Consider the following 72,089-nt stretch of genomic DNA (forward strand, 5'->3'; position numbering starts at 1 on the left):
AGAAAATCTCACTGTTAAATGTTCAATCGCAAACCCAGCTGATCTCATCCACTGAAACATCAACGAGGAAAATACACCGTTTTCATGTTCAAGTTCACGAAAGATGTCCAGATATTATTATAAGGGAATGTGACATTTTTTTACAGACATGTTTTCGGCCAAAATTCTTTAAAACTTTACGTTTTAATTCCTGAAATATGAAAATTCTTTGCTCATTTATTCATCCTCATGGCGGGTCGACCCTGTATGAGCTTCTTTCTTCTGCACAACACAAAAGAAGACATTTTGAGGAACGTTCAAACAACACTGAACCCCATTGACTTCCACTGTATGAACCAACGAGACGTTTCTCCAAATATCTTTTTTTGTACTCCACTGAAGAAAGACTCACATACAGATTTACAACCACATGAGGAGGAATAAATGGTCAAAGCATTTTTATTTATCCATTTAAATGTACCACTTGCAAACATACCTACTGTAGGTATTTCTACGTGGTTTCGTTTGACTGTTTTTGTTGACAAGCAATTAAATGAACTTGCGTTAATGAAATCCCTCAAATAAACGTAATAGTTTGGTGTGGCGAAAAAAGAAACGTTGCATTTGTGTTTCTCTCCAATTCCCACCCTACATCAGCTCTAAACCGCACGGCTCATTGTCGTCCTGAGGATAATTAAAGGTGTGACGTGTGTCTATTATTTTAATTTCATCTGGCAGCTGTTTTAAGATGCTCGGTGTGTAAAGCACCTGAGAACAGGTGTGTGAACCCTGCAGCCAATGTACCTGAATGTCATTCGTAGGAATGCAAGATAAATGCGGCAGATGACTTTGACAGTTTCTTCACTGCGGCTGTCAGTCGTGTTTGGGTGGACAGGTTGGTTTTTGTAAAATAAGGTCATTTGTGTAAATGCACGTCAGGGGAGTACGGAGATAAACATTTTTAGAGATATATTTTATCTGCATTTCTAATTTCTTGCCTTTAATGGGTAGGACAATGGAGAACAGTGAGGAATACATCGGATAGAGGCGGGGAACGGGACAGAGACAGGAATGGTACTCGGGCCGCAAGTGCACTGGCGCTACATGTCGATGCCATCGGCGCCGACGAATAACTGTTTTCTGATCAGATTCACAAAGAATCAACTGCAAGGTGTTTGAATCGAACTGTTTGTACTTCAAACCTATTTTATCATTCTAATCAACAATGGTTTGAGAGTCTGATATCTGCCACCTGCTGCGAAACCAGGTTTGAACGACATTGGAGATAAGACTTTGAGTTAAGATACAAGCATTTCACAGACCAGCAGAAACCTCTGCAAAACTCTCACGTATAACACTCAAAACTCATCCACGCTTGCCTGCGGCTTTACTTGAAGTTCCTACGTTATAGAAAGTTAGAAGGTTGACAAGATGTCAGATATGTACAGAGTGATAAATCTGTGGGCATTGCCCTCATTGTTGATGATTAACTGCGAGTCGCGCGACGAACTAAACTACAGCTCGAGTGTGTTTTGGGTACCTGCTCTGTTGGGGCTCTGGAGGCAGTTCTGGGTATGTACGGAAGTGGTGGCCCGGTTGCTGAGATCCACCACGGAAGGTGTGGGCGGGGCGGAGGGTGGCTGGGGCTGCTGGGATGGCTGATTCTGGCTCTGATGGTTGGCGGGGATCCCGTTCTCGGAGAGGAACTCCTCTAAATCCATGTATTCCAGCTGGAAGTTATCGCCATTGTACGACAGCGTCTTGTCCCACAGGGTCGGGCCCAGAAAGGCAGACTGCGGGGCGTTGAGACCGTTTCCGTCATCCTCCAGCTTCTTCTCCTTCTCTTTTTCTTTCCCAAAACCTGCAGGAATGAGACGAAGGTGTCACGGTGTTCCCAAATTATGTCTTAAAGTAACTGTAAAAATGACACCTGCCATTTAAGCAAAATGAGCGGAGAAAACAAGAATACATTAACATAGGTTACATCATGCGTTAGCTTGATCAACTGCACACAAAGGTTTAAAATAGCCGTTATTGATGACACATTAGTGGTCTGGGCTGATGTAGAATATCATTCTGAGACCAAAACACAGCATTAAATCTCACATCTGTTAAATGCGTATCCTTCTTAGGTGCATCGCTTTGATTTCTTGACTGATGTATTAAAAACAAGCAAACAATCTGCATTAGTAAGAGGCAATCGGTGGCGCCCTCTCAAGGGAACTTTAAGAATAAACCTTCTCTGTTGCGTGCGAACTTAACCTATCCAACTCAAGTCTGCATTTGGCGAATAAACTGGGTCGTTTCTCTTCTTTGTAAATCTAAATTATAATAAGAATATATAAGCACTGGTAACATCGTGCATTCTGTCTTGATCGACCGCGCACGCAATAATAAATGCAAGGAAACATAATAATGAAACCGAACAACTTTTAATTCGCATCCAAGTAAGCAGTGACGCATGCGTGCCCAGGTGCAGGTGTGACGGAGAACGACAGACTATGTTCTGCGCGCAGACTATAACGAAAAGCGCGCAGTGCGCCTGTCGCCCTAGCTACAGCCGAAACCGAGGGACATTTAAACTCTCCGCCCGCAATATCCACTCTCTCCACTTACCCTCATCGTGGTGAAAGGGCAGTTTCGTGGGGTTCTCCAGCAGGGATTTCAGGACGCCGTGGGTCGGAAAAGTTGAGTTGACAGGAAGAGGTCGAGACATCTTTTCCATCTTGCAAAGGAAAAAAATCAGAAATCTTTCCAAAGGGATGAAATGACAAAAGGCGAGTTATAAAAAAATGTCTGCAGTGCACCCGCTGCGTCTTTCGATGTAGTCCTCGGCCAGTGCGCAGGCACCGATGCGCGGCGAGTGATCGTGCGCGTCTGTGAGTTCGGCTGGCTGGAGCGCAAAAGCGCCGCTGATGCGCAATTCCATGTGCGAAGACGGACGCCCGTGACGTCAACGGAGAGGCGGGGCAGCCGAACAGGGGGCCTGCGAATGACAGCAGGCGGGGGCGTGGCTTCGGTGTGACGATACATTGTTGCAAGTCCACGATTTCGTTCTTTTTGTCGAGACTCGTTACATTGTGACACCTGCAAGAGTTTCCCGATGTTTATTTTCGGTTTTTTTACGTGCACTGAGAAATTGTACGTAATTATGAGAGATAATACGTACGTTTGGTAACTTAATACACTACAAGTTGCCTTGATTCAATTGGAGCAAAGTAATGTAAAACCACTACAACTTCGAGACAAAACAACAATCCATTTGATTCTATTCTCGTGTTAGTTCAATTGAAACTAAACATTTTGGATAGGCGCGCTTAATATTTTGTGCTTAACTAAATACAAAGCAATTCAACTATTTGAACATTTAACCCACTCATATTTGATGCAAAACGGGTTGTTTTGACCGCCTTCATTTTCACTGCTCCCTCTCGCGTGTAACCACAAACCTCGAAACACAACATCGATTTCTCCTAAAGACCAAAGCTCCCTGACTGCACAGTAACAGCCGGTGCCGGTGCTGAGCAGAGACGCGGCGCGGGCGCGTGAGATTGGCTGCCCGTCGAGTGCGCGGAGAAGAACGTCCAATCGCGGTTAAACCGATGCGCGGCGCGGTTAATCGAGGAACGGGCGCACATCGCTCAGCCCTCGGCAGGAGTTGACCTACTTTTGTCCAATAGCAGAAGGCAGTAAATCCGGCGAGATCAGTACGGGACACGGCACATTGACTGTCATGTGTTTACGGTCCCTGCGTGGAGTGAGTGTGTAAACAAAACTACAGCGCTGCTGTCATGACTCTATGAAATAAAAACACGAATAATAATAATAATAATAAATATAATAATATGCAGTTACAGCAGCTTTAAATGATGATTGAATACAATGTAATATTGCTTGTAAAAACTATACCACAGACTAAACTTTGTGCACTTATTGTCAACGCTTTCCTACACGAGCGCGCAGGGAGTTTGCGCGTTCACGCGGCTGTAGGTGCGTGCGATGAAGTGCGCGACATCTCGCGTGTGAGTGTCATGCTTAGTAACGCCGGTTGCCACAGCAAACGCGTGTTGTGACACAAAAGTAGGACATAAAAGAAAGTGTGTGACAATAGAGGATACACACCGAGAGAACACTACACATCCACACTCACAACTCATTCACTGTTTATAATATCTCTTTAAACTATCCTGTTCTATTGCCATACGTTTGAGGGATGATGATGATGATGTCGGTTCAGTTCGAGAACTGCAGATGGATCTCTTCTCTACGGCGTTCACTCTTTTCCACCCTGAGAAACAAAATATGATGGGGTAGAAGGCCATGCGGAGAGGACCCTTGTTCGGTGTGATGTCTCCTGCCCGACGAGAGTCACAAAAAGAAAATGACACTTCACCATGAAATGTTCCGGAGTAAAGATGTGAAGTTTGAGAGAGTCGAGGAGAGATGTAGGGAACGGTTGTATTCGTGGAAACGTAGCCTGATGTTCTGACATTTTATCGAGTCGATGGAAGGATGTTGTTGTGTGCGGCCCACATCTTCCACCCACAGGTCCATGACCCTCACGCTGGATGAGAAGCCCACGGCTATCTCACATTTCCTTCTCACCTCACTGTTTCCTGCTGCATTCAACATGAATCACAGCGCAGAAGTCTGTATCGGAAAAGAAAAAATCATGAAAAAAGGGAAATGTTTCACGGGAGTTACATAATTTCATTCAAGAAGGGATCTTTTTGCAGCATGTACTGTAAATAAGTGAAAGTTTATTGGTCAATGCATACTTTGTAAAAAAGCTCGAACTGAATTAAACATTGCATTTATTACTTTGTTACGAATGGCAGGAAGTGATAAAGCAAAACATGACAGAAATACTAAAAGCTTTAAATTTGTAGTAATCATTTTAGAATTAGACAGACGAACCAAATTTCATGTCTTTGATGTGCAGGATAATTGTATCTCGGAAACATTTTTGGTTACACAGCAGGTTCATCTACATGCTTTCTGAATCTCCACACCATAAATCTTCCTCTACATTTTCTTCAGCGAGACCTAGTGCCCCGAAACACTTTATACTTGGAAGATCTTGAAAATGTAGACGTATTTTATGTCATTTGTGCACGTGAGAGTGCATTGTTCACACAGAATTCTTGGAGTCGGCGGGAACAAACAACATTAAATAAAAAGTACCCAAAGAAACAACCAGGACTAGACACATAGTAGGCCTACTTTTGTTTACACATACACACACAAGGATAGTTGAAGGGTCCAGACATTCCCAGATGAATACGAGGGTGGGCTTTATTATGCTGCCTTCAAGAGCAACGAATATGTTTGTACTAGTAGTAGTTCACTAGTAAGACGTCACACATTCACTAAGTCACTAAACAAACACTGGGCGTCCTGATCTGAATCATCAGTGGATTTGACAAACTATACTCAACTATAAAAACAAATGATTTTACAGAATTTTTGTGATTCTATCACAGATTTTAAAGTTTTTAACGTATTTTTTTTAAATATGGACATAACACTTAAAGCGACATTAAAAGACCACATTTCTAAATTTTTTTTTACAAAATTTATTTTTTACCGTTTATTTTTTAAATACGGTCTAAAACTTAAATTACAGAAAAAGACAACAACGGTATTTTACAGATTTTTGACAGTGTAGAGACTAGAGACAACTACTAGAGGACATCTTCATGTAGTTACATAACTTGCTTAGTTTTTTAAAGTAATTATGGGTTCAGTATCATGTCATGTTAATGTGGATTATACATTATATACACTGTGAGTGTTAAATGTGGATTATACAGTATATACACTGTGAGTGTTAAATGTGGATTATACATTATATACACTGTGAGTGTTAAATGTGGATTATACAGTATATACACTGTGAGTGTTAAATGTGGATTATACAGTATATACACTGTGATTGTTAAATGTGGATTATACAGTATATACACTGTGAGTGTTAAATGTGGATTATACAGTATATACACTGTGAGTGTTAATTGTGGATTATACAGTATATACACTGTGAGTGTTAAATGTGGATTATACAGTATATACACTGTGAGTGTTAATTGTGGATTATACAGTATATACACTGTGATTGTTAAATGTGGATTATACAGTATATACACTGTGAGTGTTAAATGTGGATTATACAGTATATACACTGTGATTGTTAAATGTGGATTATACAGTATATACACTGTGATTGTTAAATGTGGATTATACAGTATATACACTGTGAGTGTTAAATGTGGATTATACAGTATATACACTGTGATTGTTAAATGTGGATTATTCAGTATATACACTGTGAGTGTTAAATGTGGATTATACAGTATATACACTGTGATTGTTAAATGTGGATTATTCAGTATATACACTGTAATTGTTAAATGTGGATTATTCAGTATATACACTGTGAGTGTTAAATGTGGATTATACAGTATATACACTGTGATTGTTAAATGTGGATTATACAGTATATACACTGTGAGTGTTAAATGTGGATTATACAGTATATACACTGTAATTGTTAAATGTGGATTATTCAGTATATACACTGTGAGTGTTAATTGTGGATTATTCAGTATATACACTGTGAGTGTTAAATGTGGATTATACAGTATATACACTGTGATTGTTAAATGTGGATTATTCAGTATATACACTGTAATTGTTAAATGTGGATTATTCAGTATATACACTGTGAGTGTTAAATGTGGATTATACAGTATATACACTGTGATTGTTAAATGTGGATTATACAGTATATACACTGTGAGTGTTAAATGTGGATTATACAGTATATACACTGTGATTGTTAAATGTGGATTATACAGTATATACACTGTGATTGTTAAATGTGGATTATACAGTATATACACTGTGAGTGTTAAATGTGGATTATTCAGTATATACACTGTGAGTGTTAAATGTGGATTATACAGTATATACACTGTGATTGTTAAATGTGGATTATTCAGTATATACACTGTAATTGTTAAATGTGGATTATTCAGTATATACACTGTGAGTGTTAAATGTGGATTATACAGTATATACACTGTGATTGTTAAATGTGGATTATACAGTATATACACTGTGAGTGTTAAATGTGGATTATACAGTGTATATACACTGGGAGTGTCAACACACACTGTTGACATCTCTTCTCAAACTCTATTGACAGAGACATTTCTGACTCTATGTCAGGAGAAACATCTGAGACACGGACGAGACTTATGCAAATCTCACTGATATCTAGGAGAAATACTTCATATATTGAAGAGATCTCCTATGTGTTTTTTCTGACGCATGGGAGTAGTTGATGGAATTTCTCATTTGGTTTCTCTTATGTCTCTCTGGGGATGACTGAGGCAGGGGCGGTCACTTCCTATGAGACAAGTGGGAGAACAAACAACAAAAGACAACCAAACCTCAAAACGAAACCCTCTCGCTCTCTCTTCCTCACAAACACCCGTCTAAACAATCAACAATTATAAATCTGACGTTTCACACTATGACCAGAGTTTTCTCCAAAACATGATGGCTTTATTAACAGAAGCGTTTAAAATGACTCGTGCTGTGATGATGGATGCAGAAACGTTCGTTTTGTTCTCGACGACAACACAGAGGAACGGAAATATCACAGATGAGGTTTCTTTAATGTCTCTTACGCCCACTGACATTCAAGAGAATGAAGACATTCAATGAGACTTCTGGAAAAGTCACTTGCTTATATTTTCTTCTTGTGAAAAAGCGAGCGTGAAGTTGCCTTGCATGACTGCTTGATGATTTTCCATCACAGCAATTTTTAGAATAATATTGAATAAAACTTTTGTTTTAATTTCAATAAACAGAAACGCTTTAATAGATTTATTTTGGTTACGACAACCCTGGCTGGGATATAGAAGACCATATTTATAAATCTCATATCCTTAAACTGAAAGAAAGAGAGAATCATTATTTAATTATTTTAGCTTTTCTGGATTTTGGAAGCTTCATCACACATTGGTAAAATGGGTTATTATGGGATTTATTTGGAGTGTTCAGCAGTGTGATCTCGAATCAAAGAGCAGAGACGAAGAAGAAGAAGCAGATAATCCAGATTACTGCGAACACCTGAGAACCGTAACGCACACACACACACCTTGCCTACAGTATCTTGCACACTTCCTCGAGTAGGCCTACAGTATCTTACAGTATATTGTGTTGTACATGATTTGCTCTACAGGGTGATGTTCATGTGTATTTTTACAGCTCATGATCTCTCACCACAGTAAAAAAAGTATCTAATTGGATTAAAGTGACAACTTTAGAAAGCCTGAACATCACCTGAATGACTGAACTCGCCAAACTATAATCTGAAAGATTTGCATTCTGCAAATAATAATAATAACAATGTCATAGGTCATCACACACACCCACTGCATACACACGAGAAGAGAAGATACGAGATAACAGAAACCTGACTAACCAGCAGACCTCAAATCTCTCTCAAATCTGAGTCCTATCATGTGCAACAGGTGATATAATCCTCCCTGTTTCACCCTTCAACAGCTCACAATCTAAAACATTGTAATGATGTTAAATTAAAAATTAAAGTGGGTCTTGCCATGTGTACAACAAATGCTGTGATGTTGGTGTTTTTAGGTGGGTGTGGTTGCTAAGATGTTCTGGGTGGTCAATTGTGACCCTCCAAAGTCAGACTATAAAGACATTTCTGAAAGAGAGACAATTTAAATGATGTGTTTGTGATAAATTGTCATAGATACAATTTGACAATTAAATAAACAATACATTCATTAAAAACGACATGATTCTTATCCATTACAAATGATCAGATTAAGGGTGAAACATCCTCGTCCACTACACAGGTGACACAAAAGAGGAAGTGACAGGTGTTAGTTGCCAAGGTTATGATATGTGCAAACATCAATTTTCCTTTTTTTTCATTGTGCACATGCTGGATGGTCAGTCTCACAGCGGAGTCTCTTTCACGCAAGACAATGTCTCATTGCAAAGTTGCCATGACGATACGTGCGCTCTGAAAGTTTCGGCAGAGACAAAAGAAAAATGGGCTCAGCAGCACGCAGAGAAAATAAGCCCCATCATCAGGTCTGATTCATTTTCCCATTATCGTGCTTTTCAATAATAACCGTGTATAGGGTTCCTATAATGAGAAAATAAGAGACACTCAGAGATATACGGTGTATTGGCTTAATGTCCGAGCTGTTTCTCACTCCTGCTGGGTTTCATTAAAACTCACATGCCGTCGAGAGGCCTTGAACAATTCTATTGGCTAATGAAAGTCATTATGTAGACTGTATGACCTCTCGTCTCCCGGGGTCACATCCGAAGGTCAAGAGGTACATATAATGGATGAGGATCTTTATTAAAGCAATGACGATGGTAAGAAATGGGGCCTGAATTTTCTTGAATGCAATGCTCATTAAAAAAATGGCATACAGGGTTGTAAGTCTAGTTGCAAAACTAACCTAAAGGCATCATTTATCCAAAAATGATAATTCTGTCAGCATTAATTCATCCCGTGTCATTGCAAACCTGTAAGATATTGGTCGGTAAACAAAAATCATTGACAATAATTGACTTCTAATGTATGAACACAAAACCATTAAGACATCACACGAGGATGGGATGTTAAGAGCAAATGTTACTGCGTGCCGACTCATTTGAATGGTCAAGCTTACGAAAAACGAAACAGCAGAAACTTCAGGACACTTCTTTGTTTAGTTCTGTCTCTGGTCTTTAGCCCTCTGGATGTCTTCATATTGAATGTGTTTAATGGATGTTAATGTATGAGCGTGTCCTGTGGACTCTGCTTATCTCTTGTGTTTGTTAGAAGTTAAACGTTCAGAGTTCATTCACAGAAAAATGTTCATTGATTTTCGAATAATAAGTGACATACTGCGCACACCGCTACCCAAAGACTATATGTGATGTGAAAATCCGGCGAAAGTCTTTTTTATTTATTTGATGAAGTCTCTTTTTATTATTTCTACATAAAATCAATTTACACAGTGTCATGAAAATTCTTTCAACCTTATAACTTGGATATCTGTAATTTTGACTGCGTACAGATTGAAATAATAGTGAAACTCAATAATTGAAAACAAACTTTGATGCTTTTGATCTCAGAATTAGATATGAGTTTTGGCAGATAGATTATCATTTGTTTAACCTCATGTTTATTACAAATCCAATGGTTACGGTTCATTTTCTTAAAGAAAGTGCTTTAACTACACTAATGATGGTCCATCATGAATGTCATAATCCTTTTTTTGTTACAGTAGCTACATTACATAAAGTTAACATTCGTTTTTGCTACAATATATATTATAATCACTCTTGTGAAATAAATCAAAGATTAATTATTCTCTCAAACCCAATTTAAATGTATTCAGTCCTTGCAAATGTCTTCGTTGTTACAGTTTTGGAACTGCCCTACATAAATGAACAAAAGCTGAATGATGCTGGTGAAGACATATTAGAGGTGCATTCAGATCAGTGTGAAGAGATACACACACACACACACACACACACACACACACACACACACACACAGGTTTTCTGCTTAACACCCGGTCAGTGTAATATTACATGATTGAACAAATAACTTCCCTCAAATCTGCCAACATGACACTTGGAAACATGAGGCTGAGAATGGGCAGTTCCGTGAAAATGTCAACCGTACCATGAAAAAATTACGTTTTAAAAGGTTTTCCTATACAAACAGCACAGATATTAACATTTGGTGAGGTCTCTCTTCAAGTTTTTAAAGCACTTGTTTTATTTTAAGTGCATTATTTGTATAAAGTCGTGTAAGTGGCGTTTTCAGGATTGTCACAGCCATAATGGTCCATATTCCTCATAAATTGGCACAAGTAACAATTAAAATCACTGATAAAGAGCCATCCCTACTCCATTTATCGGGTGCAATTGCTTTAGGTTTGTGCATTTTAATTAATAGAAGTTTGTCATCTCCCAAAACGGGGCAGTTTTATCACATCCATTTATCTATTTCCTTTTTTTTAAATAGACGGATATGTTTTTATGATTAAACTATACCGTGGCAATAACCCCAAATTCCGAGTGAGATATGTTAGTCCTACTTGCATATCATACTAAGCTAAAGTTGGCTGAGATGTGTTGGATTGATGTTCTGCAATACAGCAGTAATAGTGCTGTCAATAGTGCACACACTAACACACATCTGGTTACTATACATTGTGGGGACTTTACATAGATGTGATGACACACACACACACACACACACACACACACACACACACACACACACACACACACACACACACACACACACACACATCTGGTTTATTATCTCCGTACACACACCCTAGGTCTCTTTACATTGTGGGGACTTTACATAGATGTAATGACACACGTACGTACACACACACACACACACATCTGGTTTATTATCTCCGTACACACACCCTAGGTTTCTTTACATTCTGGGGACTTTACATAGATGTAATGACACACGTACGTACACACACACACACACACACACACACACACACACATCTGGTTTATTATCTCCCTACACACACCCTAGGTTTCTTTACATTCTGGGGAGTTTACATAGATGTAATGACACACGTACGTACACACACACACACACACACACACACACACACACACGTCTGGTTTATTATCTCCGTACACACACCCTAGGTTTCTTTACATTCTGGGGAGTTTACATAGATGTAATGACACACGTACGTACACACACACACACACACACACACACACGTCTGGTTTATTATCTCCGTACACACACCCTAGGTCTCTTTACATTGTGGGGACTTTACATAGATGTAATGACACACGTACGTACACACACACACACACACACACACGTCTGGTTTATTATCTCCGTACACACACCCTAGGTTTCTTTACATTCTGGGGACTTTACATAGATGTAATGACACACGTACACACACACACGCACACACACACACACACACATCTGGTTTATTATCTCCGTACACACACCCTAGGTTTCTTTACATTCTGGGGACTTTACATAGATGTAATGACACACATACACACACACACACACACACACATCTGGTTTATTATCTCCGTACACACACCCTAGGTTTCTTTACATTCTGGGGACTTTACATAGATGTAATGACACACGTACACACACACACACACACACACATCTGGTTTATTATCTCCGTACACACACCCTAGGTTTCTTTACATTGTGGGGACTTTACATAGATGTAATGACACACGTACGTACACACACACACACACACACACACACACACATCTGGTTTATTATCTCCGTACACACACCCTAGGTTTCTTTACATTGTGGGGACTTTACATAGATGTAATGACACACGTACGTACGTACACACACACACACACACACACACACATCTGGTTTATTATCTCCGTACACACACCCTAGGTTTCTTTACATTGTGGGGACTTTACATAGATGTAATGACACACGCACACACACACATCTGGTTTATTATCTCCGCACACACACCCTAGGTTTCTTTACATCTATGTAAAGTCCCCACAATGTAATGACACACGTACACACACACACAAACACACACATCTGGTTTATTATCTCCACACACACACACCCTAGGTTACTATACATTGTGGGGACTTAACGTAGATGTAACGACTAACCCCCCCTAACCCAAACCATCACAGAAAGCATTTGTACATGTGTGATACTTTTACTATCACTGTGGGGACATTTGTATAAACACATGGTCAACCATAAACCAGTTATTAGTACAAATCCCATAAGCCTTCTCAAAGAGAGAGGGGTGTTTTTTGCCCTGTAGTGACTTAAACATGAATTGATCTGTTATGTTTATTACAGCAGCTGTGGATGGACGTCATAAACAGAATCACATGCTTTGGCTGGCTGGACATTGCTCTTGAAATTCTTTAGAAGTCAAAGAAGACATTTGTTGAATATAATTGAGGTGTAAAAATAACTCGTTTGGTCTTGATAGAATCGCTGGCGTTCATATTCAAATCTTTAAATTCTCATCTCAGACTGGTGTAATGGCAAACCGGAGATATTTTGAGGAACTTTTAGGAGGAACGTCTGAGAACCGCGAGATCCCATTAACGTGTAGAAGGAACAATCAAGATATTATTGAGAGTTCGCGTTTCATATTTTTTCCCTGACGCAAAAGATTCTCCTCGGTCGGGTCTTCAGTGGACGGATACGCTGGCAGATGGCACGTCCAGGGTGAGAGAGCGGACACACTGCGCTCTGACGTACAAACTTACACACGCAAGCTTTGCATTCTCGGTACAGAATACCAGCAAGATGCTACGGCAACAGATGCTGTATCCCTGAAGTGTGTGTGACCTTTCATCCTATCTGTCAACGGTGTGTGTGTGTGGAGGTAAAGAGGTGATTGCCGAGAGCCTCTTCACCCACCTCAATCCCAGAATGCATTGCTGCTAATGCCTATCTTGCACACTCTTACAGTCAGAATGAAGAGGCCAATCTCTAAAAATACAAGCGTTCTGCGTTTCATCTATGCAAATATCCTCCACAGCTCCAACACAATTTCCCTGCCAGTAACAGACTGTGTGTGTATGTGCTTCCTTTAGATATTTTTGTCTATAGCAGCTATGTTCCTTAGATCCTTTGAATCCCGGCGCCTACACCACCCACTCATAGAGAGACAGCGAGAGTGTGTGTAAGACAGACAGAGAAAGAGTGTGTGTGTGTGTGAGGGAGAGAGAGACAGGATGGTGTCGAACAGAAGAAGAGAGCGAGTGTGAGTGTGTGTGTGTCACTGGATCTCACACAATCCAACATACTTCATGCAATTTTGAGGTAATGCCTGTTTTCTATACAGTAAAATTTTAATAAAAATATTAGCTTAATGACACAGGCTGTATTGTAAATCTGCAAACATCATTTATTTTTCCTTGCATTTCAGGTACGGTGGCGTGTCACCCAACCTGCCCAAGCTGGTGTCTGCCTACTGTACTCTGGGGTCACTTTGTGCCAAAACACCGATCAAACACACTGTAAATCTATGAAGTCAATGACAAAAAGCGTGGGAGGTGATTTCTTCTTGAATGATTACATGGTTAGATGCATTCAGCCTTGTTTTGTTCCTCAACCCGCAAACCTCACAACAGACCCAACTGAATATTGGCACTTTAAAGAGACAGTACACCCAAATAAAAACATTTACTCACCCTGACGTTGTTTCAAAGCTGACTTTTGTTTCTCGGCACAACACAAAGCTGGTCTTTTCTGTAAAATGAAAACAGACGAGTGTGGCCGACTGGTCAAAAAATGACGACATACTGTATGCAATCTTTACATTATGTTGTATTATATGTTTTTTGATGGAATAAAACGTTTTTTTATGTTGAAATCTCACAGTTTACACAAGACAATCAATGATGCTTGATTTCCTCTTCTTCTAATGTGGTGTTGCGTCCAATGAACATCTTACTGTAACCAAATCACGAAAATGACATTATTAAAAACACATTTGGTCTGATCTCCATTAAATGTCAGTGCAATCTACAAGAAACCATTTTATAAGAATATCATTTTACACTTGATCCGGTCAATCTACGTTCCTACTCTCACCTATGGTCATGAGCTTTGGGTCGTGACCGAAAGGACAAGATCCCGGATACAGGCGTCAGAAAAGCGCTTCCTCCGCATGGTGGCTGGGCGATCCCTTAGAGATAGGGTGAGAAGCAGTAGAGCCGCTGCTCCTCCACATCGAGAGGGGTCAGCTGAGGTGGCTTGGGCATCTGTTCCGGATGCCTACTGGACGCCGGGCCCGTCCGACCCGGAGGAGACCCCGGGGAAGACCTAGGACACGCTGGTGGGACTATGTCTCCAGGCTGGCCTGGGAACGCCTCGGTGTCCCCCCGGAAGAGCTGGAGGAAGTGTCTAGGGTGAGGGATGTCTGGGCATCTCTGCTTAGACTGCTGCCCTCGCGACCCGGCCCCGGATAAGCGGAAGAAAATGGATGGATGGATGGATGGATCAATGGATGGATGGATGCAACACATTTATTTCACAAACATCAGAAATCGATTTATAGCACAAAGATGCGGTGGAACACGACAGGCATTCACATCAACGAGAGAAAACCTCAGAAGCAACGCCTTCACGCCCTTACGTGAGCCCTCGAGCTGGTTTATTCACAAACACACACCGCGGTTAAAGCGTCAGCCAGTTTTCACACTTTCGTAGAAGAGTAACCCGGATGAGTGAAGACAAAACACGTCAAAGCTGAAGAACAGACACCAACTCTGTCCTGCCGTGTGTAGATATTATTTTTAACAAAACCGAAATATTAAACGTTACTCGCTCGTCTACTACAAGCTGCTCGGTTGTTGCTCTTTTGCAGCTCAGGTTAAACAAATGAGAAACAAACGAGAGTGTAATAGTTGAAACGTATGAAGGTGTAAATGAATGTAGATTGTAGAGGTCAAATAATCTGGCAATTTGATGAGTTCATATTGAGATCTTCAATAATATTGACTATTGATCGCTCCGTTTGGCATCTCTTCTGAAACGACAGACGCATTAGTGAGATCTCTTTTTCTCAGGAGAACTATCCGAGATGAAAATCAAACTTTACATTTTGTTTACAATATACAGTTCACATTATTCAGCAAGCGTCTGTGATGTCGTAGTTGCTCTGGTTGTTTATTTACTCGCCCCAATCTTTTTCCCACAATCACTTGTTCTGTGTTTGGTCTCCCGGACCCCTTTCCTGCACCGGCTTCCTCTGATTGAGGAATGCAGCAAACAGGCAGAAGGAAAGAACATTGGGTCATTATCACAGGGAATCAAGCCATCGGCCGAGAGACAGACACACACAGAGAGAGAGAGACAGTAGTGTGCTGCAAAGCCTGCTGGGAATGTCGTACCCTGTCTCCGGAATGCAGGTCTGATTTTAGCTGACGGCCTTCGGTCTGTACACCACTGACCACTGCTAATGAGACACGGGCTGGCATGAGCTTGCAGAAAACACACACACACATTTCAATCGCATTAAACTCTCTCTCTCTCTCTCTCTTCAATCAGCCCAGTTGCTGAATAATACAAAGAAAACATTGACCTAGTTTTACACTCTGGGAACATGAGAGATCCAAAACCCGAAGTGGAGCGTGAACAGAGCTGGATCAGAGACAGACGGCAGGAGAGACAGGATCAGGAGTCTGTAGAAAGAACAAGTAGAAGTTGCCGTGATGTAGAAACAGTTTTCTTTTACATTACAGTAGTAATTGTTTTATTAATTTATTTTATTAACTTTGTTCACTATAACAAAAGGTTGTTCACAGCGATTCGGCTCTTTAAAGAACCATCTTTTTCTTACTTCTTTATAATCTGAAGCACCTAATTTTAAGCCTTATTTTCCAGCTGTCCATCAAGGGTGTTTTCATGACACTCTTATTAATTATTTTGACAATATATTACAACGCAAATCTTGAGAGTTCATAAACGACTTCTCTTTAAGCAAATCATTGTTTTCTTATTTTAGGCCTGGGATTGAATATGCAGTCGTTTTTTTTTATACATTGTTCATTGACATCAACAGGTGTTTTTCCACGTCTTGATTTCCAGTACAAACATCTCAACATTCTTAAATCAAGATACATTTAATGGACGAGAACAATGAAGGACTTTATGATGGAGACAATCAAATATATCTGCCAGCCAGGCAATAAAAACCTATTTCAAGGAGTAGTCCCCGTTCCGTAGTAGGAATAAAACTTGTAAATGGGGAACTTGTTTTGAAGTGAACAACAGCCTTTCGTTTAAAAGATCGTTGTCTTCTTGGTGGAAGACGTTTCACGTTATAAGCAAAAATAAGATGTATTTGTCATTTTATAGTGAAAAGTCGTTTTGCTTCGTGATTTAGGATTTAAACATTTCTTTTGGTAAACAAGACAGAATACCTGAATAAGTAAATACTTTTTCTGCCGTGAGATGTGACTCGTAGTCGCTCCAGGTTTTCTGTGTGTCCGTAATGTGATTAAACACAGCGGCTCCCAGAATACCACGGGCCTCTCCTCTCCTACAGGCCAGTGTCATACCCTCCTCTCCCTCTCATAGTTGCATGAATGCACACTCAACATCTCTCCATACTTTATCTCCTCTATGATTTCCATGCAGGTTGGATTTTTCCATTCCATGCCTTTGGCACAAGATCTGACAGGCTGTTCTGTTGAACCCCTGAAGCCAAAACGCATCCCGTCTCCGCATTCAGCGCTCCAGCTGATGTTGAGCGGGCCCTGAAAGTCTTCTCAACTTTATTCATTATATGTGGAGTGAAACAGAACAATATCAAGCTGAGATTCAATCTGGTCCTTGGTGTCTTCACACATTTATCAGAACTGGCTGACAGAAAAATGAGCGAGTGAAACATTAATGATTATATTTCTTAAAGACGGCGTACTCACTGCTGCCCTGGACACCAGACACGACTAAGAATAAGCTCTCGTGATCTATGAAAGAGCAACATGTGAGCAATAATAGAGTTTTTACTGGGAAGAGACGTCAACATTTGCTGTAGTCTTTTGCTTTTTCTGAGATTTCGCAAGATCAGATCTTCATGTGAACTCAAGCGCTTACAGTTTTCTTGTAAAGCAAAAGATGCAACTTAGTGTTTGCACGTTTGTTACTTTATATCAACAAGCGCTACCTTGTGTCTCATTTACGGGAGAAAACATCGGCGACATCACTGGGAATGTCATTCGTCTCCTGAGCCGATCTCTGAGCACTTTACCCTGGTGGTACATGTGAGAGGGCGTGGACGGGTAAAACAGGGTGTAAGGAGGGTATATAATACCCCCTGGCAGGACAATGGGTCTCTAGGTTTTTGAGCATAGAGGTGTTGTGTGGTTGTACCGGGAAGTTTTGATCTTGGTTAAGAACACTAACACACACACACACACACACACACACACACACACACACCAGATGTCATGTGCTGGTGTCAAACAAACAAACGCTGCTACTACACACACCCCTTATCCTCCATGCAACACTAGAACATTTATATCTGGTGTTTCACCTGAAAATACAGGATACATGGAAATATTTAAATATCATACTTGTCTGATAAATATATTATAAAGAAAAGAAAAATGGCAGTATTTCAGTTTAATATTTCTCAGAAGGTCAGCCATCTTTATTTCACTACATATATAAAACAATAAAGGAAAAAATGGCAATATTTCAGTTTAATATATTTCTGCGTGTTTGCCATTTTTATTTCACAAATATGTCAAAAATGTTTTGAAATAAATAATGTACAATTTGCATGTAAGTAAATACGCTTGAGATCTAAAATGCTGTATGTTTCAGGTAAAATGCAGTGATGGCTGATTTTGAAGTGCGCAAAGTGATTCTGGATGTGGTATATTTAGTTGAAAGAGAAAGCAAGCAAGAAAGCAAAAACAAATGATAAAAAAGACGCAATATGAATCAATGATTGAACAGTTTTTGCATCACTTGTTGCAGATTTACTACACTGGCTCTGTAAGGGTTAAAGTACATCGATGATTTTTAATTGAGCCGAAATTAAGATTTCCGCCTGTAAAGACTGTAACACAGGTGAATCTAACAGGAAGCTTTCCTGTGCTCGGTTTGACCTTCAAACATGTGCAGTAATCTCCACAGCAGATGAGAGGGAGGATAAAGGTGTTTAGTGTCTCAGGAGAGCAGACCCTGAGCCGGACTCAGAGCGTCTGAGGGGTCTCTGGGGGTCTGGAGGATAAACTCGTTCATGCAGGCGAGAGACCACACGCTGAGCCTTTCATAGCCGTTCACCGTACCTAATCCAAGTGGACATGGAGAGAGAAAGAGAGAGACTGGGTTAAAAAAAATCTCAGAAATTAGTATAAAATATTTCTCATTATTTTAAGGTGTCCAATAAGAGCTGGTAAACTTTGGATTCAATGTCTTGAACCAATTTTATTCAGGAGAAAAATGACGAAAACAGTGATGAGACAATATATACGACACACAAGTGATGTCTTCTGAAGCTATTCTTATGAATTAAACTAATTATTCACATAAATACATAAAACTAATTTAATGAAACAATATTATGGATATATGAAGTAGTACTTCTTCCATAGAAGACAAATGCGCTCTTCCATAGAAGTACCACCCAGGAAACACTGTCTTTCACGCTCAGGTATTTTCATGATAATAAAGTATATTTATAATGATGATGTTTGACAGGTGTTGCATGTTTTAAGCGACTCAAACGCGCAGTATTTCCACATATCACAGAGCCGTACTTTACGAACAATGCTTTTTAACAGGTGACCATCACCACACGTGTGCTGTGCGCACACACTTATCTTTATCACTTGACTTTATAGTTATTTACTCAATATTTTACTTGTTGTGATACATCAACCATGAAACATGAGTTCAGATGGTCAAATTTCATTTAACTTATTCGAGTGCTGATGGATGTCCTCTATATGCAAACGCCGGCCTGTTCTTACATACCAGAGGACGATGGCCTTTCTGACGCAGTGATGCTCCGCGCTTTGGTGGAAATTAACCAACGTTTATTATTTCGACAATAAAAATAGCGTGAAATGTAATGTCCCTGCACATATGGAAATTGCTGTGCATAACCTAATGCGGTTGCTAATGTGACATAATCGCCTCAGGTGATCGTGGGGGAGGAATTGTTATTATATTTCATGGTTTTATTTATTTAACTTAATACATTTTTGTATATTTTGTTACACTTTAAATATAATAGAGAGAGCGAGAGAGAGAGAGAGACAGCGAGAGAGCGAGAGAGAGCGCGAGAGAGAGAGAGAGCGAGAGAGAGAGCGAGAGAGACAGCGAGAGAGAGAGCGAGAGAGAGAGAGAGAGAGAGAGCGAGAGAGAGCGCGAGAGAGAGAGAGAGCGAGAGAGAGAGCGAGAGAGACAGCGAGAGAGAGAGCGAGAGAGAGAGCGAGAGAGACAGAGAGAGCGAGAGAGACAGCGAGAGAGAGAGAGTGAGAGAGAGCGAGAGAGAGAGAGAGAGAGACAGCGAGAGAGAGAGAGAGAGAGAGAGAGAGAGAGAGGCGCGAGAGAGAGAGAGAGCGAGAGAGAGAGAGACAGCGAGAGAGAGAGAGCGAGAGAGAGAGAGAGAGAGAGGGAGAGAGAGAGAGACAGCGAGAGAGAGAGAGCGAGAGAGAGAGAGAGCGAGAGAGAGACAGCGAGAGAGAGAGAGAGAGAGAGAGAGAGAGAGAGACAGAGAGACAGAGAGAGCGAGAGAGACAGCGAGAGAGAGAGAGCGAGAGAGAGAGCGAGAGAGACAGCGAGAGAGAGAGAGAGAGAGAGAGAGAGAGAGAGAGCGCGAGCGAGAGGTCAGACTGGCTGTCAGGAGATGTGGTGGCATGCATGTTTCCGTGGAAACCGCAGAAGGCTTGTTGCCGAGTAGACAGGATGCTGATGTGTATGGATGCGAGCCAACTTATGAGTAGGGATGTAGAGTCTGGCCATGCAGAATATGTGCTTTATAAGTACTAATAAACAGCCGATATGCCAATAATACGCATGCTAAATACAACTATAGTAAGAATCGCCACCTATACTGAAGTGTTAACGATGTTTGTATTGTAGATAACAGCGAATTCTGGGATTGACTATTGTGTGAAGTAAACAGACAATGTTTGAAATGTTTATGAAAGTATGTGACGTTGGATCACACTGATGGTTAAACACACCTCACCAGCCTAACAGGTTCCCTCAGAAATGAGTTGTCCGAGAGGTTTAGGGTTTAACGTTTCAGTGGTTAACATCACCCCAAAATAAATTCACGATCTATCGGATTAAAGGTGCTTTTACTACAAATAAAAACACGGATACTACATTTAAACCAAAGTAACCACAAAGGAAATTAATCTTTTTTTAAATACTGAAGATGTATAAACTGTGTGAACTCGACAATGGTTAATAATAATATTCTACACAGACCTTATTTTACTCATAGATACAAACAAACAACAAACAGAAAATCCCAGAGGGAACCCGGTGAATTAACCTCATGACCTCGACAGCGTCATCGCTTTAAAGTTCAATGGGTTCAGTTTCTTTCCGTATCGACCTGAAGAACATCTGAAGGTTTGTTCCATTCTCTATTTTTGGAGATGGATTCATCGAAGATGTCTTGTCTTTAAATTTTTCAATATTTCTCTCTCCCTCTCCTCGTTTCTGCATTCTTGTGCCTTTTAAAAAGGAATACAAACACGGATGTTAGAGGAAGAGACCAGTATGCTTCACCTATTTGATCAAACACAGAATGCCATACAGATCTAGCGTGATGTCAGCGATTATCCACACGCTTACGCATTTAAACTACACGAGTATCCATGTCACATGTGTGTCAAAGTCCCATCTCAATTCAATGATGAGGTCACTTCCTGTCCAACATTTCAGGTTTCTTATCTTTAATGCATTTTGTTTGTAGTGAGCATATGACAACTCATGTTAAATCAAAACCGTAACCGCAGAAGCCAAAATGAGATGCAGGTGGAAAAACATCAAAGCAACGCACGTACTGCTGGTCATGTGACATGAATAATAACGTTGTACGAAATAACGAAATAATTATTACATAACTGACAATTCAAGCATTCATCTATATACAGCATTTTCTTGTTCCAAACACATTTAAGCGGTGTTAGAAAATAATGATGTGATATTATAAAGGCAACATACTGAATAATTGGCTAAAATAAAAGTTATGTTGAACGTGGGAACAGACACGTGTTCGATTACATCTTCAAAATAAAGGAAATTGTAACGAAAAAAACTCACTATAAAGATAAAAATATACAAAGTATGCATATAGAAAGTAAAAAGAGAAGACTTAATAACAACACTTCTAAATGAAGCATTAATAGTGCCCAGTTGACTTTAAAATATATATATATTTCTCTGAGATTTTCTGGGGACCTCCGGACCCTCGTTTGAAAACCTGTACGGTAGAACAAAGTACATATGTTAAGTTTTAGTGAAATAAAAAAAGAAATTATTTTCTCGATTCGGCCTGACACTGTCCACCTTTAAAAGCAGACAAACATGATAAATGGTCAACAGACATGACTTTCATTGACACGTCACAGACATCATCATCTCTCTCTCTCTCTCTCTCTCTCTTTCTGCACGGCGGGCGAGTTATGATTAATCAGCATTATGATGTCATCTCGGATATGAAATTTTCGGCATCCCGAAAGTCTCACGATAAATATCGTTTCTTCATTCTCTTGTCTTTCTTATTCTCTTCCGTGAAGCACAAAGGGAAAATCGTCGCTGTCCTTCCGAAACCTCGGACGTCCAAATGCGCTGTTTTTCAGGAAATAGAAAAAGCACTGTTCTTTTGAAATGATTACATACGGTGTTGTGAAAGTTGACGTTGGTTAGGTCTTTGCAAACTTCAGCGACCGACATAAATGGCGACTACTTAAAATGATTCATATATGGAGATACGAGGTTTCAAAATGAAAGCAGCAGATACATTTGATATTATTACCATTGCTTTCTATATGTGTAGACAGAACATACTTTATATCTATATGTTCAACGTAGAAGTGAAATTCTCATGATTCTCATGTGTGTTGCCAGTGGCACATACTGAAGTTTAGCTATGTAAATGAGTATTAGAGGGTTCATGTGACTCGTGCTTCATATTCCAACCCATCGGCGGACATCAAACAGCTTTTGTAACAGAAATATAAGGCTCTATTCAATATTTCACCCCTGAGCTCTCAAATCTAATTTGCTTTTGTGCGTAGTTCATAAACGGCAACACTGATTTATGACCAACGTTATCGGTTTTAATGTCACATGACAAAGAAATCATATGACTGGAGCATGGCACGTATCATACGGAGACATTAATGGACATTTTCTGTCCCATTACATTTTGCACACGGGTTCAGATTTGGAACGGAGATCCTCATTTTGACACACACACAAAAGAGTCTCTTCATCTGTAATTCGACATCAAAGCAAGTTTCATCCCAGTGTTTCTTTTTCTCTCTGAAACGTCTACAGCGCCTCAAGCAGGGGTCCACGGACCCTCTTACTCACACAGAGTCTCCGTCTTAAAGGGACAGTTCACACAAAATAAACGTCAGTGGAACACAAAAGGAGATATTTGGAGAAATGTCGCTGTGGTTTTGTGTCCAGACATTGGAAGTCAACGGGTTCAGTGTTGTTTGATTATCTACATTCTTCAAAATATCTGTAACACTTTACATTAAGGTATCCTTTAGGAAGCATTTATAAATGTGTTTATTAATGATTAACAAGTCATTTACAAAAGCATTATGAAGCCGTTATAACTGCATGAATAAGAGGGATTCTAACTAACATGTTATAAATGCTTAATAAAGGAATTTATCCATTATTAATTTGACTCTAAAGCAGATTAATTATTAACTCTATGTTGTCTACAATACAGGCTGTCAGACTGGACAATGTACGTCTTTAAGTTGTTTTTCTTATACCTGCTCACTATTTGGCAGGCATTTCGTTAGAATCATCCTATTTATTCATGCAGTTATAAATGCTTCATAAAGGATACCTTAATGTAAAGTGTAACCAAAATATATTTTGTGTACTGAAGAAGAAACAAACTCATACTGGTTTGAATAAATCTTTGCGCACACTGTCCCTTTAAGACTCAACACACCAGTATGACATCACAAACCCCCTTCATCCAGCACAGTAACCAGCGAGTTAAAAACAGTACAAGCTTACGCTAACCAAACGTACCTTTCTTTCATAATGTGATTTCTGCCGGGGGTTTTAGTCCGCTTGGACCCTGACCGACCCTCAGACGCCCCGGATTCCACAGAATTACACACTGAAAACAAAAGAGATTGTTGTTCAGCTCGGCCGTTTCAGATCACGAGGGGCACAAACTGAACACCGAAACCCACAAAGAACATCAGAGCGGTTCTCAGACATTCTGTTTGGTATGATATTATCATAGACGGGTGGAAAAAAGGGGTCTTGCGTTTATTTACTATACAAACTTTAACAAAAGAAATAGGTATTACCACAGTAGTTTGGGGGCTTGAACGAGGTCTATATAAAGTAAATGGAGTGACCCAGAACACTAGAAAGGTTTGAGCAAAAGCTTGTTAGCAGGGAGATAATAGGATTGTAGTGGATCCCGCTGACCTCCAGTGAGGGGTCAGAATCAGTGTTACGGGCTGGCAAAGGATCTAGATTAGTCTCTGCATAAAATAGCTCGTAAAGCCCCAGAGAGCGGGAGAAAGAAGATGTAAAGATGTGAAAAAACTACATTACAACCTACATCATACATGGTGAACTATAGAAGAGAAGACAAACTGTGCCCTCAGGATGAAGATTGTTTCATAGAAATGTTTCACCTTAAATGTAGTTTGCTCTTTATTTGTTTTTTAATGGCCCATTAGAAGAAAGCAATAGTTAATGTAAAGACATGTACATTCATTGGAGACATAACGTCAAAGCAGACTTCAACACACATGAAGGTAAACTCCACTTATGTTATTGCATTATCGCAGACAGTTCAATATGACGTGTACTGATTTATATGATATAAACATTCAGAGTATTATTACTACTGCCACCGCTTTTATATCTTCATGTCTCAGAACAAAATCCTGTCATTACCCGAAAGATATATCACCTGAGAGTAAAGATTGATCCAAGATTAACATCTTTAAGACATTTAACTATACTTTTTACTTTAAAAACGTGTGTTTTATAAATTGTATAACATTTGCTGAAAGTAGTTTACTTCAAAATTTTCAAGTGAACAGCTACTTTAATGCAGTTTCTATTATGACAACACGCCCATATAGGCCCTATTGAGAAAGCTCGAAATAAGGAAATATTCACACGCTCAGAAGTGTGACAACTAGCCCCGCTCGAGCAACCGCATCTCATCATGTCGTCCGTGTCCAGTTAAAAAACTCGCCAGTGTGGACAAACGCACGGGACGGCTGTTAGAAGCGGTGGACCTCAAGGTCTTGCTATATTTAGAGGAATCACTTTTGAAAAGGTGCGAGTGACACGGATGCTAATGTCTGACACGCACCATCTCAGGTTCTGCTCCGCCAGCATCCTCTCATCAGCATCGCTCAGCACTCGGTCACCATGGCAACGCCTCCCACGTCTGTGTGCCATTGAAACGTGTTCATTAGAACCTTAATTTACCTCCAACTGTGTCTCTCTCCCTTGTTGCTTCGACATCTAATCTTCTGTGTCTTCCCGCTGTCTGACTGATGATGTGTTGTTGTGTGTCTGTTACCGTAAAGAATAAAAAGCAATTAGGAGTTTCTCGCAGCATCCAGCATATAAAACTCCAAATATAAGACCAGCGTCTGACTGAACTGTCAGAGCAAAATGACCTGCTCTCAAGACATGCATCCGGATAAATGCGTCGCATTTTATACTGTTAGGAGCATTTCAGAAAGAAAAGCCTGCTGTCATTCACACGTTTTAAACCTTCAGTTATAAAGAAAGCAGAAACTTGGCACGATGTACCTGTACAACACATAATACTTTTCCCATTACTAAAAGAAAATGTGCTCTATACCTCCCTCATTTTCATTGCATGCAGAAATATAAAAGGAAACAAATAAAATAAATAAATGTGAGTTTTATGTATACACATAAATGGAGAAATAAATCTAAAAATAAACAAACATATTCAAAACTTTACTCATGTTTCCAAATACAACCTTGTTGTAAAGTGTTATCCTGAAGTGTTTTAGGACATCATCTCAGAACATGACCTCTTAACCCTCTCATCCACCGGCACGAGACCTCACAGCGGCTGGACGGCGTCTACATGACACGTTTAATGTTCAGTCTTATAGAGGTCAGAACTCACAGGAGAGCTGAGGACCCTTCAGATCATCTTCTATAATCACACGGCTCAATTCAGTGTATAATGAAAGGTTAAAGGTGAACCTATTATCGGCACGCAAAATGTGGAACACAACAGCATCACATTCTGTAACTGACATTACATCAGGTGTGTGACGGCCTTTTGGACAACAGCGTCAAATGTACATCTTTATTACACGAAACCATCAGAAGAGCCTCCCGATGCTTACACAACGTCGCCATCTAATGGATCTGTGAGGAACTACAGCACTTGAAAAACAAAACATTCAGCGCCCTTAAAATGATGCTTTGAGCGTGTATCTGTATGGGACTTTAACCAGATTAATTCAATTTTTAAGTCAATTCAATGATAAATCTGGGTTTTAAATAATAGCACACATGAGTCGAAATGAACGCTTCAAGGAAAAGACGAGACAGCCGAGGATGTAAGGTTTAAATTAATTTATAAAAAAACAAAAAAGCATTTACCCACTGAAGCAGAACAAACATCAATCTTGTTTTATGCTTTTGGTTGAAACACATATAATCTGTAAACAGACGCGCAGGTCTGAACAGAGTCGGCCTCCACCACAACAACAGCCTCCAAACAGAAGTAAACGAAACCGAGACGAAACAAATAACAGTTGAATCAAGTGCAGCTCTGGTCTGATTCAAAGCAGGTTCTCTCTTCGCTTTTTCTTTTTTTTTTGGTTGACATGTTTAATCGACGGCTCAGGTACGGTTCATCATGCTCAGCTACACACGACAACGACACGTCATCTCTTTTATCCGTGAGAGTATGAAAATATGTCCGCGTAAAAAAGACTGACTTGAAAACGAAAAAGGAAAACAAAGGAAATACTCCATTGATTCGTGGTTTTCATCTTACAAAAGAAGAAGAGAGACACCGTCCGCATACAACTTTTCCCAATAAGCTCTTCTGCCTGTATGTCGCTTATATATTCATATATAATTATTGGTATTATTACTTTTTAAAACGTCTCTATACTGAAAACACGTCCAGATCCTAATGCTTCACTTATGAACGAGGAAATACTGCATATAGATCCACTACGACGGCTGCAGGAGTTGGCGGCGTGGGGTCGATGGTCTAGCTGCCGAAAGTTTACGAAAAGTTTAGATTTTGTTCCCTTTGGCCGAGACAGGTCTCCACGCACGGCCCTAACACGCACTACTACAAAAAACACGACACACGCTCACGCCGGGCTGCCAAAGACCTGTTCCTGGTGCGTCATTCGCATAACGCCGAGATATCTTCCTGGCCACACTTTGGAATGTTGGATTTGAGCCTGTGTTCCTCCGTCGGCGCGAGGAAATCCAGATCTTGAATTCTCCGTCTGGTGTAAACAACACACGGGCCACGAAGCTCCTGGAAACGTCCGAGCTACAATATTCTGGGTGTGGAATTTGGTCTCAACTTGGAGGGTCTCCTCCAGGACCACGTGTGTTTTGCTAATAAAACAAGCATCATGAACCAGAATCTGAGCCAATCGGATGCTTCCGTGAGCTGACGTCTGCAGGGTGTGCCATAAAATCGGCGCTGTTAAGACCAGATGGCAGTTGCTCTGTTGTTTTGTTCGATCCGGCTCCCGAGTAACGAAATGGAAAAGCGGGCAGCTGCATCTGTGGGTAAAAGATGATATTCCGGACAGAGTTTTGAAGTCGCTTTGTGATGGAGTGATGACGGTCGTCCCATGTAAAAGCTTCGGGTTTGGCACTGCGAGCCGCGTGGAATAAAAAGTGTAAGGGCAGATACACAATAAAAAGTGAGAAACACGTGGCAGGTGGAGACGGCGGCGATGTTGAACGATGAACTAGTCCTGGCCGGAGCGCTGGTGGGCGGAGTCGGTCTACGCTGCGTTTCCGTTTGGGTCAGAGATTGCTTTCTGTTCTTCTTCCGTTTTCAATCGTTTGCACTCGGGGGGTTCGCTTGCCTTTTCGCCGTTCTGACGCTTCGTTGGGAGGGAGGCGGACGCGGAGGCGTGAGCAGCCAACAGGTGTAATGGACTTGACACTACGGAGAAACAAAGATGGCAGAGTTATGACAACTTGCGTGACATTGACTTTCCAAATAAGCGGCCGTGGGCAGGAATACCTGAGCTGTTATGACTCTGTATCGCCGTGGCGATGGGCATCATATGAGTGCCGTTTTGGGAAATGGTTTTGATTGGCAGTTGGTGCTGGCCCAGTGGGGCTTGCTGCAATATGGTAACCGTCTGGAGGGGCGTGGCTACAGAGCTGGTCTGAATGATTCTATTGGCCGAACCGATGGAGGCGTGAGTGATGGTGGGAAGTGGCTCTACCTTCACTAAAAGTGAAAGAAAACACGTGTTAAAAATCCAAATGCTTTGTACAGAGTGACATTTATAGAAAAATAACCCATGACAATAGATTTCAATTTTGTAAAATAATATCTACCAGATTTTCAGACAAACTAAAAATAACAGCTTATAATAATATTATATTTACTTTTATAGGTTTCTAACAAAAGTTTCAACTTTTACTGGTTTTAAATAAATATTTTCAGGTTTCCTGCGAGTTCTTAAGGGAAGTGGTTTTCACAGAAGAGCTGTTTGATGTCAGATTTAGTTTGCACATCTGCGTCCGACTGGACAAATCTCTGGGTTCATGTGATGTGCATGGGATCCAAACAAACAACCTGTCAGTTAGCAGCTCATATGTTTACCCAGTTGCTGGCGTGACCCCTCACCTTTAACCTCCTCTGGTTCTCCGTTCTCTTGCGGCTCTGTTTTGATGGCCGGCTGCAGGTTGCAGGTGCTGACCGCCATAGCTGGGATCTGATGTACCACGTGCACAGTTTGCATCAGTGTCTGCGCAGACGTGGAGGATGTGACCGGCGTGGCCAGGGCGTACGTGACAGGTTTCATGGTCTGAGATAACGGACGCTGGACGGCGATCAGAACCGGTTGACTGCTGATGGGAGACGCTGAGAAAGAAACAACAAGAGTCAAATACAAAAAAGCCACAAATATAAAAAGTTCAACGATTGATTTTTGAGTGTTTGTTGCGTTGTTTGTGTGTACCAGCAGTGTTGGGAGTGAAATGGGCCTCTTGAATCACAGCTAGTTTGGGGTGGATGGCAGCAGCAGAGGCCAGGGTGGGCTCCGGCTCTATAGGAACAGGTGAGCCCTCCCGTGATAGGCTCTCGGGGGTCTGAACACCACTGGAGTGTGCGGAGAGGACCCCAGAGTGATTGGGTGATGCTGGAGCACTCCTGTCGTTACAAAAACAGATGTTATGATGTAATTGTTGTCTCTGATCTAAGCCAAACACAAAATATGACCACAAATGGACTTTGGAAAGGTCAGTGTTAGGATCTCACCTGGATGAGAGGGGTCCCAGCGGGGTCCTGAAGCAGGGCACTCCCCGCGGCCTGCGTTTCCGGAACGCCTGCTCCACCAGTTTGCTCTCGGACGAGGGGTCTATCCTCCAGAATGAACCCTTGCCTGGCTCTTCTTGAGAGCGGGGGACTTTGATGAAGTACCGATTCAGAGACAGGTTGTGACGAATCGAATTCTGAAACAAAACAAATGGATCCGAACACAGGGACAGTCAGTACAGTCACATCAGGACACGGTGCATCAGCCTTTCGATTAAAACCCGAAACATCCGAGATCATTTCATCTTAAATCTTAAGATTCAATTGTAAAATCCAATTTAATTACACATCTTTTGGGCACATTTTTATAGTTTTTGAACAAAACAAATGTTAAAAGGGTGGAAAGGAATGTAGTTTATTTACAAGCACCAATATAAGTATACGTAGCAACACAAAGTCATACCCATACTCGCCACAAACATCGTTTTAAAGCATGTCAAATCACACACAGGCAATTGTGCCAAATCAATTTGTAGAAATGGACCACGAAAATGAATTTTTGCTTCGGAGAAGAAATTTCACGTGGCTTGTGTTTAAAGGAACAGCTCACCCAAAAATACTAATTCTGTCATCGATTACTCGCCTTCGGGTGGTTTCAAATCTGTACAAACTTCCTGATCCGTGGAAGAATGCTTGTAACCAAACAGTTCTTGGACCCCATACATTACCAGAGTAGGAAAAAATACTTTCTAATGATTTGTTCTGTAAAACACAAAAGATGTTATTTTGAAGAATGTAAACATGCTGTTTGGTTACAAGCATTCGTCCAAATATGTGTCTCTGTGTTCAGCCAAACAAAGCAAAGGAAACATGTATGGAAAAACTACATATGAGTGAATAATTCATGACAGAATTTTCATTTTTGGGTGAACTTTAAGGATAGAAAATGTGCAAGAGCAATGCTAAACATAGACGTATATTTGTAGAGCAAGTGTTTGTCGGAAAACGATAATCCATCAGTGTGGTGTTGGTAACACGACAGGAACTTATCGTCTCTTCCTCTGTGTGAGAAATGGTTTCCTGCAGCTTTAAAGCGTGAGCTAAATAAAGCTTCATTTAAACACCTCACCGGCACAGAGAGCCTCTCGATCTAACTGGAAGGCATCACTGTAGATCTGTTCACTCAAACAGTCAGAGATCAGCTGTGAGGACTGATCTGAGATCAGTGATACTGACCTGCCAGCCCTTATCTGCTGTCCTGTAGTACGGGTAATTCTTGGTGATGTGTGTGTAGATGCCATTTAGTGTTAACTGTTTGTCCTGAGCCAGCGTGATGGCCTGAACGATCAACTGAGCATATGAGTACGGAGGTTTGGAGTCGTCCTGCAAAGCGAGAGAGAAAAATCAACATGGCAACATAAAATCAAAAGTGACACATCGTTTGGCCCTCATCGCTCTCTAGCGGCGGCTCAAATGCTTCTCGTGAGATAAACACAAAGATGGCTTCGGTACCTTCGGGCTGTCTCCTTCAGAAGCCTCTTTATCATTCTCAGAATGAGAGTTTTCATTCATGAGCTGTAGATCGGGCACGATCCGACCCATCCGGTACCCAGAGGAGCCCGCACCACGCGGACTGGACGGACACGAGTTAGCAGCGCTGGTGGAGAAACACGAGAGAGAAAACATGAGCATCTACGCAGAGAGAGAGAGACGGAAGTGTAATTTCACATGAATGGCCGGAAACTCAATTAAATCCATCAGATCTCGATAGAGACACAGCTGCGGTGATCATTCAGAACTGAACGTGCACACCAGAAAACCTTCCTGTTTATTTTAAGGCAACTTAAAAACAGCTGCTAGGAGAGTGGCTAAATGTTGATCAATGACATCATTCACTAAATAGCATGTTTGTGACATCACATCATAAGTGTGCTCACTTATACGGACATTAGAAATATTTCACAAACTTCTTGAGGTGTCACTCGGTCACATCCTTGTCAATTACTGTTTTCTTACATATGACTCATTTCATATGCGTTCAGTAGGGCTGGGTAGACAATACAGATTCTTCGATTTGAATCGATCTCCAATTTAAAGGAACAATATTCTTGAAATCCCGATGCCCATATCTGCATTTCTCCAATCGTCCAGAGGATGGGGCCATTATTCAAGTTCTTAAACATGTTTCAAGTCGTTCATGATTTCACTGTCGCACATGTACACAGTTTAAATTTTTTACAGTGATGTTTGGTTACTCAAAGTAAAAGTAATTCAAAACAAGAGTGTGGGCTATACCATTAACGTGAATGCGTGCTTCATTCATTTAGACGAGTAGGGGGTTTCAGTTACCAGCCTATACATTTAAATATATATATATATTTTTCATTTAATTATTTTATTTGTCAGGGACATCGTACAAAATACATTCATCTTACGAAAAGATGTCTGTACCAGAGTTAGCAGAAGCTATTTTCAATCTGCTGTCTCCGGGCAGGTGCACACAATATTAAAACATTGTAAACAACTGTCAATAAAACTAACAAATACATATAAAATTAGTCAAGCAATGATCATTTAGAAAGGAATCAAATATATAAATGAAAAACTAATCACAAAACTACTTCTAATACTTCTCAGTTGTCAAACTACTTGTAATGTGTCTAAAGATGGAGATAATAGATTTAATAGTTACACATTTTTTATATGTTTTTTTAAATTTGGTCCAAATGGACACCTAGATATTTTATCTCTATCACGATGTCAATTTTTTGACCATTAACATAGATGTTGAGTATATCTTTAACTTTTTTGGACTTAGCGAAATACATTCCAGCAGTTTTTTAGTGTTAGGCAAGAAGATTTAAGCCAATGACTTATTTTGTCCATGGCTGAGGACAATTTAGTGGCTACTTGCTCCATATCACTCCCATGTACGTAGATGACAGCATCATCTGAGTACATGATGATGTCTACGTCTTTGCACACAGCCGGAAGATCATTGATGTAGATACTGAACAGCAAGGGACCAAAAATTGATCCTTGCGGGACCCCAGTTGTGCTGGGCTTCAGAGAGGACAATGCATTTTTTACCCTCACACATTGCATCCGATTTGAGAGATATGATTGTATCCAGTGCAATGACTCCATGGACAGATTATACTTAGAGAGCTTAGACAAGAACTACTCCTTTAAGGAACTGTGCACCTCCTATTCCGAAACGCTTCATAAACGGGTCAGGTGTGTGTTTGTGTACCTGATGGTGCCGGTGGGCGAGGGCAGGGGGCTCATGAGATGGGCGATGTTGTCTGGAATGTTGATGGTGAGAGGAGAGATTTGCGGCTGAACGGCTTTCACTGGAGATTCAGGTTCGGTCATCTCACGCTTGACGCTGGCCAGCGCGGTGAACGTGATCTTTATATTGGTGCTGGGAAAGCGAAACGTGCACCTGTGAGAAAGACAAAAATGACATGTTAACACTTGCAGATACAATCGAACGTGCACAGACACGAACACCGACATGAACGCAAGAACGAGATCCAAGAGCGAACAAAGCAAAGCACCAACCAAACATGGGGGGCGGAGTCTCAGTAAGGGGCGTGGTATTACCGTTAGCAGGGGATTTACGATCTGCTAATAACCTGTCATTCAAGGTTGTGCGTGTATAGACTGAACAACTGAGATTGAAAAAAGCGTCTGATGTTGAGACATCTCGTGTTTCAGGCATCTATCATTTCACTTAAATGAAGTTTACAGCAGCAAATGCAGCTGTGTCAATAACGTTAATCTTTAATGCCCGTTCATGTCAAGAATAATTATAACAATAACTTATTAGCGTCAACATGACTGCACGACTGACAATGCACATTCACATTCTAAATTCACACGGATAAAAAACGTTGACCTGAATGACATTGTGCATTTACACAGACGTAATGCGTTATGTTAAGACAGAGATGAGAGTGGTGGTGAGACTCATGGGACAGCATGTCTCGTGCAAAGCTTCTGTTCTCCAGGCAATGCTAAAATTACTCATCCCTTGATGAGAGAATATCCCGTCTAACCAGAACCGCCCCAGGAGTACACGAGACGTCTCTTACAAAACAACACAACTGAGAAAACTCTGTAACCGTGAGTCATGACACAAACAATACATTATGGAAACATATATATGTTATTGAATCTGCAGTCTTTAACTTTTGTCATTTTATCGCCATCTGTTTGAAATATAAAATGACTTTGTCTATTAACTTTCAGAATGATCATTATTAGTAGGGTTGGGGAGCCTTTGGATTTCTTTCGATAACGGTGCCAAATCGATACTTGTAAAATGAGCCACAAAACACCGGTGGATGACATTAAAGAACAGTAATTAGAAAAATAAACAATAAAGAAATAAATATTTAGTAAATAATAACAAATACAGAACAAATCACAAAGTTTAATGAATGTGAAATGAGCACTGACAATAACATTGAAAGATGTACGGTGCCGGTACTCGACCCTTATTATTAGTTTACTGTTGTGAATGGAGGTAAGAGACGTTTTATTTTTATTTTGCAGCTTTAATATTACTGACGGTTTACCGATTTCATCTCGATAATTCATTTCAATATCAGTGAACTGGACCGGTGATCTATAAAGCATTCAATACTGCATAAAACAAATACTGCAAATTATATTGAATTAAAACGCCAGAAGTACTTTAACGTCAACATTTGCTGCTATACTATAATACAATACAATCGTTTTATATGAAACTTTATATCTTCAGGACAAAAGGAAAACATGTTTTTTGATGTAAGGAGCCCGTTCTACACACCACACTAGCTCAGTTTGCTGGATTTGACTGATGATGATTTGGCATGATTTTGGATTGATTAGATCACGGCTATGATGCAGTCATGCGCAAGGTACGGGATTAATAGAAAGAGCTTTGAGAATTTAACATGTAATTAATGTGATATTTATTTTAATATAATATAAAATATTTAGAACCATTTTAGCTTTTTTATTACTGTGATAAAACATACATTCTGGTCCTCACCGAAGACCAGAATAAATAAAAAAATCGAATATTGTTCTTTTCTCGTGACGATATTTGCCATATAAATTTGTCGGACCTTCATATTAAATATATATATAAGCACAGACTGTGTGTGTGTGTGAATTTATAAAAAGTGTAGTTTGTCCTGCCATTTGCAAATTTGTGGTAATCCGGTCTCTTAAAACCCCAGTTTAACAAATATTATATTAGGGAACTGAAGATTCTGCAGTTATGATCATGTCAATGAGCATTGTACGAGTCTTTTAGTCTTGATTGATCTCATAAACTGCATCAAACGCCTTAAGTTATTTCTGAAAATAAATGATGATAACATTTGGAGGTAACATTGGAGGTAACATTATCGTTATGTGTTGTTTATTTTATTATATGACGAATTGACACAGTTAACGGTTACATCCTACTGGTTATAGCTTAAATGTGGCAAGAATAAAAGGCGAAAACCTTTTTCTTTAAGCATTTGCTCTACTTTTTCTTCCCCCTCAAATATTGGAATTGGACCAGAGAATCGATCAGAACAGGATTCGATAAGCAGAACCGTAAACGCAAAAATTGAATCGATACCCAGAACAGAGAGGAGCCGCCTGATGATGATGATCTCTAAACCACTTCACTTCTGAATCTCTTTAATATTCTTGAATAAAAGAGATGCTTAGGCCCGCATGCATTTTATTTTTAATCTCCATGGATAATAGGCAGGTATCAGTGTCATCGTTTATCTGCAATAAGATATGTTCGGTCAGTTAACAATATAGAAATAGTCTCCAATCTTTTCAAAACAAAATCTCCAGTTTTAGGTAGAGCTGGGCGATAAAACTATTATTATTAATTATTGCAATTATTCCTCGATAAAACTATTACAAAAGTTCATTAAATGTTCATATAATCGTAAAATACGCTGAAGAAATGCTGCGCATGCGTAACAAATTACGTATTTATTAATTAAATTTAAATAAACTAATATTAGATTTTTATGATGAACAATAATCAAATATGAAATTATAGTCAATTCTACCTCACATTTTTAACACAGTTAACCATCTAGTTTTCACAAATTTCATACAGGAGCTAAAATCTGCCTTGTTCATTGTGATATTTATCGTTATTAAATGTTATTGTGATAATCGTTTCAGCCATATAGCCCAGGCCTAGTTTTAGGTCGTCTTCTAAAAAAGATAATCTACAAAAAAATAACTTAATGAATTTTAAAATGTCCAAAATATTTCTGAAAATCGTGCATCGTTTGAAGTGTCGCTGACATTTTAATACGTTTTTTAAATTAGTCATAATCTCAAATTTCTGAAGTACAGCAAAGATCTTTGGAATAACGTGAACTGATGTGTCAATACCCAATAGACCTACACTATAATAAAAATTAAATGTCCACGTGTATGAGATAAGCTAACATAAGGTCTGAACTGAATCTTCATTCAGCATCGGCTATGAATATGGGATGTAACGATTCACTCAGCTCACGATTCTGATCTCACGATGCGACTTAATTAACAAAAAATTTACTTCGATCTTTTATCTAATGATGCACAATTCTTTGTAAATAAAAATATATTTGATGTCAGAAATGACAGATGTCAGTTTCCAGACTTTTCCTTGAGCTCATATCATTGAAAGCATCATCTTTCACGCTCTGTGAAAATATACGCTTTCACATATTGTAACGTTTCTCCGAGGTTCACTGTAAAGTAAACTTGCTGAAATCAACTGGATCGGCAATGCTCATCACTGTAAACTCTATGAGCTGTTTGTTCATCCCACGACACATTTACATAAACGCATTTAGTGTAAACAACACTGGTATGTGGAGGTCAGCCAATCACAACAAACCTCATTAACATATTAAAGGGGCTGATTTATGGCAAGACCTCGAGTCTGTTCAATAAACAGACTGTTTGTCCGACAAAACAACTTCAGTCATTTACTTTCATGATTTATACAAACAAGCATAAGACAGCTTTTTACGGCAGATATCTAAAACTAAACCTTAGTTCCTGAACATTTTCGTGTCTTTGTGTTCGATTCTTTTCTCTAACACATGAGCACAAGTCCATCATGGCAACCATGAGAAGCTCTTTAAACAGGAATGTTTGGATCTCAAGCCCTCACATTCCTCTCTGTGGGTGATGTGTGTGATCCGAGCAGACGTGTTTCTTCACATCTACTTTCTCACACAACACAAGACAACACTTGGGTCGACCAAACCAACGGTACACCCAGATACAACATGGCACTTTCATCATAAGTGTCCGAAAAAACATGGGAATACGACATGAACCAAAAAGAAACATACAGAGATTCCCCACTAACTTGAGTGTTGTGTGTTGCCTCCCGTCTGCAGGAACCAATTTAACGTGTCAGACAGAATCGCGCCAAAGCTCTTTCAAAAGAATAAAATGAGTTTTCCAACACAGACATACAGCAGCTGTTGGACGTGATGAAGACGGAAACGAAATTCAGTGTTTTACATGAATCCGACTAACTTTGAACGTACGATGCTGTCTAATATCTATCAGTGAAGAATCGATTATTGATCAATTTAAAGAATCATTTCTTTGGGAGATAAAGATGTCGTGTGGCTCTCGACTTAAAGCGGTTTTTAAAGAGAAATATATCAAAATGCATTTCCGGCTTTCTTAAGATTTGTCGAACACTTTCACACATGAATGCATGTGAGCCTCTGGACTAGTAAACGTTGTTTAACAAATAAATCTGACAAAACTACATGCAGGTAAAGGCAGTGGGATTTCTGAAAACGTATTGTTATCTGAAATCGACAACCTGCACAACTACGCAACAGGAACACGCCCCCTCCTGCATTGCTCCGCCCTCTAACGTGCTGTGCAACAGTATCTGCAGGGGTCTTTATATCTCTTATCCTCAATAAAAGCCTTTGCCATACTAGTCCTAACTCGTCTCCGCTGGAAAGTCTCTATAATATTAACACAGGTCCTAGCTCCCGCCTAACTTCCTTCTTTCTTTATACGTAATCCACAGCCCCTTTATTGTGTGTATACAATATGTATACAATAAAGGCATCGCTCTTTCTACAGTCCCTCTCATGCCAGTTTGCTCAATTCCCTCAGTCAACATGAGCGGACACGCCCCTTACTGCTGATTGGTCAAAAGTTTGTTTTGGTACTCGGCCTTAAAATGGTAGTTCACCCAAAAAAACGAAAATTGTGTGATCGTTTATTCAGCCTCATGTCATTTCATACCTGTTTAAAATACTTAGTTCTGATGAACACAGAGAAAGATATTTGGAAGATTGTGTGATTTTCAATTCTGTGACATCATTGAATGCCATAGTAGGAAACATTAAACGGTAGTCAAAGGTGCCCCAGGATTGTTTGCGTTGCTAAATTCTTCAAAATAGCTCACGTTGTGTTCAACAGTTGTGTTCAATGTTTTTATGGTAGTGGATAATATCACAGAACTGAAAATTGCTAACGTTCTTACAAATATCTTTCTTTGTGTTTAACCGAACAAAGACATTTTAACAGGTTTGAAACAACCAGAGTCGATTTTTATAGAATTGTCATTTTTGGGTGAACTATCCTTTTTTGTTTTATAAAGCGTTTCGGAAAAAATGCTAACACCACCGTTAATAAAACATGCACGGTGCTGTTTAAACAGGTGAAACCAAGACTGCGAGACAAGTCAACACCAGGATGATTTTTACACGCTGATCCACAATGTCTTAAGACAAAAACCACAGAAAAAAACGACGATAGCATTTATCGACAGGTTTAGTTTACTGAGCTTTTCAGATACAGACATCTCAAATGTACAATGATGAGAAACACAGACTAAACAAACATTCAGAGAACATGTAAATTGGAACGGTCATCATTCACAACGTCCTACACATAAGCTACTCCTGCATGATGGTCGTCTAAATATTTTGGCTACATTTTTAATCTTTCAGCTACAAGAGAGAAACACATATTTAGGGTCGTCACAATTATGAAATACTCATCTTATTGTGATTGTTTGACCAATGTTGGAGCCATGGCAGTGCTTACATTAGAATGTAATTAATCGCCATTATCGAAATGATTCATCAGAAAATGAATGGCCAAAGCCACAAAACAGACAATTAATCGCCGTAATCGAAATGATTCATCAGAAAATTAATGTCCAAAGCCACAAAACAGACAATTAATCGCGTACAATCGAAAATGATTCATCAGAAAATTAATGGCCAAAGCCACAAAACAGACAATTAATCGCCATAATCGAAATGATTCATCAGAAAATTAATGGCCAAAGCCACAAAACAGACAATTAATCGCCACAATCGAAATGATTCATCAGAAAATCAATGGCTAAAGCCACAAAACAGACAATTAATCGCCACAATCGAAATGATTCACCAGAAAATGAATGGCCAAAGCCACAAAACAGACAATTAATCGCCACGATCGAAATGATCCATCAGAAAATGAATGACCAAAGCCACAAAACAGACAATTAATCGCCATAATCGGAATGATTCATCAGAAAGTCAATGGCTAAAGCCACAAAACAGACAATTAACCGCCATAATCGAAAATGATTCGCCAGAAAATTAATGGCCAAAGCCACAAAACAGACAATTAATCGCCATAACCGAAAATGATTCGCCAGAAAATTAATGGCCAAAGCCACAAAACAGACAATTAATCGCCATAATCGAAAATGATTCGCCAGAAAATTAATGGCCAAAGCCACAAAACAGACAATTAATCGCCACAATCGAAAAATGATTCACCAGAAAATTAATGGCCAAAGCCACAAAACAGACAATTAATCGTCATAACCGAAAATGATTCGCCAGAAAATTAATGGCCAAAGCCACAAAACAGACAATTAATCGTCATAACCGAAAATGATTCGCCAGAAAATTAATGGCCAAAGCCACAAAACAGACAATTAATCGCCATAATCGGAAAATGATTCACCAGAAAATTTATGGCCAAAGCCACAAAACAGACAATTAATCGTCACAATCGAAAATGATTCGCCAGAAAATTAATGGCCAAAGCCACAAAACAGACAATTAATCGCCATAATCGAAAATGATTCACCAGAAAATTAATGGCCAAAGCCACAAAACAGACAATTAATCGCCATAATCGAAAATTATTCATCAGAAAATTAATGGCCAAAGCCACAAAACAGACAATTAATCGCCATAAACGAAATGGCTCATCAGAAAATGGTCAAAGCCACAAAACAGACAATTAATCGCAATAATCGAAACGGTTCATCAGAAAAATAAATGGGCAAAGCCACAAACAGACAATTAATCGCCGTTTTCGCAATGATTTATTAGACAATTAATTGCCAAAGCCACAAAACAGACATTTAATCGCCAAAATCACAACGATTTCTTAGACAATCATTTGTCAAAGCTACAATACAGACAATTAATTGCCATAACCGCAACGATTTATTAGACATTTAATCGTTAGCCAAATTTCATAATCGTGACAGCGTACATATATTACCATGTTCTATTCTGGTAATGGATCGTGTATAAAAAAACAAAAAAGAGTCCAGAGATGAAACATGTTTGTGTGACATCTGCATTAGTAACTGTCTATCTGCTGCTGAGAGAACACTGACTAAAGAGAGTTTTCCCTAATGAAACGCTCTTTAGTCGTTCAATCAATATTGTAACTCAGACTCAGTCTCGCTGTCTATTACGCTCTCTACAAACCATTTGGACTTCACATCTCACAGGTGGAACGGATTGATTTTACAATCATTCTTCTTATTTATAGAACTACGGCTATTGTAAAACATTCTGATTTAAGCTTATCCATGCTGAAATACTTTCTCATAAATCAGTTCATATAATCAGCATTATAAACGGAGTAAACCATAGGTAGGTTAACTAAAGATTTGTTTAGATCGGACTGCCGGATTATAAACAAATGCTTAGTTATTTGTGTTTCCCAAACATGACTTTTACTATCAAACATGGCTCTCGAAGACAAATGTGATGTGATCATATCACCGCTGTCCTTCCTAAATCTCGTATATCCATAATTTTGTGATTCTTTGCCATAAATTATTTTTAGTTAAATTATTATAGTTTTTCCCAAGTTCCTTCTTTGTTAAACTTTTTCTTAATTCTGTGTTTTCTATTCTTTTATACAACAATATACAATAAAAACATATTTTTGTCTACATACTGTAGTATACCATTATATTATGTACTATGGTAAACTGCTAAAATAATCCTCCTTTTGCAGATACGATTGTGTTTTTGAACCTTAATATGGTAAATATTAGTTTAGTAAATTAGAGATAGTATACTCAGTTTCCTACTAGAATACTACAATTTACTGTAGTAATCGTTACAATACATTACAGAAGGGCTCGACAATATTTCAATAACACGATCTATAGTGGTATAATCAATTCGATAACAGCGATACGATTTTAAACACATTTGCGATATTTCAATTTACATTACACGGATATTGTTTCACTGCCGCTTTAAAGTCTCCATTCGTAATGAGAGGTTTGTGAATAAAGTCTTGACTTCAAGGATTAAATGCCGTTGTGTTCATGGTGTGTGGACAGCCATGATGCACAAGTTATAGCGGATCGTTTCATTTAGTCTTAAATACACGTTTTATTGGAAAATAAACTTCATTTTGAGAACAGAATGGCAAATTTCATACAGCTTTTTTTATACCCAAGAAACTGAAGTATACTGTATGAAAGACACAGAAACTAACTGAAATGGTTCCGTCAACTTGCAGGAGAGCGTGGCAAATCTTGTATAAAGTTTTGAAAAAATTGGATATACGCTCATTCATAACATTCAGTGGCCGTTATTAATTGAAGATTATTAATTTAGATGAAAATGTCAAAAGCGGGCTTTCAAGAAAAAAAGTAATGGGAGGCTGTAGAGCTTGACAAATACGCCATGCTTTAAAGCACATTTTGAAGTTATGGAATTAAAGCTTGAAGCACATTTAGAGAAGTTATTCTCTCTTTTATTGGTAACATGATTGTAATATTTGATACTTGCACAAGGTAAAAGCACAGGCCTATACAAATAGATGTTATTCTTATCATCATATAAAGCTTTGCACACTGCTGGCATCTAGAATGACTTTGATCAGCATTTTATTGTTCATATCAGAGGGCTCTCTCAACTTATTGTATATCTTACATTTTGTAATATTGTTTATATCGTATCGACCGAAATGAAGAACTATATTTCATATACACATTTTGGCTATATCGTCCAGCCCCACATTACAGTTTATTTAATCTGGATGTTCAAGTTTACCAGACTTTTCTTTTGACGGTCGCGGTTTGTGTGGTTGACGATATATTATACAGTGAAATGCTTAAGAAATAAACTCTGGAGATGGAGTTCATGTATTCATACAGTGAGACGCAGACAAATGCACGCGCGTCATCACATTAATCCCTTTGTGTTTTGTACATTATGCAGGTACACGCCGATTGCCAACAAAACACAGACGTATGACTTTGTTTGACTTATCGCGTGCAGTTCATGTCCGGCATCTTTAAGCAATGGGACCGCGGCATCTATCAGTTTCAAACGATCTCCAAACCCAGCGTTATATCCACCGCTTATAAAACATCCATCACTGAAATGCTGTGAACAACAGACACACCTCAACGTCACTATCGCAAGAGTAACGAATGCGCAGTGGGTCTCGCTTGTCGGTTGGCGCGCTGTTTCTTTCATCTTGTCTTGCTTTTCCGGTAGAATGGCCGATAAAAGGGATAGGATTCCTTCGATGACGCAGGGACTCAATATTATAAAAAAACTCTGGGGGAGTGTATCAAGTACAGAAATACTACGTCATACGTCCAACTCGTTTTTTAACAAGTTGACCATATTAAGCACGAGATGCCAGCACATTCAACAGTGTAAAGAATATATATACAAGATATATATACACGAGTACCACAGAGTGAACTTGCAGTATTGTATTGATTGTTTTAGATGAAAAAGACAAATTCTATCATTATTGAAAAGTTGAAAAGACAAATTCTATCATTATGTTTCGGACAATATGTAAGGCTATAATTTAAAGAATGATGAATTGTAAATAGTAATATTTTAATAACCTTAATATACCTGGAGCATAAACCTAGCATTAGAAAATAAAAGTATGTTTTATCGGATCGGCGGATACTCCAAATAAAATGACTCGGATCGGCGGATACTCCAAATAAAATGACTCGGATCGGCGGATACTCCAAATAAAATGACACGGATCGGCGGATACTCCAAATAAAATGACACGGATCGGCGGATACTCCAAATAAAATGACACGGATCGGCGGATACTCCAAATAAAATGACTCGGATCGGCGGATACTCCAAATAAAATGACTCGGATCGGCGGATACTCCAAATAAAATGACTCGGATCGGCGGATACTCCAAATAAAATGACTCGGATCGGCGGATACTCCAAATAAAATGACTCGGATCGGCGGATACTCCAAATAAAATGACTCGGATCGGCGGATACTCCAAATAAAATGACTCGGATCGGCGGATACTCCAAATAAAATGATTCGGATCGACGGATACTCCAAATAAAATGATTCGGATCGACGGATACTCCAAATAAAATGACTCGGATCGGCGGATACTCCAAATAAAATGACTCGGATCGACGGATACTCCAAATAAAATGACACGGATCGGCGGATACTCCAAATAAAATGACTCGGATCGGCGGATACTCCAAATAAAATGACTCGGATCGGCGGATACTCCAAATAAAATGACTCGGATCGGCGGATACTCCAAATAAAATGACTCGGATCGGCGGATACTCCAAATAAAATGATTCGGATCGACGGACACTCCAAATAAAATGATTCGGATCGACGGACACTCCAAATAAAATGACTCTGATTGGGGCCACAAAAAGTGTGATCGGGACATCCCTAGATACTACTATTGCACTATAATGCTGCTGCTGCCACCTTATGATAAAAGGATGGAAAATGCCATTCATTTTGTTTGCCTGTCAGCTGCACACCAATAAAACTTTGTTCAATGTTTTTTCTACATCGTCATAAATATAATTACCGCAAAAAGTCTTGAAATACCGTAATTCATTTTGAAGCTATACAATACGGATACAAAACTGTCAACTGATATCTCTAAACTTATATCTTACATTTTGCCTTTTGTACGATTCTTCATATCGACTGAAATGAAGGAATATAATTTAATATAAATGTTGGCCATATCGTTCAGCCCTAACTAGTGGTAAATATCAGAAAAAGATTTCGCTGATATTAAAAAAGTATTTTAAAAGTATCCAAAATGGCTGTCAATTAAATCACAGAGATACACAGGTGACGGATTTTAACATTATATGGAGGAATGTGGGTCACCTGTTAAAAAAAGAACAGGAGGTAAGTGTGCACTACAGTCGAGAACGGCACAGTTATGTTATGCTGTGCAAAAGGTACGGTTTAAGCTTATTCAGAAACACGACATGAATAACAGCCTATAATAAACAACTGCATTAAACACCCACTAGTGTAACTTTCCTAAGGGTTTTAAAGGTGAAACAGGTAAACCTAAGGGTCAACATGATCACACACATTCAATAAAAGTGAATTGGACTGAGTGCACCTGCGCAAACATGATGCTCACGTGTGAGATGCCCAAAAACAGCTGCATGCACCTGTGATGCCCAGAAATGCTGCAGCGCACACCTGTGATTCCAAGAATCTGCTGGTGCATGCACCTCAAATAACAAAAGATGTGCGGCCGCACAACATGCCTTCATGATGCCCACTGCATGCATTTACAACACCCAAAATCACGCTGCACACGCCTATGACGCCCACAAGTGCTGCTGCATGCAATTGTGACCTTAAAATGCCACATGCTGTCCGTAACTGTTGCAATCCTCGCCTCTGGTTCCCTTCAAATTCGACATGCACCAGATGCAACACGCACATGTGATGCTCGAAATGATGCTGCGTGCAATTCCGACGACTTAAAAATGCAACATGCGCCTGTGATGCCCAAAACGGCAGTATGCTCTTGAGAGGCCCGATGTGCTGCCGCACACGCCTATCGTCTCCACAACTGCTGCAGCATGCACATTTGACCCCCTTAAAATGCTGCACACCCCAGTACACCAGAGTCTGCAGCCACGGCGCGTGCATTACGTGCGCGGCCCCTCAAAAGAGTGCCTAGATAGGGAGCGTACTACGGTTTGAAACACAACCTTCTGAAAGCGAAACAATAAACTAGTAGAGAGGGAATATACACGAGCACGTGCTCGTGTACTGCGCCACCACAACAACAACAACAGTGATGATGAAGATGAAGATGATGACAAAGATTATGAAGATAAATGCGAAGAAGATAATTACTCACAATCGGGGCAACTGCAGGGGTGGCGCCCCCCGCCTCAGGAACACGCCGTCCACGAACACCCCGTTTTTCCCGAGACACCGCAGGTAAAATTCCCCGCCGCCCGTGTCGTCCGCCGCAGCGGTGAAGATCTCCAGGTGCCGCCGGGAGATGAAGCTCGAGTGGCCCATGCTCACGTCCACGGAGCCCTGCGACGAGTTCCGACCCACCGTCACCGAGCGCTTCTTCATCACGTACTCGAACTCACGACCCTCCAACCGGGCGACCGCCGCCATCTTAACGCGGAACCGGCTCGATGTGTGAACGGAAAACGCGGAGGGAATGAAGCGATAAACGTGCCCGACCGGAGACACCAGCAGCAGCGGCGGCGACTGGACCCACCGCCGCGATACACCTCAGAGAGAAAGGGAAGGGGAAGCAGCCAATCGCGGCGCGCCGTGAACGCTGCCGCTGCGATTGACGGGCGGAATAACCAATTAGAGATGCATGCAGGAATGCGGTCATTCAATACTGACCAATGAGGAGAGCGGTATAGAGGGGTGACGGATTGAAGGTCGGTTGCGCTGTGCCTCAACACGCATGTGTGTGAATTTGTAAACCCAGGACTGGATTGAGATGGATTGAGCGTATGGTGATGTGAGGTTTTAAAGATGTCCCCACCAATATAGCGAAACGCCACAAGCCACGCGGTTCTTTATAAGCTTGAAAATATCTTATGTATTTTATAACATTATAATAGTGTGCTGGGCAGATTTTGTACACCCTGAACAAGACCAAAAGCATGTCTGGTATCTATTCACATGTGTTCGCGCTGCCGTTCCTCGTCCTTGCTTGACCTTTGCGTGAATCAAGATCGTAAAAGAAACGTTGCTAAACGACGTGATTCGCAATGATGTATATTTGTTTATATCCGTTGTCTGCCCAGCCCTTACAGCAGAAATCCAGGACGAATCCACGTCGTGTTTTGCGTCGCGCCGCGTCTGCAGTCACTGAGTTTCACCCACAATCCTCCGCGGCATCAGCGTGTGTGTTGACCATGGAGGTCATGAAAACAAACGCGTTTAATGTCGTGCGTCGAGCACACGCGTGCGTGCTTTTGAAACTGCACGTAGATGAGCGTCTATGTGTTCAGCAGTGACGATCCCGTTTGAAAAGGAGACGCGCGAGCGTCAAACGCAAACATGTGCTCCGCTGGGGTGACGTCACCTCTTCCTGGTGTTTGTAAACAGTGCTGCTGGGTGTGACCCGGGACCCGTTTCAGAAAGCAGGGTAAGAGCAAACTCAGTGTAAGTTAACCCCAGAAAACGGGATACTCTGGGTTTTCAGTTTCAGAACGCGAGGTATATCAAACCCGTGACCGCGGGGTAAGTCAACCCCGTTTCAGAAATCAAGGTATCTTATACTTAGAGTGAGTAACCATAGTAACCTACTCTGTGAACCTAACCTGGTCGGGAGCAGGTTTTATTCCACTAACCCGAGGTTTGTTACAATCTCCGCCCCTTTTCGAAGCGCGAGCGGTGTTGAAATTGCCTTCGCCGTTCGTTTTTTCATTCGTTTTCCTTAATCGCGCACAAGTTCGTAACACAGACATTAAATGTCCGTTTATTCAGTACCCGTAGATGAGGAAGCTGCATTCATTCAGAGAGAGTTACATTTACGTCGGGAGAGAATATATGGTGAAGCCACGTTTGGATGTTTTATCATATCCGGAGGATTCTTTATTTGAGAGGCACAGTTTTTCTTTACAGTCCATTAAATATATTCACACTCTGCTTCATCCTTACATCACAAACCTCACTCGTCGTGGCTGCACTCTTACATCTGAGCAGATTCTCTGTTACGTTTCTTTGCTAACGGAAGCTTTCTATATAACACCGGGGATGCAGAACACGTTAGCAAGGCAACTGTATGCAGAGCAGTAAGAAAAGTGTGTATCGCTCTCAAGCACTTTATATACATTTGTGTTAAGTTTCCTGTGAGAGCCATCAAAGAGGAGTTTCATAGGATTGCAGGTGAATGGTGAACGTCTTTCTGAATAAGCTGATCAAATAAATGTGCTCTTGCTGCCACCTCTAATAATTCAAATACCCTTTAGGATTTCCCAATGTGATTGGGTGCACATTTAAAAGGTCCCACTCGCCCCGCTCTGCGCGGGCTTCGAACTGCCGTCGGTCAGAACGAGGGACCGGCGCTCTAACCACGAGCCTAACGACCGCAGTCCCTATTACGTCTGTCGCTAGAGCATCTCTAGCTGGCCTCCGTTACACATAGCTGGAGCAGGGGCAAGCATGGCCAGTTTTTTGTCTTCTATAGCCACAGTGCTCGGTTCTCATATCCTCATAACTTTCAAGGCCAGTTTATTAAATATATCAAACATTTCCCAGTCAGGCATCCTACCAGCAAGAGCATTTAAACTCACCGGACTGAATGATGTTTTTATATTTCATTTCCAGCTGCTGCCACGTTCTTTTTATTGCAGAAGGATTGCACCTACATGACAAAAAATCGTAGGTATATATGTTTATACATATACGATATACATAATATATATATATATATATATAGTTCCTCCAATTCGACTGGCGAGAAATAAACGGAGCGTTTTTTGTCACGTGGCGTTGCCATGGTGAATCGTGTTATCTTCGCTCAATTGATGATGGCTTTTTAAAGCCGCGGTGAACACGAGTAACCTCGGGTGAACTTACTCAGAGTGGATTTAACTGATTGAAACCAGCTGTTCTGAAACAGAAAACTCAGAGTAGCGATTATCTGAGTAAATCAACTCAGAGTTCATATTTTAACTCAGTGTTGCTTGAACCTCCTTATTGAAACGGGTCCCCGCCCGGGGACATTTACACCCGATAATAGATGAGCGGGGTCAGACGGGTTAGAGACGCGACCTGTCGTGCTATGCGGAAGGATATTTGCACGTGGAAAATAAAGGCGGATTTGCATTTAGATGAGGTCATTTGAACACATTTAAAGCAACTATCCCGCCATGCCATGTGAAATAGACTATACGATTTGAAAAGTAAATGTGTCACGATAAAACAATTATAACTGTAATGCAAAATGTAACTTATTTTGTCTCCAAAAGGTGACACGTGTTCTTAGCATTCCTGATAATAATGACATGATACGTGTTCGGAGGGACCACTGGAGGGAGGCATTGAGCTGGAGATCTGTTGTTGGAAAGAGAGAGATTCAATCAAAGCAAATGTTTGCTTGACCCGGCGGTCAAGTGAACCTCTTTCATCTAACCAAACAAGGCTGCAAACAGTGTGCTAAATGTGTTGTTTTGTATTGACATATGATTCTTATACAGTTTAAAATAGCATACTTAATACATTACAACATCATGTGAATTATAAGAGTACCGCAAGCAATAATGCATCGTTTAATTGACTTACAGAATGCAATTTATAACCAACAGGCTTTCGTGCTTTAAAGGGTCTTTTATTCCGAGTAAACAGAGTAATGATCATATGCTGTTATTTGCTCATTCATTATGGTCATGACTTGAAATACAAACCACATCTTATATTATCACTGTCATTATGGCCATGGCTCTGCCGCTCTCTCTTCCATGCTCACAAACAGATGGTTATTTGTGCTTCGTTGTGGGGTTGTCAGTATCCTCCGATGTCCACCACAATGCATCTTATGGGTTATTAAAATGGGGAGCAGAAAGATCGATATTCAGCACTCCAGAAAGCCTCGCAGATAATTACATTGGAAAGCTCTTACTGAAAGCATTTTGCAAAACTGAAACGACCCCACTGGGAGATCGTGGAAGTATGTCAGTTCTGTGGATTTTAGCAGCTTTCACGAAAATGTATGTCAAATAATGCACTGGATTTGTGGTAAAAGCTAAAAACAGTCAAAACATGAATGTGTGACGTTCTTCAGTGGACACAAAAGGAGATATTTTGAGGAATGTCTCTGTGGTCTTCTGTTCATACAAAGTCAATGGGGTCCAGTACTGTTTGGTTATAAGCATTCTTCAAAATATCTTCTTTTGTGTTCTCTTTGATTTAAAAGGTAATGTGAAACGGTCTGTATCTACATCAAATGAAAGCACAAATGCCTCTTTCCACATGCAGTGAAATACAAATTTGTTGGCTTAACATGAATAAATTATGGAAATCTGCCGCACCTAATGAAGTTATGTTGACTCAACATAATTTCATCATGTTCGAGATGACTTTTATTTTTGTTTAGTTTTCATATAACATTAATAATACAAGTGCATTCCATTATTCTGACAAAACATATGATTCACTTAAGGGAAACTCGTGTTTAAAAGTGTAATCGCCACCTTCCTAAGCAAAGGCAACGTTTTTTTCTAAACAATGGTAACCACAAAGCTTAAAAATATAACAAACTCCTCTAAATCTCAAAGAAAAATGAACATTAAAGCCTAACAAGTGTTTCTCTTTACTGAAAAACACGTAAAACAAAACTTGATTAAGAAAATAACTCTCAAAATGCAGTCTTACGCAAAGCATGCTGGGAAATATAAATACTCTGCCTAGTTGTAACAATTACATGTTTACACAACATAAATCATTTATTTAGTGCCAGCCTGAAGGGATAAAGTTACATAAGTGAACATGAAAATATCATGTTGTGACAAAATTGTACAACAATGATGTTATTTAAATGAATCAAATTGGACAAGCAGCAAATATATATATTTTTTCCATCCTCCATGTCCTTCCGTGTCATTTCCTGTCCTTCAGCTCAACAGGAAGTTTTTCAGTATTTAGTTCAGTTTCATTCAGAACAACATGTTCAAACACATTAAACACTGCTGACATCACGTGAAGAAAAACATCCAGAATCACACACACAGGGTAGAATCTCTCACGTCATTCAAGCATCTCAGGCGGAAATTCCAGTTCGTCTGGTTTGTAGAAAGAACAGATGGAAACTCTTCCGGCTGTCAGAATCTCAACAGTAACTTTATATAAAAGCTTTCACGTGCTTTTCACACAACACAAATGTTTGGTAAAGGCAAGATATGTAAAGCAAAATAATCAGCTCTCGGTAAAATGCGACAGATTTCTTTTAGGTTTTCATTTGCACAGGTTTCGCAGTGTCGCTCAAGGTGCATGAGTATACCGTCCAAAGTGTCACGTGCTACACATTTTCTAAACACGATCTAGAAACATTAAACATTTCATAACTGTATAATATTTTCTCAATATTGTATTGTGTATTTATTCTAACTGTATATCCTGCACTTGCTAACCTACATTTCGTTACACTGTACTTGTATATGTGTAATGACAATAAAGTTAAATCTAATTTAATCTAAAAATGGCTAGACAGGCAAAAATAGAGCAAGAAATGAACATGTCCACATCAAGGCATGATGTTTTGCAGTCAGATTTTTGTTAGTCTCTCCAATTCCATGTTGTGTTTATTGAGAGAAACCGAACAGTCCAAATCCACACTCGGAGCTTCATCCTGGATAAAGAAACTTCAGGTGTAAACATGCCATTTGTCAAGACAGGCTCAGTATAGCCCGTATAGTCCTCACTTTCCATTAGCTCCATGACTGAGTCCCAACACATCCCTCAGATCTCACTTGGGCAGAAGCTCTTGGTAGGGCACTGTAATGTTCCCCAAGTACCAAAAGATCCAAAACACCAAGCTAAGAAAGATGATGAGGGGTCCAGAGAGGACCAACAGATCCCAGTATTCGATCGGTGCGCAAACCCCCACGAGAAAGATGACCAATCCGGCCACGCCGCACAGAATAGCCAGAATGAGAAAGAGGAAACAGCGTCCGACTTTCTCTGTGCATTTGTCCGCGCAGGCCATCTCCGCGACCTCGGGTGATGAGAGGCTACGGACGTGGCGCCGGGTGACTAAACTGAAGCACGAATGACAGGAAAGTTCTTCCTCCAGTCTTATGAGAAGCAGCTCACCTGCATTCTTACGCAGAAGATATAAAAGACAGCGGCAGGGCAGGTATGCAACCACCAAAACAAGTTTGCTTGCAAACGCCTACTGCAGGTCAATATACCTTCAGCCTCTTTGTCCACCGACCCCTTTCATTACCATGACAGGCGAGTATCCACAAAGAAAAGATTGTGTGGGTGAAACAGAATTTACATGAGGTGTGTCCTCGGGATGCATATATTTAAGCATGATGACTTCATGCTTAAATATAATCTGAATTAAACGTGAGGTGTAAAGTGTTGTTATGTGAATGCTAAAATGACTCTCTCCAAAAAGCATTTAATTACTTATTACTTTCTATATCCTACATCAACCTTGTTTAGTAAAGTGATTTGAGGAAAGACACGAAAAGGCTCTTTTAATTCCTTCAAATAAATAATATTAAACGACATAAACTAGTATTATTAACTGACCAAAGTATTACAAATGTGAGAATCAACATTAAAGCATGCATTTTAAAGTTAGACTTTGAATTTCGATGTCAATTCCACTATTGCACGCACATATATTACACAAGGTATTTAGTATTACATCAGAAGTAACTGTACTCTCATTTCTTCTGTAATCTAACAACAGTTACTTATGACTATAAGTTATAGTTACAGAAGGAATCCCTTTCTTTACTTTTTCAAGGGAAAAGTAATACATTTACAGTAACTAACTACTTAGTAATTTACACCCGACACCGATCAGGACCATATTTTACATTTATTTACACATTTATTTCAGTGTAACTTTCTCAGATTTGTGCGAAAAGTGCAAGATGTGTACCCCATCAAGTCAAAATACCCAATGCTTCAACACCAAGCACGTTGAACGTAAACGCTACATTAATAGTACGACTGGCATCATAACTTTATTTAACTGAAAACAAAAACAGACAGTTGGGTGTAATGTGGTTTAATTCAGTGTGAATCACCTCTACACAACACAACAGTAAATGTACGGCTGTACTTCTACATGCGCTTCATTGACATCGTCCACAACAACGCAACTTACAATATTGCAAGTACACACAGCGAATGATAAACGTTCACTGTCACGACGTGTTTGACATGTCAATATTACATTCAGTTCTTCACTCGCATGCACCTCACTCACCACCCAAAATATAATCTATAGAAAAATAGATTTACAATAAATACCTTCCCTCATTTGACACCATATAGTGATAAAAATATAAATATCTCACCCATTTGATTCCATTTTTCCCAGATAAGTGTGCACATGCATTCGATTTTCTGCACAGTACGATGAAACAAACCACACGCCTTTTCCAAAACAAAAAACTTAAAACTTATTTTATTGCGCTGTAAACAATTCTTCGTACTGTAAAAATCATGACTCTCTACTTATTGCACTTAAGTTACTCATCACATGGCAAAAATGTGAAACGGGAAGTTAAAATAAATTGTATTGTAATATTTTCTAGTGTGGTCACAACTGTCAAACTACAGTGAAAATAAGTTAAGAATGGCTCTGTTGGATAATAAAACCCCAAAATTAAACCTTTAAGCCATGTCTTTCAGTGGGGCGAGCTGGAATTAAACAGTCACAAAACTTGACAAAATAAAAGATTTGGGCACCAATATAACTGGTGGTACTTAATGGGTTGATAAGTAAAAAAACAAAAGATACTCATATTTGAGCAGACTGTCTTCGGCTAAGGTATTGTTTGGTAAAGTACAGTATTATATTTCCATCTTTGTTTCAAGTTGGCCGACAAAGGTCACACCCATATCCAGCTCCTCTGTTTGCTGTTGGACAGGTTGGGCAACTCCTCACCGGCTGTCCATGATGGCAGGTTGGAAATGAAATGGCTTTGCATGTGTCACTTTGACTGGGAAATGGATTCCTACACTGACGCACGGATTTACAAATGAGACAACCATCTTATTCAATCTCAGCATTTCTGTCCTGTTTGCCAGCAAAAACCCTTAAAACATGACACATTTACTTATGAGGTACATTTTTGAAATATCTGTAATCTGTTTAGGGTTATGGTTACGTTTAGGGGTGTAACAATACATGAATATGAATCGATGCTTTGTATTGTTTGAAATTTAACTTAAACATTTAATTTAAATGTTAATATGTAAAATATCGATATGAGGTACTTTTATTTTGACACTCTCCACATCCTCATTCCTCACGTAATGTCCATCTGTGAGTTTTTGTTAGTTTGTTGTTTTAAATGTCCCATTAGGGACAAAGAGTGTGCAATTTGAGTAAAATTAAACGTTTTTAAATACATTTCTTTATTATTTAAAATTGAATTTGATATATTTTGGTTGCATTTGTGAGTTGGTAAAAATGTAACTGCTTGTGTAAACTAGGCAAGTAATATTAAAATATCGCTAAATGAATCGAATCAAATTGTAATCGCGGCGCTGAAATTTCCGATGTATCGGCAAATACCGTACCGCTGGCAGAGAAAACGGATATCGCATAGTATCGTATCGTATCGTATCGTGACGAATGGCCCGATTTACACCTCTAGTTATTTCAGCTAAAAACAGGACACAAATATAAAGCTTTAAAATGATTTTAACAGTGAAAAGCAAGGGCTATACCTGAGTATTAGTTTAAGACACTTTAAATACTAACAAATGTAAACAAAATCTTGTGTGGACTAAACCACACACGCATAAAGTGAAAGAGCGATATATTGACCAAATCTGACTGATTATTAATAACCTCATCGACATGAGCCTTTAAAAACATAATGATGCATGACAGTCTATATTACAGACGCAAGATGGGATTGTATGTAGAACTTTATGATTGTTTGACCTGGAAGAATTTTCAGCTTCTGAAAGTGTTCGACCTAGAACGACCTGGAAAAAAGAAAAAGCTTTTTTAAACCTTCGTTTCTAAAGCACACTGCCGTGATGATTTACATAAGGTTTTACTTTCCGAATGATTGACATGTTTGTTCTGCCTGTCGGGCACAGCCTATTTTTTGTCTCGTATTCATAATGTTTTTTAAATATAGTCTGAATCAATCATTTAAAAACCTGAAACTGATACGAAAACAATAAACGGATTCAAATAAAATGCTGCACACTGAAATACACTTTTAAACACAGAAAGTCATACAATATGAAATTTGACAGTAATCTTGACATTCTTGTGTTAATACAAGCAAACGGAACTGCAAAACTCAGCAGAGCTCAGCTCACACACTTGGGTTTGTTATTTTGATTAAACTCAATGTTAACGTGGATTGAATTCAGCTCACCTGATCTCAAAGTAAAGTGTCGCAGCTCTCTGTCTGATCAGGGCCTTTGGTCGCGTCTGATTCTGTGTCTTCATAGCCTTCATTTTGATAACATGTGAACTCAGAATCAGGCTTTGTCTCTTCAGATGTTTCATCGGTGTGGCTCACGTCTGATTTCGACTCCTCCGGGGTCTGGTCCTGTTTCTCCTCTTGGGATGAATCCTCACCTTTGGTCATGCTGGCCTCCTCATCCTCATAACCTTTATTCTGATAACATGTGAACTGATCGTCGCCGCCGTTCTCTTGAGACGGTTCATCGCAACTGATCGTATCCGTTTCTGGATCCTTCAGTCCCGGGACATAGGTGGATTTACCAAACGTCACATTTCGGATAGTGGAGGATTTACCTGGCGCTTTCTCACCTGTGCAAGAAAAATCCGTCAGTACGGATTCATTATAAGTTCTTTAAATCAGTATGTTGGTTTCTGGGTTACTGTATATAGATGTTTTATAGAGAACAAAACAGACTGAATAAAACCTTCATATTTGAGACCCAAAACATTTAATTTAATTGGCACGTACACTTTAAATATTATATTAAATATTAAGTATTAAATACATTCTGCAAAAATGTGGACATTAAGCCAGATGTTTGACCTATTACCTCAAGTTGAGAGGATACGCACTTGCTAAATATAATATAAACATAAAAGGCTTCTTTTAAACCTGCAGCATCCTGTGTACAATGTACACATTTTAAATCTTTACATTTACTTTTGTTTTTAGATTGTATTAAGATTCTACCACACACATTGGATTTTAAACCTTGATGTGGCTACAAAAATTGCAATTTTGTAGACAAAAGGGTAAACAAAAACAGGGAATTTCCTATAATAGCAATGAATGGAATAGCAATGAATGTTTTTAAAACATTCACACATAGTTAAATACATCGAACATATATAGGTTGTTTATGGTATGACCGCAAAAATGTAGAAAACAAACTTTCAATAATGTATTTATGTTTATTGATATTTATATTTAAAAGAGATTCGTTTTTTTCTAGTTTTGTTAAGACACATGTACGCTTTGTTTGTCAACTCTATATAAAGTGAGCCAAAGTATGGCTTACAATTTACTTCACAAACATATGTACGGATGAGTTGGAGAAGATGACACAATTACAGAATAATAAACATCACCGACAGACCTGTTTGGAGGAGCGTGTTGATGCAGATGTGTGTGTCACCTGTGTTGTTCTTCAGGTGCGTGCTGTGCAAGTGCGCGTCTCACCTGTGTCCCTATTGTGCGCTTTGGAGAGTCTCTCCGTCAGCTTTCTCGCCAGATCTTTGACGCTGTGCGCGGTGCCGGATCTCCGTTCCAAATCTTCCTCTTTCACCTTGATGTTGCCCACATACCACATCAACCAGAAGCACAGACTGGCGAACAGCAGCAGCGCGCCGGTGTGGATGAGAAAATCCCCGTAAAACACACCGCGCCGCTGCACGTCACCGCAGATCCCGACCAGCAGCAGGACCAGGCCGGTGATGTCGAACACTATCGCCATGATGAATAACGGCACACAGCCGCCGATGAACCGGAGCTGAATCATCGCCGGAGGACAGGGATGCTGCGGCTGCCTCGCGGATAGCGGAGGATCTACCGCGCGCTCAGCTGAGACGCACCTGACGCGCGGGGGACACGCCTGCCGTGACGTCACGGGTGAAACACCTGTTACTGCACTAGTGTTAAAAAGCTGTAGTTTGCTGCAACTTCGTTTCCTGACGTCTACGGCATGTTTTATTTAAATCACTTTTTTACTTCCTTGGTAAAATGAGCAATGGTTCAACATACAGGGAAAACATCCCATCTCGTTGATAAGATAGATTTACATGTATGGAAGAAAAGAAATGAACAGAATCTTTAAATCTGTAAATTTATGTTTGTTTTGCATGAATTTGATCAGGATGACGACTGGGCACCGGAATGAATTCGTAAACACACATGATATAGCTTGACACTGATATAAAATGTGTCTATAAAGTATATGTCCTGGATATTGCTCTGCCTAGATTTATCCTCGAGATATCTGTCCTCCTGTCACATGCTGTCCACGCAATAACTCTGCATTGTAGATCCAGTGTCATATTTTACATCCCATTCATTTGCCTGCCAAATATAAGCCGGCGTCATTCAAAACAGAGACTGACGTGACATGGGTCTGTGTACAGGTGTTCTACTAAAGAAACTGAAAGCATAAAGAGAAAAAATCTATTTCACTTTGTCAAGAACAGTTTAGGATTCTGATTACTAGCTTAATATAAACCTAAAATAATATTTATTTTAAGATTCCGCATCTAGAATATATAACATTATTAAAGCGATAGTTCACACAAAAACTCAAATTTGCGTTCAAATTTCTCAAACCAGACCATCTGAAATTTAAGTGACATTCTGTCTAGAGTTGAACATTAGAGAAGATTGTTTGGTAAATTTCTTCATATAATGGGAGTCTATGGGGTCCACCTGTCTAAGAGTTCCTAAAATGCTAAATTCCCAAAAAGCGGCTCTTGGCGACATGTTGACGTCTTGTGAAGCGAATCGTTCGATATTTCCATGAAACTGAACATCATTTTTATTAATATTAGCCATACTGTCCAGCCTCTTCACACAATCTTTTTGTAGTATTTGGTGGTGGATGGCATAGCAGTGTCTGGTGCGTTTAGCGCCCCCTGCAGAAAGGGAGTTTTGAGCGTAATTTCTGCGACAGACGCTCAACACTCCCTTTCTGCAGGTGGCGCTTATCGCACCAGACCCGCGCGGGTATGCCGTCCGCCACCAAATAAAGCAAGAAGAAGATCACCAGGAAATTTGCGTTTTTGGGTGAACTATCCCTTTAAAGTAACGGTGACGGTAATTATTACTGTAAAATTTTACAGTTTTACCGTAAACCTTTTTTTGCTGCCATAAGTTTTTGAGTACAATCTTACAATCAACTTAATAGTACTTTGTTTCAACAAAACCCATCACAACAAAACTGATCAATAGATTTAGATTTGTATGGGTTTAATAAAAAGAAACAGCAAATCTCATCATACGCAGAAAATAATACATTTCAGTCCATATCTTTTAAAAAACACAATTCTAATGCATATTTACATATTTGGCAGTTTGACATAAGTGCACAATTACTGGTTAAGTTCAATTGAAAACATGCAAACTTGTCGCCATGGTGGAGGAATAAGGACTTCTTTAATTTGATCTGAAGCGCATTGTATTTTTTAAGTGGTTTTTTATTCAGATTTGCGATCGTATTCGGTCATTGTTCATTTTCACTCCATGTAGTCCTTTCTCCCGCATGCCATCTTTAGGAGATCAAGGACAACGTTTGGCTGCTTTGCTTTAGGAGTTGATGTCATGACCTCGAACGTTACGAAGCCCAGAAGCCTGAATCTCTGTGTACTTTCACAAAATATAAGCACAAGCTTAAGCATTCGTTAAAAAAACACTTTGTGTCCAAAACGGAAGCAACACTTCAAAATAAGTATATAAAATCAAGCAACAGCTATTCCAGTCATTATAGACCTCAGTGGTTTTAATAACATGATGTATATGTCAAAAGACAAATAAAATCGGACTAAAAAACATTTCATTTTGTGCTTCCATAACCTTTGAATCAGTCTATAAACCGTATTCTGGTTCATCCAACGGTCGTGCATCTTGCACTCAGTCAAGAAGGAGAGGCAATGCCAATTGGCTCTTGAAGTCAAAAAGGCGACGGGTCCACTCCGACAGCCACCATGTTAAGCACCATGTTTGTGTATGAGAGACAGTTTTGATCTCTGATGAGTCTCACAGGTTCACCTGAGGCTTCTGATAATTACAATGTCGTTTTGAGGCGCTCTGATGCTTCATTTCCTGCGTTATTGGCACCAAAACCACGCCCACAACCAGCACCATCAAACCGATGGAGAGCAGGGCGGGGCCAAGAATATTTGTGGCCATCACGGAGATCCCGGCGAAGTAAAGTCCGCTCAACACCATGCCGCAGATCAGCACGCTTCCCCCTGAGGTCATGAGGAGAATGGCATGCCAGTAGTACTCACAGTTGCCCGGCGGTGCCCGAGCGGTCCAGAGGGTCGGGCTGTGGGACAGGCTGAAGACCGTGTTGTCTGAGTGAGGCGTGAGCTGTTCTTGAGAGAACGACAGAGGTGTGAGGTCCAGGGCGGATGACATGATGCTCTGATCTCTGGAGAGCGTTGATGGGAACTCTGGTTGGGGTGCAGCGACGGATTCTGGGAAAGAAACATTTGAGAGTGATTTGTTTGTCCAAACTGAATTTTTACATATATTTAAATAGGTCACTTTTCGTTTGCGAAAACGCCTCTGCCAGGGGATTGCCCCATTGCTAAGGGGTTCTTAATGGTTGCCAGGATATTGACAAGTCGTTGCTAGGGTGTTTGTCAAAGTGTTCACTGCGGAAAAGGAATGTCTTACTAAGCATTTACGTCTTGTTTTATAGGACAAATATCTAAACATTCTTAAACCAAGATATTTTTGTCTTGTTTTACAAAAGAAAATATAAGAATAAGGGAAGTTTATGTTTGAAACAAGCACACATTATCTTAAAAAAAGATCAAAAATAGAAGAACAAAATACAGAAATGGATCGAAATTCAAGCTTATTTTTCTTACCCTGTTGGTTCAGTTTCGATAGCAGTTTAAAAAATTTATGCATTGTTGTTTAGGTTACTTTCAATCTAAGGCCTTGGAAATATTTATTTATCAATTTTGCTTAAAAAGAAGAAAACTAGGAGGAGTTGTGGAATTGACATGCAATGCTTGAGTTTTCTCTTGTGAAGTCTTGTGTATTAGTCGGTTGGATGATTCTCAGTGTAACATTATAATTTAATACGATAAATTTGTAATAAATAAGATCAAGAGTATTTTTATTCTCTTTACTTTTTGCGCAGTGTGTGTGATATAACATTACGTTTGCTAATGGACCATGAGTCTGATAATAAAGTCGAACTGAAGTGATCTAAGTAGCACACCTCTGCTTAATAAACCGCAGGATTTCTTCGCCACAGACGGTCGAGTTACATGCGGAAGTTTAATACTTTATCATTCGTTTTCATCACAAACCCTGCAAGCAACAGTTACCCTTGATGTAATAATGCTCCACATAGACGATTATGCATCAACTTTTATGAACATGATCTAATGCGGCATTTTAACGTGACGAAATTGAGAGCGAGACCAGAGAAAATGTAAAACACTCAATTTAAATGCACTGTTGTTTGTTCTAGAGGATGAAACTAGACAAATAGTGACGGTCAATGAAATGTTAATGTCAGAACCACACCCTAACACGAGCTGCTATACAAATCAACAAACAACCCACTACATCACGGTACAACACTAGTGTAAACACACGTCTTAAAGGTGCCTTATGAGTTCACAAAATATTTGCCATTATAGACATTTAGAAAAAAGATGTAAGTATCACTTCTGCCTGAATAAAGTTTTTCTTGTCATATACATCAGTCTTTACTCTTTAATGATATAAATACGCTTATAGATTCAAACAGCAGATGGAAAATTGAAGGTCTTACCTATGATCCTGATATCTGTCTGTCTGATCTGATAAGCATCAGTCCTGTCAACTGCTCTGCTGCTGGATGATTCGAGTCTTAAGTGTGTGTGTGCGTGTGTGTATGTGTGTTTGTCTGTCAAACGCATTAGACACTAAGTGGAAATCTGACAGCCCACCTTCCCCACCCAACCCGAACACACACTCTCTTTCCTCTCTTCCGTGTCTCCTTCAAATCCATTCCTTCCGTCCTGATTTTAGATTCTCATCATTGGGTTCAGAAGACTTCGAGGTATCACAACTCACCCCATCTCCCAGAAAGCCACCAATCATATTTGGGGGGACAGATATATCCCATCATTCACACAGAGTCAGTTCGTACGAGAGCTCATTCTCGCTCTGATGTTCACAGGAAGGAAATGATGCTGTTTCCAGCTCCAGGAATGATTCACTCTCAAACCAGATTAGAAAAGGTCATTCAGATGCTCAGCAGATCATTTCACCGACTGACTGACCACACACACACACACACACACACACAGACACACACATACACACATACTGAAAAGAAATAATATCATAACTAAAAAAGTTGTTTAGTGTTTACTCTCCTTAGTGTTTAGTCTGAAAGCGTTTCAGTTTCAGGTCAAATGTTCAGCTCTTGCCCCCCAAAACAACACATTGTGAAAGTTGGTTGTTGTTTTTATGTCGATAATACAGTAGATATCACCAAGACATTCACACATAATTTTATTATAAGCGATTGATAAAAAAATAATTATTTATTTTTAACAGAGTTTAGGAGAAATAAGTAAGATATTAAAGGGATACTTCACCCAAAAAGAAAAGTCTGTCATCATTTACTGACCTCCGGGTTGTGAACACAGAGGAAGATATTTGGAAGAACGCTTGTAACTACACACATTTTGGACCCATTGACTCCCATAGTAGGAAAAAAACAATGGCGGTCAAAAGTGGCCCAGAACTGTTTGCTGTACATTCTTCAAAATGTCGTCTTTTGTGTTCATCAGAGCAAACAAATAAAAAATGATATATGGGATCTAATGGGGTCAATGGGGACAACATCTTTCTGGTTATAAGCATTCTTCCAAATATCTCCCTCTGTATTCATCATAACAAACACATTGATACAGATTTGGCTCGAAGGTGAGTAAATAATGACAGAATTTTCATTTTTGGGTGAACTATCACTTTAAAGGGACAGTTGGCACAAAGATAAACATCCTGTCATCATTTATTCAACTCCATGTGGTTGTCAACGTGACTCTTTCTTCTGTGGAACACCAAGGAAGATATTTCGAGAAATGTCTCAGTGGTTCTGTGTTCATACGAGTCAACGCGGTTCAGTGTTGTTTTGATCATCAACAGCGTTCTTTAAAATATCTTCTTTTGTGTTCTGCAAAAAAGATGATGTTCAATAAATGTGGAAAAAGTATGAACTCATTTTGTATAGTTTTTAATCTCAAGCTTCTTTTCAGCTCAGTTTTTGGAAGAGAAAGGAGGGTCTCCGAGCAGAAAACATCCATGAGCATTCATAACATCCAGCACTAGAGGGCAGCACAGCATTAATATTGACATCAAACGTAGGCTACACAACAGTAAGTTCAAGTGAACTACAGTTAATAAATAGGCCTAAACAAAAGAGACTTCTCGTAGACATAATAACCGTAGACATAATAATGTTATATCCTCTAACCATACCTTTAAATCGTATCCTCACACAAACCGTTCTGCATTTGAACATTCTCAAGAAGACATCGTTTAGTTTGTTTAACAGTTTGTTTAGTGTTCACACACACTTGATGGCGTGATGTGTTTATAGACATACAAATATCAGCTGACCTCCCACGACCATAACCAAATGTTTATCTTACAACCACACACTAGACAACAGAACCGGTCCATCAACCCGGGGCACACGATGATATAATGACGATTATTTTGAAAAGAAAATGTACTTATTTGAGGACAAAGCCGTGTCTCTCAGAGGTTCAGAGCAATAAAGTGAAGTTTGGATTGCAGTTACTCTTGTGGACCGGTGCAGTTCTCCGATGATAAAAACATAATGAAACCCCGAGAACTCATAAAACTCTGTCAGTACTGAAGTTTACCTTCATTTGATAGAAGAGCTTCTATATGAAATGACTCTTTATAAATCTGCGATCACGTTCACTTCCACACAGGGATGAAGTCGGACCAGCTAAAGCTTACGATGAGAAACAGGCCGAATGAAATGTACGGTTTAATTCTGTGTCGGTAAGATGAGTAAATGTTAGGAGTCAAATGTGAGCGAATCATTGACCGAGACTCCTGCTGCGATTATACAGAAAACATACTGAAATGAATCCTCCTGAAGACGAGAGAATGTTCTTCTTGAACAGGAGAAGCCCTGCAGACACAAGGAGAGTTGGATACACCTACAGTACTACAGATCAGACTGATCAGATCCCATACACCAGCATCAGATCAGATGTTGAACGGAGACCTCTTGTATGAAGTAATAACTTATGTCTCCCAATTTTTGTTTGACGAAATCTATTTTGAGTCGAGTTTCTTGGGACAATCATACTGCCTGTGAAGATGTGGACAGCAAGACAGCTCACTGGTTTTTGGAGTCATTGCTTCAGTAGATTATAAACCGTTTCATGGGACGCGCGCGCCTGAACCCCATTTGTTTTTGGCTAGTGTCGAATAATATAATTATTTATTTTTAATATTAACTTTATTTTTGTATTATTGTACCGTGTAATAATTGTATTAAATAAACGATTTGTTGAACGGGTACTGTAGTTTGGACACATTTAAAGAAACCGTATGGTACACTGACATCTAGCAGCGGAGCTTGGTATTGCATCTTATATTCAAAATATTGGACAGACAAGTTAAGCCAAGTTACGGTTCTCGGTTTCTTTTGATTGAAATAATCTGTTTGTTTGTGAATGTTTACAGGAAGTTCATTTGGGGTCACAAAAGTGCACATGCGATGTAACGTTTGTTTATGTCGATAAGATGAACCCCTCTATATTTATAGTCGTCCTACACTAAAGTCACCGTATATATGACGTAAACAAACACCTGGTTGCTTAGAGAATATGATGGGTGAGTATCATATGCAAATACTCACCAACAGATTGACACTCATCTTTCTCTCCGTCTCTCTGAATACTGCAACAGCTTCTTCATCTTTTCTGACAGAAGAACCTCACACAAATGTTTTTAGAGACTACTTTGTACCCAAAAGTGAGCAAACCTGACAAATTCAAGCAAAATCTCTCTGTCCTCATTTGTAAAAACACATATTATTAAACATAGAAGTTAGTAGTTTTCTTGTGAAATTAAACATAAGGAAAAAAACACATTTCGCTGACTTGCGAATTCACATCATGCGATGCCGTGTGACCATTAGACGGTTTCAGCAGCAACAACATAAACAAATGTTATCTGGCCCAAACTTCACCGTCTGGAGCTGCGTTTTGATTGGATGTATAAAACCGGCAGCAGACTGACAGTTGAAGGGGAGGAGTTAACGGATGCTCCGCCTCTAACATGTCATTTAAGATGGATAGTTCATTTCAGGACGGATTTGCATTTTTGGATTTTAACTCAAGATTGTGAGGGCACACAGATTTTATAAAGAGAATGACCCACATTGATAAACAATCTACAATAAACGCTGCAATATTTCATGAAAAAATAGGCATTTTTTATTTCACTGGGACTTTAATAAAGGTAAATAAGTGATGCGTCACTAAATTAATAAATATATCTATAGAGTTAACATTACATATAAAACAATGAATGAATAAATACTGTATTTTGATATGTGTGACAGTTAATGTCCACAGTGTTGTGCACGCATTTCCTGTACGTGCGTGTTGTTTTGCTACACACTAAAATGTATATACTTTTCCATAACATAAACAGTACATACTTTTAGTGGATAGTATAAGTCGGCGAATTGGGACGCATCTTTAAACCTGTTGATTCATTTAATACAGTACATTAAACATATAATAAAATATGAATATAAATTAAATGTATAATAAATGATTCTATTTTAACCAAGGCGATTGCATCCAATGAAACCGTCTACAGAGGATTGCTAGAGGACATGCAAATCATAATCCAACTTTGTACAATAAGTAACAACAATAAATGACAACTAAAGTTTTTCTGGTTGCTGACGTAATACGCAGGGCTCTACATAGAAATGGTTATGGATTCGTACCTGTCGATTACAGGTTTATCTAACGTGTACAGAACCCAGAGGATGAGAGACTGAACCTCAGATGGACTCCATCCTCAACACTGGTTCTTCTTTATAGCAGGAGTGAGGAACAAGTGAGGGGCGTGGTCTTCTGAACACGGAGATACAGGCTGGACAGATGGGACAGCGAGACATTCAGGTGCCTCTGGGCTGTAGTAAATGTTTGATGATGCATTGAAAGTCCAGACGTGATGTGACAGCAGAAATCTGAAATAAATAAGAGAAAACATCAAGAAGAACTTCACATTGACATCTATATGTGTGGTCTAAAAGAGAAACATCTGAGTTTTTGCACAAATATTTGATGTTTAACACAATCTGCTGCTGGACAGAAACGCGTGTCTTTATCTTGAATGATGTTTGTTTATGTGACGTGCTGTGTTTTGTGCATACCGAGTAATATTTACTGTTGGAAATATTACGCTGTGAAAGACGAAAAGAAAGACGAAATCATTTCTCAAAGACAGCGGTAGGATTACTCAGTCTTCTCATTTAAGGTCTTGAAGTTAAGAACAGATTTGGGTGTATTGAGTTAAGGATGCTTTAAAGAGGCTTTGAAATGCATCTGTGTGTGTTTTCCATAAGTCACATCCAGAGTGTTTTATCTTTCTCTCTGTCTCCCGTTTCTCAGCTCTTTAACATCTGTCTGGGGTTTCACTACAAGATCAACATTTCATTTAGAAAAGATTACGAGGGTTTGACATCACACACACCTGTGCATCTGTTCGCTTCAGTTCTGAGACCCAATCCACAGGTTTCCGGTGTCACTATAACAGATGTAAAAGAGCGTCGGCACCTGCTCGACATCAATCATCTGACACAAAAACAGGTAGATCTGGACAGTCATCTGAGCGTGAAACATGATTCAAAGTACAGTGTTTTATAGAGCACAATTCATGCATTTTAATGCAGCATTAATGCATTAAGACTCAAGATATTACAAATATACCGGTAGTGAAATGTATTTATGCTAAACATCCGTGCAACTAAAACACATGTACTATATACAAAAAAAGAGAATTCTGAGTGATATCAGACTCTGAAAGATTCGAATAAAATAATAAAGATACTAAATTCATTTTTGGTTGTCATAACTTTAATATTCTTTCAAAATTATGCATTTTTCTTTCATCTGTGACTACTGAAATATTTGCATACAGCATTCTGTTCAAGTTCTTTCTTGTGGCATCTTATACATATTTTTTGCATATTAATATCAACATCTCCACCCATTTGTATTTCAGTATTTCTAACTATTATTAGTAGGGTCAACAGTCTTAAGCCTCAGATTGCATAGTGTATTCATCTTCTAATAGCTGAACTATACGTCAGTTTATGAAAGTATTGCTTTTATTTCTATTTCTGTTTGTGGAGACTGTCGTGGAGTCAGTTTTCATAAGCCTTTAGTCTCATGAATCGTGATGGTCTTCATATGAAGGTTAAGAGCAGATGTCTGTTTCTTCTCAGCGTCTGTGGAGATGAACTGCCCTCCGGCCGCTGGATGTGAACTCATTGACTCGTGTAATAAGTGAAGGAGCTTTAAGAGCACAAAAGCCTCGGTTATCGCTTACTGATGGTGAACTCTGGCACGGCAATAAGGATGAGTTATGAGCCGAAGATCTCCGCCAGGACTCACTTTCTCTGGGGGAGAGAAAGAAATATTACAGTGTTCACCACGGGCTTTTCTTATTAACTTACTTAGCAATAATCTAATATACATGAATTGGGATAAAAGGAAGATATTAGATGGCCCAAACTTAACTTCTGGTACACACCACCGCAAAGAACCAATAACTTTGTTGTGCAACAATTAATCGCATCCATGTCCGCATACTGTCCATATTAATTTTGTATTTATAAACACATACGTCCCCATGTATTGTATATATTTAAGAAATGTATAAAAAATCAATAAATGTTTACATCATTTAAATGATATGTATATATACACATGTCAATATTTCCTACATTTGTATATCTGTATGTGTTCGATGTGTTTATAAATACAAAACAGATATGCGCAGTGCACAGACATATATTATGTAAACACACTGTACTGGAGGAATCCATACTTGGATTAGCTTTATTGAAATTACATTTACGATACAATGCAATATTAATATTTATATAAATCAAATATAAAATAAATGGTTATATAATGACCAAACACAGACCGGAAGTTAACCTCAAGCACGTTGCTCCGATGAAACCGTCTATATATAAATCATTTTTCGTGAATGAAAACTTCTCACCTTACACTCAAAAAAATAAAACGTTGGATTTACTTAAAAAAACTTTGTCAAGTGGGTTCCACAGAGCTTTGTCAAGTAATCTCAACAAACAAAATGTAAGTTGTATTTACTAAAAAAGTTTGTGTAAAGTTGACAACATAATGTTATGTCGTATGAACTAAAGAAATCCTAGTAAAGTCACTATTACATATACATAATGTTATGTTGTATGAACTAAAGAAATCCTAGTAAAGTCACTATTACATATACATAATGTTATGTTGTATGAACTAAAGAAATCCTAGTAAAGTCAGTAGTACATATACATAATGTTAAGTTGTATGAACTAAAGAAATCCTAGTAAAGTCACTATTACATATACATAATGTTATGTTGTATGAACTAAAGAAATCCTAGTAAAGTCACTATTACATATACATAATGTTATGTTGTATGAACTAAAGAAATCCTAGTAAAGTCACTATTACATATACATAATGTTAAGTTGTATGAACTAAAGAAATCCTAGTAAAGTCACTATTACATATACATAATGTTATGTTGTATGAACTAAAGAAATCCTAGTAAAGTCACTATTAAATATACATAATGTTAAGTTCTATGAACTAAAGAAATCCTAGTAAAGTCACTATTACATATACATAATGTTAAGTTGTATGAACTAAAGAAATCCTAGTAAAGTCACTATTACATATACATAATGTTATGTTGTATGAACTAAAGAAATCCTAGTAAAGTCACTATTAAATATACTTAAAATTATGCTAAACATTTAGTGTGCAATAAACATTTAAGGATTTCAGTTGCTTTGTAAATAGAAGCCATACAAGTGTTCAAGAAAAACATTAAATAATCAGACTTACTATTTTTCAGAAACAAATAGCTTTTTATTTGCAATACAAAGAGGTCTTGCACTTGTTTTTTTCTTCAATAAATTATACAAGCATGACAATTCGTGTCTAACGCACCCCAAAGTGCTAAAGAACTTGACCCTCACAGAAAGGAAAGAGGCATGTTTTTTTATACAAAAAAAAATAAAAACAAAAACAATATTGTCTTTCAAACAACAGTATTGGAATTAAACTAAACATCAGTTACTTATTCCATAAGTTTATTTTTAAGTACCTGCATTTTGTGTGAAAGTTTGCTTGCATCAAGTTCCAGTAACACCTTTTGAAGAAACTCAAAGGTGTACTTGAGATCACATGGATAGCTAAGATTCAAGGTATATATTACTCCCAAGAGGAGAGCACAAGCCTTGGTGACATCTCGTAGATCCTGAAGCACTTTCACTCCTTCAACAATGATCCCAACATCCAATGGTGGTTGTTCAGGTCCTGCACCTTCAGCTCGGACAATGAAAATTCCAATGACTGTATTAGCCATGTCTCTCTCAGCTTTCTCCAAGTCATTGTCCTAAAACAAATAACAAAAGTTAATTAGTTTAAAAACATGAAACTTACTTTGACAACAACACGTCCTATATTAATATCATAATGAATAGAATAGGTTTAAAAAAATGACTTCTTACACTGTATATGTGGCAAGCGTAATTTTTTTAATATGCGTTTTAGATCACATATATGCTCCCTCTTTTCTGTTGATTCTAACTACAGGAAACATGCGGAATATGCATGCACCCATACTGAATGGGTCCTTAATTTTACCTTGAACTAATTTAAGTGTTAAATTTTAATGTTTTATTTTAATATTACTTTAAATAAAAATACAACTTAAAGTTTAGAATCAAACTGCCTTATGTTGTGTATGCAATTGTGCACTGAAAATTACCAAATAGCCCCACCTATTAACCCATAGAGTCCAACCAGCACCAATACAAGTATTACCGGTTTGAACTAAGGAAAGCATTAGGGGTGTGCGATATCACTATTTTTGATCATGGGCGATTAAATTGTCTCCACGATGTGCTTTTGAATAAATATCGTAGTATCATGCAACCATAAGTACATTTGTTAATTTAATAATCATTTGTAAATCTAATTTCTTTTTTGAATGCCATCTTTGCAACTTTGGGCTAAATGTCTGCCATTCTTTTTGTTACTTTGTAAGGCTTTGTTTTTAAAATAGGAAAATTCGTTTGGCTGCAATGAAGATTTTTTGCCATATCGCCCACCCCTAGATAGCACACCGGCATGAAAATTATGACATCATGGCAATGGCAAGACTAATATCTAGTCTAGTAGATACTGAACTTTCTATGATTAGAAATAATTCCTTGGATAACTTACTATATATTCCTTCATGAGCTTCTCATTATCTTCATTAAGATACACAGAAAGTGCTTTGAGAATGCAAGCTCTCCGAGTTGAGGTAGTATCATCCTGTAGAACATTTTGAAGAGAGAAAAATTTACTTAAATAGTTAAAATGTGCTGAAAATTTACTCACCCTCAAGCCATCCAAGATGTATCCGAGTTTCTTTCATCTTAAAAACAGATTTTTTTCTGATTTCAATCCAGGCCTCAAGTTGAAATAGTCCATTTGTTTTGATGGTTTAAAATGCACACTTAGTGAGGGATCCAAAATATCCACACATCAAGTCAACAAAAAGTTCTTCTGAACCAAAATGATGGATTATTTTCAGAAACAAAGACATACTTTTATAGTGTATTACTATATATTTTTATAAAGCTGCTAGTTCTGGTCCTTGATTCTGATCAGTTAAGCTGCGTTCAAAGCTGTTGTAAATGACTTTACAACCATTGACCGGTGATCTCATTACTTACTGCACCATTGCTTCTGTGCGTTGCTGCATCCATGGCTCTGGCATCACACAATTAAAGTGCATGTGTACAGCGTTAAAAACCGCTCATCCAGCAAAAAGTGCTTACTTATTTGAAAATACTTCAACATTTGCACAATTAATGCCGATATCCAGAAAAATGGTAATAATCACCTCAATCTTTATGCATGCTTTGCACTGAATCTGTGTTGCTTGGCAACTACTTTGTTTAATTGTTTCTAAAGAACTACATTATTTGCAGGAAAGAATATGTTATCAATATCATAAACTTTTTGTTGGTGTTTATATTTTATGAATAAAATAAATTCTGGACTATGTTTTTTAAAAGCAATAAGTCATGTGAAGCTGTGGATTACAGTGAATTTAGAACAGCCAAGGGTGTTTAAATTCATTGTAACCCTCAGCTTCTTAGACGTATTTCTTTATTTAACAGCAAAATAACAGCAAATTATTTTGATGAATTTTGGACCATCAAAAAACTGGAGGAAATGCATGTGCATTGTTTAAGCTGGAGGCCTAAAATGAAATCCTAAAAATTTTAAATTCTGTTCTGATGAAGAAAGAAACTGGATGACCTGAGGCTATGTAACTTATAAGCAAATTTTCATTTATGGATGACCTATTCATTTAACATTAAAAAATTTATGGAATCATTCACAATCAACACATCACAAACCTCATCAATGGCAGACATCAATTCACTGATCTTGCGCCCTGCAGCTCCTCCTTTTTTCCTGTAGACTCTGGCCAGTTTGTTAGCGTAGCCATCCAGTTTTGACATGAATGTTTGAATCAGTGGAAGGGTGGGGATTCGAGTGAACTCAGTAGCCATCTAGAGATTTAAGAGACATAACAATAAGACTTAAGGTTAATGTACATTTTAAGAACAGAAAAAAACATTTAGCCTAAATGGACAAGATCAAAAAAGCATAATGTGACATCAGGGAGAGAGAATGTGAAGTTGCAGAGGATTTCTTGAAGACTCTCTAGCACTGCTACCTCAACTTCGACATCCATTTCAGCACTGATCTGAACTAAATCCTCCATTACTCTGCACAAACGAAACTGGAGATAGTCATTGGACGCATTGTTCACAATCCTGCGCTAATGATCTTAAATCGTTAGCAATCGCTTGAACAAAAGTCTCCATCCAGGCTACATACTCAAGCAGCATTACCGAGTAGGCTTGCTTGTACCAGCGAAACAGGGCAGCGAAATCAAGATTCGATCACATCGCTCTAACCAATCCTTCTTCAGACTGATGTTGGCACCCCCCACTCAATTAGCATACAGGCGCAGGGAAAAATAAATGTAGAAATGTGGAAATACAGAAATAAATAAATGTAGAAATGTGGAAATACAGAAATAAATAAATGTAGAAATGTGGAAATACAGAAATTAATAAATGTAGAAATGTGGAAATACAGAAATTAATAAATGTAGAAATGTGGAAATACAGAAATTAATAAATGTAGAAATGTGGAAATACAGAAATAAATAAATGTAGAAATAAATAAATGTAGAAATAAAAAATGTAGAAATAAATAAATGCATAAATACATAAATATAGAAATAAATGTATAAATACATATAGAAATGCATAAATAAATTAATAAATACATGCAAAAATACAGAAATAGCCATTTATATTACCAAAATGTATTTATTTTCACTATTATTTATGCATTTATTTATTTATTTCTACTTTTATTTATTTATTTTTCCTTCTGTCATTTTTAGTCCTCCATAATATGGATCCGATTGAGCTCAATCCGAGTGAACTTTCATTCGGATTGTAACTAGGTGGTAGTGAAAAATGTTGTAAACCAATCGTTTTAAGAAAATTTTAGCCATGTAAAATCACGTGATCGCTTGCTTTCTGAAACTGTAATGTTCTGCACGTTGCTTCTGTCAGGGTATGTGGAGGAAGAACCCAAGCGCAGGCAGCAGTGCATAAACGGAAACTTTAATAATAAAATAAAGCCCGCGATGGGGTAAAGCAGTAACAAAACTAACTATGAACAAGAACAAAAGACTTCCCACAATAGGGCAAAAACGAGAACACAGGATACACGATGGTGAGACCAAATAATAGTTTGCAAGGTATTACTACGACAAGGCAGAGCAACAGGATAACAAGACACGAATGTAATACAAAAACAATTCAGCACATGACAGCAAACACAAGGGCAATATATATGGAGACTAACAAGGATAATTAATACAAGGCAGGTGTGGAGACTGAAACACTAAAGGGAAGCTAATGAGAGAACGAGAGGGGCGGGGCAAAAGACGAGACCGAAGAGACGCACATTATGTCGCGACCGACAATAATGTGCTTCTCTTCACACAAAAGACGTGGTACTGTCAAGATCCTGCCCTAACACTAGAAAAACCTGACACTCAATGGCAGAACCCTGGCAGCTTGCTTCTGACGGAGTAATGGTTTGTGCGGCCTATACGCACGTGAAAATATGAAAATATACATTTCAGTGTCATAAGCAACATAAACGCGCACATCAATCTGATTAACTTAACGTTATTTTGCGTTCATGCAAACAGAAAATCATCTATCGGAATGAATTCATTTCGTTTAACCGCAGCTTATGACATAAACTGACATATGAAAGTAATACAATTACATAGTGTTTTATTGGGTATTATTTTTCAGGATGGCAAATGATTTAAACAAAATATTCATACCTCACAAAGTCGCCACTGTTGTCAGCTCCTCAAAGTTCGTCTGTCTTTGGCGCTGCTGCATTTACATACGGTGTGTACAAAGGGACATCCTGTTTTTTTTTGTGCGTGTTTGTGCGTTTCACTGAACAATGATTTGTTGACTGAACAAAAACACCTAAAGTTAAAATGACAAGACACCGCCAATTATTTTTTTAAATATAAATAATTAGTTAAACATATTTTATCCACTGAAAGAAATGACAAAACAGTGTTTTTTTATATTTAAGTTAATTTTATGCACTGAAAGAAAAAAGAAAACTCAACCTGCATTTCAAGACTCCGACAAAAACCCATAACGTAAAGTGCAAATACTATTTGGTCTTCTACATCAGTTAATTATTTTTTACAGCATTTTTCGAGATGTCAACTGATTTCAAAATATTAATACCTTACAAAGTTCCCAAAACATTTGATCTGGTTCGTCTGCCTTTCACAGCTCAGCTCAGCTCATCTCATCTAAAATGAAAAACACGTATATTCTCTGACATAA

General features: G+C 39.0%; 4 protein-coding genes and 1 long non-coding RNA gene across 6 annotated transcripts in view; all 5 read right to left on the bottom strand.

The window, feature by feature from the left end:
• The window catches only part of hlfa (HLF transcription factor, PAR bZIP family member a), a 10,752-nt gene extending 7,846 nt beyond the window's left edge, over positions 1 to 2,906 (bottom strand). The window contains exons 1-3 of one of the 2 annotated variants that reach the window (XM_079456873.1): positions 2,787 to 2,906; positions 2,596 to 2,704; positions 1,520 to 1,840 (exon numbers count right to left, since the gene is read on the bottom strand). In XM_079456873.1, coding sequence (XP_079312999.1) covers positions 1,520 to 1,840; positions 2,596 to 2,704 — 430 coding nt within the window. In that variant the 5' untranslated portion in view covers positions 2,787 to 2,906. Of the gene's footprint in view, positions 1 to 1,519; positions 1,841 to 2,595 lie in introns of both variants that reach the window. The other variant, XM_079456872.1, reaches the window with a different exon arrangement.
• Positions 2,907 to 18,201: 15,295 nt separating this feature from the next.
• Positions 18,202 to 24,123, bottom strand: LOC306893854. Its single transcript, XR_013786632.1, has 3 exons — positions 23,834 to 24,123; positions 21,096 to 21,279; positions 18,202 to 18,873 (listed from the first exon to the last, which is right to left on the bottom strand). It is a non-coding gene; the product is annotated as an uncharacterized lncRNA (long non-coding RNA).
• Positions 24,124 to 26,389: 2,266 nt separating this feature from the next.
• Positions 26,390 to 45,927, bottom strand: foxk2b (forkhead box K2b). Its single transcript, XM_079455634.1, has 9 exons — positions 44,776 to 45,927; positions 32,557 to 32,748; positions 30,816 to 30,960; positions 30,540 to 30,686; positions 29,307 to 29,500; positions 29,008 to 29,198; positions 28,674 to 28,910; positions 28,059 to 28,271; positions 26,390 to 27,977 (listed from the first exon to the last, which is right to left on the bottom strand). Exons 1-9 carry the CDS (start codon positions 45,045 to 45,047, stop codon positions 27,814 to 27,816), a joined length of 1,755 nt encoding a protein of 584 aa, XP_079311760.1. The 5' UTR covers positions 45,048 to 45,927; the 3' UTR covers positions 26,390 to 27,813.
• A 5,505-nt stretch (positions 45,928 to 51,432) lies between these two features.
• On the bottom strand, positions 51,433 to 55,617 carry tmem238l (transmembrane protein 238 like). Its single transcript, XM_079455645.1, has 3 exons — positions 55,256 to 55,617; positions 53,984 to 54,384; positions 51,433 to 53,579 (listed from the first exon to the last, which is right to left on the bottom strand). The coding sequence occupies exons 1-2, from the start codon at positions 55,572 to 55,574 to the stop codon at positions 53,990 to 53,992; spliced, it is 714 nt and encodes a 237-aa protein (XP_079311771.1). The 5' UTR covers positions 55,575 to 55,617; the 3' UTR covers positions 51,433 to 53,579; positions 53,984 to 53,989.
• Positions 55,618 to 57,014: 1,397 nt separating this feature from the next.
• pirt (phosphoinositide interacting regulator of transient receptor potential channels) lies at positions 57,015 to 59,600 on the bottom strand. The gene is made up of 2 exons (XM_079455788.1): positions 59,577 to 59,600; positions 57,015 to 58,257 (listed from the first exon to the last, which is right to left on the bottom strand). Exon 2 carries the CDS (start codon positions 58,196 to 58,198, stop codon positions 57,815 to 57,817), a length of 384 nt encoding a protein of 127 aa, XP_079311914.1. The 5' UTR covers positions 58,199 to 58,257; positions 59,577 to 59,600; the 3' UTR covers positions 57,015 to 57,814.
• Positions 59,601 to 72,089: the final 12,489 nt, after the last annotated feature.

The sequence above is a fragment of the Barbatula barbatula genome (genome assembly GCF_947034865.1).
Source record: "Barbatula barbatula genome assembly, chromosome: 5".
In the NCBI taxonomy this organism is placed as follows: domain Eukaryota; kingdom Metazoa; phylum Chordata; class Actinopteri; order Cypriniformes; family Nemacheilidae; genus Barbatula; species Barbatula barbatula.

Bases quoted from the DNA above. Each gene is read 5' to 3' on its own strand.
- foxk2b (XM_079455634.1), bottom strand. From the start codon at position 45,047: ATGGCGGCGGTCGCCCGGTTGGAGGGTCGTGAGTTCGAGTACGTGATG. The intron at 30,961-32,556 runs GTACACAAACAC...TTTCTCCACCAG, and splicing joins TCGCCCACCGGCACCATCAG to CGCTGCTAACTCGTGTCCGT. The intron at 28,272-28,673 runs GTGAGGGGTCAC...TTTCACTTTTAG, and splicing joins AGAACCAGAGGAGGTTAAAG to TGAAGGTAGAGCCACTTCCC.
- tmem238l (XM_079455645.1), bottom strand. From the start codon at position 55,574: ATGATTCAGCTCCGGTTCATCGGCGGCTGTGTGCCGTTATTCATCATG. The intron at 54,385-55,255 runs GTGAGACGCGCA...TTTCTTGCACAG, and splicing joins AGCGCACAATAGGGACACAG to GTGAGAAAGCGCCAGGTAAA.
- pirt (XM_079455788.1), bottom strand. From the start codon at position 58,198: ATGTCATCCGCCCTGGACCTCACACCTCTGTCGTTCTCTCAAGAACAG.